At 35.7% G+C, this 72,089-nt stretch overlaps 4 protein-coding genes and 1 pseudogene across 7 annotated transcripts in view; 2 read left to right on the top strand and 3 right to left on the bottom strand.

Annotated features, from left to right (window-relative positions):
- LOC140664391 (uncharacterized) overlaps nucleotides 1-6,481 on the top strand; it is a 6,578-nt gene extending 97 nt beyond the window's left edge. The window contains exons 1-10 of one of the 4 annotated variants that reach the window (XM_072889453.1): nucleotides 1-289; nucleotides 418-576; nucleotides 3,154-3,279; nucleotides 3,579-3,733; nucleotides 3,828-3,938; nucleotides 4,007-4,067; nucleotides 4,160-4,446; nucleotides 4,524-4,655; nucleotides 4,727-4,948; nucleotides 5,059-6,481. The exon at nucleotides 1-289 is cut by the window's left edge and continues 97 nt beyond it. In XM_072889453.1, coding sequence (XP_072745554.1) covers nucleotides 452-576; nucleotides 3,154-3,279; nucleotides 3,579-3,733; nucleotides 3,828-3,938; nucleotides 4,007-4,067; nucleotides 4,160-4,446; nucleotides 4,524-4,655; nucleotides 4,727-4,948; nucleotides 5,059-6,146 — 2,307 coding nt within the window. In that variant the 5' untranslated portion in view covers nucleotides 1-289; nucleotides 418-451 and the 3' untranslated portion in view covers nucleotides 6,147-6,481. Of the gene's footprint in view, nucleotides 290-316; nucleotides 577-3,153; nucleotides 3,280-3,578; nucleotides 3,734-3,827; nucleotides 3,939-4,006; nucleotides 4,068-4,159; nucleotides 4,447-4,523; nucleotides 4,656-4,726; nucleotides 4,949-5,058 lie in introns of those variants that run through there. The other 3 variants (XM_072889454.1, XM_072889452.1, XM_072889451.1) reach the window with 3 other exon arrangements.
- Nucleotides 6,482-19,651: 13,170 nt separating this feature from the next.
- Nucleotides 19,652-22,530, top strand: LOC140664559 (uncharacterized). Its single transcript, XM_072889739.1, has 2 exons — nucleotides 19,652-21,145; nucleotides 21,636-22,530. Exons 1-2 carry the CDS (start codon nucleotides 20,495-20,497, stop codon nucleotides 21,939-21,941), a joined length of 957 nt encoding a protein of 318 aa, XP_072745840.1. The 5' UTR covers nucleotides 19,652-20,494; the 3' UTR covers nucleotides 21,942-22,530.
- An 8,802-nt stretch (nucleotides 22,531-31,332) lies between these two features.
- LOC140664560 (uncharacterized) lies at nucleotides 31,333-33,245 on the bottom strand (annotated as a pseudogene).
- An 8,576-nt stretch (nucleotides 33,246-41,821) lies between these two features.
- LOC140664562 (uncharacterized protein F54H12.2-like) lies at nucleotides 41,822-42,814 on the bottom strand. Its single transcript, XM_072889743.1, has 2 exons — nucleotides 42,247-42,814; nucleotides 41,822-42,084 (listed from the first exon to the last, which is right to left on the bottom strand). The coding sequence occupies exons 1-2, from the start codon at nucleotides 42,812-42,814 to the stop codon at nucleotides 41,822-41,824; spliced, it is 831 nt and encodes a 276-aa protein (XP_072745844.1).
- Nucleotides 42,815-43,922: 1,108 nt separating this feature from the next.
- LOC140665053 (uncharacterized) lies at nucleotides 43,923-44,780 on the bottom strand. Its single transcript, XM_072890738.1, has one exon. It carries the CDS (start codon nucleotides 44,778-44,780, stop codon nucleotides 43,923-43,925), a length of 858 nt encoding a protein of 285 aa, XP_072746839.1.
- Between the last annotated feature and the right edge of the window lie 27,309 nt (nucleotides 44,781-72,089).

Consider the following 72,089-nt stretch of genomic DNA (forward strand, 5'->3'; position numbering starts at 1 on the left):
TACAATACGTTAGAAAAAGTAGTAAAACGAACAATAAAAATATTATTCAAATTGGCCGTTGTAATTTATCGAGAACGATTGAGCGAAATGTGCAATAAAATATGAATGTCAAACTGCATTCCAAATAGCTCATAATAGGCTTAATTAATTTATGGATATATTCCTTTTAGTTTCGCCATATTATGCTTCCCTGTAAGCTTTAAAGAAAAAATCTTTAACAAAGGCCATAAAGTGCAACTGAAAGATACAATCTTTATATCGGTCATGCGAGCGACAAACGTTATTGTAGGTAAATTAAATCAAACCAATACAATAAGTGGTGTGGATACTAAGAACATTTCTGGGTGTGTTCCACGTCGCGTTGAGGTTATCTCACATGGAAGGAATTGATAGCATTCTCGATTTCGGTAATTTCAGGATACGAGAACATAATCAACAGAAAACCTATAACATGATATACTCTTTTTTCGAGGAGAAAGATGTTTGGTGTTATTGGATTGTATCGGTCGGCGCCCTGTTGTCATTTCTTGGTCTGATCGCCGCCTGCATCTGCAGCTGTCGACGGAATGAAAACAAGTAAATATGCTAGAGATTTATCATTAACTTGACTCAATGTCTACAACCTTACAGACTTACGCTTAATACAATAAGAAGTAAGAGTAAACGTTGCAGTAGGAGTAAAGAAATCAAAATATTTTATTTGTTCATATCCTTACTCCAATTCTTTTACACTGGAAACAGCCCTCTTGTGCCAACTTTTCTTAATTCAGGCTTATTCCATATATTCCATATATTCTCATATGGAACATGACATTCTTTGGATGTTTACGTAACTTCTATAACTCCATGCAACATCTTTACAGTGGTTGTCAGATAGATTTCTAAATAATAATATGGAAATCCATAGTATCATTTATGAATGATATCCACAGTAGATATTATTCATAAATGATACTATAGATTTTCATATTATTATTTAGAAATCTATCTGAAAACCACTGTAAAGATATTGCATAGAGTTATAGAAGTTACGTAAATATCCAATGAATGTCATGTCATTCATAATCCATTTCATTCATAAGTCGATGGAGATCTATTACATATCTGTTATAGAGATGAGATATACATATAGATTTGTACAAGTACTTCTCTAACAAAACAAAATATAATTTCTATATTCATTATAGTATTTAAATTTATTAAAAATTAATATTTAAAATTCAGCTAATGTTTTAAGAATATATTTAAAAATATTTAAGAGAGATTATATATTCCATTTTTATTATATACAATTTAAATTTTTATTAACAGTTGAAACATTAAAATACTTAATAAAATTTTAATAATAAAATTAACTATTTCCTTTTGATGTTAAAATTTTTTACATAATCTATAATATATTAATTTATTAATTAAATGAATTAAATTCTTATTTAATTTTAAATTAAAGCAAAATACAACTGAAATCATTTTACAACTCATATAATTATATAATCATATACAAGTGGGTTGTGTCCTGCAAAATAAAAAATAAGTATAATAGATATGAAAATAATATAAAAAATATTTTTAAATATTCTTAATAAATATTCTTAATGCTAATATGGATATAATTAATGAAATAAGAAAATTATTCACAGAATTAATTACTAAAGAAGATTTTTCAGTCAGTCAATGATATTTACACTTTAATAATAATAGTAAGAAAGGACATTTTGCAAATAAATCTATACAAATAAATATCTACATCAAAAATTGAGGAAAATCTTTTCCTATTTATTGTAAAATTTCCTATTTTACTATTATTATTAAAATATAAATACTACTTATTATATATTATATATTACTTATTATATATTATATATTATTTATTATATATTATATATTACTTATTATATATTATTTATTATTGGTAATATTTAATTGATACACAAATATGAAATATTTATGAATGCTCCATGTAATATACATATGACATCCATGAATACATCTAATGGATATCGATTAGACATACAAAATGTAAAATGTCTAGTAAATATCTATGGAAAGTTAATGGATGTCTAATAGAGGTTTCGAATCTCCATGATAAACATCTAATGAACATTCATTACACGTTTTTGTTCCATATGGGTTGTAGATCGGATTTTATTGTAGATCATGCATTATATATTATGATAAATTTAAATAATTTATCATAATTTGATTTATTGAGATAAATTTGAGATTTGTAATATAGTTTATATAGATATAATTGCACATTTTTATCATTAACAATTCAACACAATATAGTATGGAATTTTTTGTCAATGTTAGTATTTTTTAGTATGTAATACACTAAAATTATCTACTATTAATGATAATCCATAGATTCAAATTTTTCAGTATATAATATATCAATCATTTTTTTAATAAATATATATATATATATATATCGAGGGGTTGGTCACTAACAGTTATAATGTACAAAAATTACCCTTTGATACGGATTACCCTTAAATTATACCTTGGATTACTTAAGATTACCTAATAGTATCTTAAATTAAAAATAAATTTTGAAAAAGAAATTTTACTTTAAATTATTTTAACGCTAAAGATTATTTAGATTTACCAAAAATAACCTTGGATTAGCCAAAATTTTGCTGGGATTGCCGCTGAATTACCTAGCTCTTGTACAAAAATTACCTCAGTGACCAACCCCTTGATATATATATATATATATATATTTATATTTATTTATTTATATATTTATATATGTATCCTTATTTCATACTCTGGTGGATCATTTTTATCTGTGATCTCTAATAAAGAATTTCTTGAGAACAAATTTTATGAAACAATATATTTAAATAAATTATTTTTCAAATTTATTTTTCTAATCTTTATTTAGAAGGATCAAGAAAGGTATATAAATTTTTTCAGATTTTTAGAACACTTTTACATACTGATAAACATGTTAAAATAATATAATAAACGTATTTAAATATATAATAAATAAATGTGTTAAAAATACATTGACTCAATTGTATGGTAAAATATGTTAAAAATAACAGTATCGAATATGGTTTAAATGTATGTGTATGTGTGTGTATATATAATGTAGTTAATTCACACTTTGGCAATATTTATTATACAACTATAATTATATTATGATAGGAATGAATTTCTGGGACTCGCTGGAATGGTAACACTGAATAATTCTGAAACAGATGGTTTTAATAGAATTCCAACATTAGATGTATCCCAAATTGTTAGTCAAGATGTCAACGATAATGGGAAAAGGTTTATATCTTAAAAATTACTAGGCATTATACTGCATATGACCTTAGTAAATACATTTTTAATTAGTTTAGTTTGTAATTTTTAAAATAATTTCTATTGCAACAAAAAAATTAAAGACAATTTTTTAGAGTAACATTATCTTAAAAATTCATATTGTACTATCTTGCAAACATATAATATATGAGTTTCTAAGCTATTTTAAAAGATATTTTTGAGATTTAGTTTTTAAGATATATTTTTCATAAGTATAAGTGTGCGTATTCTCTCTTACCTTTATTAAATAAAATTTTTTCATGTAGAACTACAACAGGTGCCAACAGAAGTCTCCCTGATATTCCAAAAGATAAAAGCAAAGAACATGATGATATGGTGGGTTCTATATCACAAGGTATTTATGAAACTACTGAAACTATGGGAGACCATTCAGAATTATATGCTACAGTCCAGGATGCAGGTACTATTATCTTCAGATTAATAGAGCGAAAAAAATTTATGTTATTAAAATTGAAACAAAATTGTTATATCCTTTTTTTTTAACTATCTTTCAGTACAAGAACAGATATCTGAAAGAGAAACGCCGGAAATTATTCAGCAAAGTTCTTTAATACAAGATACATCTCATCAATATACAAGATTTGCATCTCCTATCTCTGATAATAGTAAACAGATCATTAAAATTTTTTCTGTGTTTATTAATTGATTAATAACATTCTGATATTTATTTTAGTTGAACATCCTTATGCACAACTTCAAAACTTTCAGAAGACTGAGGTTAATCAAGTAAATAGGTATTATCCATTTATCACAGATATCTGTACTTTATCTTCTACAAAGTATATGTATATATTATATAAAATACATTTTTTAAAATATTTTGCAGAAATAACGTTAATCAAGTCACAAATATTGAAAATCCATCAACATCCATGAGTCAATTAGGCGGAAATCCGATTGCGCCACCGCGAACTCGTCGGTCATCCTCACATAATTCGCTTCTTAACTCTGAATTGCACTCTGACATTCAAGCCGCTAACGCTATCTCTGGTAGTATACAAGCTAATCAAGATTTACCTTATATGACGCCGCCTCTTTTGTTACTGCCACACTCATCGCAGTCTCAACATAATAGCCTGCAACAGCACTTTAGTGGAGACTCCCAAGATTCAAGTAAATTGCTTGTCTTTCTTTTTTTTTCACAATCTTTTATTTTTTAATAATAAATTTCTGATTATTTTTTTTTATAGAAGGGTACACAAGTATAAGTGTAAGGGAACCATTAGCTAATATAATTGCACAGACTAAAGCAACTTACAGACAAAATCAATCCACTCGACCAATCATCGATTCTCATTATACTACTGTTTCTGACGATTCAGGTAAATAAACTTTAGAAATGTATCATAATGTAATGTGAATAAAAAGTTTTCACAATCTCACTATTTCATAGATGAAATGTATGCCGCGATAGATGAGCAAGATAAAGTATATACTAGTGGCAGTGAAACATATGCACAAATTCAACCAATGATGTCAGAAGTTGAAAGACATACACAACACGAGCAAATGATATTTTGTCAGCCTTTTTTGCGTACAGAAGAGACATATCCTGCACCACAACCGCCAAGTGTCGATAGTTTACGTTATGTTGCACATGCTCATTCCAGGCAAGGTAATAAATTTTGCTCGTAACAATTGTTAGCTTCGAGTACTAATTATAAATATAATTACTTCTCTGTTATCAAGTAATAAATAAAGTATAATTACTTTTCTCTTTTGCAGCATCATCGTCGAGTGCCAATAGTTCCATTATTAATCCTGGATCTCCCAAACCTGAGAAACGTCAAGCAAACTCTCCTTTACCACCACCGCCTGAAGCAACCTCGGAGGGGTATGCAATCGTTGACAAAAAAAGTAAAAGTGATGATAAATTGAGATCTTCGTTATCAGTTGGTAAGTCGCTCGAAGACATGTACGCAAAAGTGATGAAGAAAAGAAAGGAGGTAGAGGAGCAACAAAATGATACTCATTCAAACTTTAATAACGTCCTACATTCCGAAGCAAATACTTACAGAAAATTGAGTCTTGAGGTTAGCCGGGCATCATGGTGCAGTCATGAGTCCGTGGAAATACAGAAGAAGGAATCCGATCTTGCATATTATCCTGTCACAAGCAGTAACACGAACAACTTTAATATTGAAAATGACAATAACATTTTGAGATTATCTAAAGTCGACATGGATGCAGCTCATTTAAAAATTGATCATGAATACGAGACCGTTAATTCTGACAATAGCATGAGAAACTCTATTGTGAGAGTTGATGCGCATTCATCCGATTTAAACTACAATATGTTGCGTCCACAATGCTCGCGAGAGATCGATTTTCAGAGCACTTCGATATTGACAAGAAACAGTGCGGATATATATTCGAAGTCGTTTAAGCACAGACAAGTAAGCAACGCAAGCAGCGAAGATCCTGGCTATGAGAGGGTGCGTTTGCGACGGCGGAATGAATTAGATCAGGACACTGACTCGGAACCAAATTACGAAAGCATGCCACATCATACAGTTGAACCGAATTATGCGTCTGTCTGCCAGCCTGGTGATAGTGATATAGATCCTAATTATGAGTCTGTGAGCCACAACGATCCAAATTACGAAAGCGTGAAATATATGAGTGTCACACAAAATGAGGAATCGCCTTATGAACAAGTGAATAACTTTTTGTCGGATGCAAATACGGACGGTTACGAAAAAATTAAAGATAAGAACATAATGAGTATCCACAAAGAGATAGATCTGAATCTTCCCTTGGAACAAATTAATAATGGAGGAGATACTGATGATGAACAGTACATTCAGGTTTAGCATTTTGATTTTGTTCGACAAAATGTGTATTGTCGTTGAGTTATTTAATGTCTTTTTTAAACATCTCAAACTCCTTTGAAAATGACAAAAATGAAATTAACCTCGTATCTTGCAACTCAATAAGCAACCTCTAATGTGTAAAAAAGCAACATGCATCAAGTTACATCGATAGCAATAAGATAATGAGGATAAGACTGATAGACAGACAGTGAGAATAAAAATGAATAAAAAAGACCTAAATTGTCTTAATCTGATACATTCCTAAAATCAGTAACTGGAGTCACAATTTAAAAAGTTACCAATAAACAAGAGAAAATAAACTTTTCTTATGTAAAGTTGTATATTATTACATTTGAAAAACTATTCATGCAAACTAAAACTTTAAAAAATTTATCATCTATCTTTAATAGAGAAAAGACAAAAATTTTTGGTTTTTAAGAGGAAGAAAAAAAAATTTTAAAGAAATACATTAACAATAATAAAAAAAATTATATTAGACCCCATAAAAGCTAGAGAAAGTTATTAAGATAGCAATATTTACACTTAAATTTTGAAAAAAAGCTGTTGAAAAATTATAACAATTATTTTGAGGAAGAAAAATAATTTCAAAAATATTTTACAAATAATTTTACCGAATAAATTAAACTATTATATTAAAATTTTGAGAAAATAAAAAAATATGCCAAAATTTACAATTTTAATAAAACTAATATATATATATATATATATATATATATATATATATATATATATATATATATATATATATACAGGGTGTCTCAGAATGACCGTATCACCTTTCGAGTGCAGGTAGAGCGGATTAAATGGAATAGAAAAGTCCTGTACCATTTTGCGATTTTCGGAATAATTATTGAGAAATTAATTTACAAAGATTGGCAAATCCGGCGCGAGTATCAGGCCGCTGCAAAAAAGATGGTGAGAAGGACGGCCCTAAGGACGGTCGCTAAGCGCGCGCGGCGTAAATAGGCGCCATTGCCTCGCGGTTACCAGGGGTATAGACGAGAAGCATTGATAAGAATAATAGATTAGCGATTATTATTTAGCGACCGGCCTAGTGGTGGGCCGTCTTTCTCGCCATCTTTTTTGTGGTAGGCCGTCCTTCTCGCCATCTTTCTTGCAGCGGCTGATACTCGCGCAAGATTTGCCGATCTTTGTAAATTAATTTCTCAATAATTATTCTGAAAATCGCAAAATGGTACAGGACTTTTCTATTCCATTTAACCCGCTCTACCTGCACCCGAGAGGTGATACGGTCATTTTGAGACATCCTGTATATATATATATATATACATATATATATGTATATGTATATACAGGGTCTCCCATTTTAATTCCTCCAGTGAAATATCTTGAAAAGTAAGCGTTGCCGGAAAAAAAGTTTTAAACAAAAGTTTTAGGATTTCGAGGGACCATAAGATGGTACCATTGGTCTGACTTTGAAGGTCACATGAACGCCATGTTTAATTTTTTAAATGGGAAATCCTATGTTTAATGAAAATGTTTTCTCATCAAACACTTTTCGAGTTATTAGGCTTCAAAGTTGCAATATTTTGACATAAAATACAAGATATCTCGTAAATTATTCATTTCTCGATTACCTTACTCTAATACTTTTATACACAGAATAATGAGACGAATCAATTGGTGTAAAAAAAATACACAGTTATCTTTAAGAAAAAATCTGAATTTGCAACTAGAGCAGTTACACATTTTTACTTTAACGTAATTATGTGTTTTAATTGCGCCAATTGATTCGTCTAATTATTCTATGCATAAAAGTATTAGGGTAAGATAATCGGAAAAATGAATATTTTACAAGATATCTTGTATTTTATGTCAAAATATTGCAACTTTGAAGCCTTATAACTCGAAAAGTACTTCACGAAAAAACATTTGATTATAGTGTTTTGGGAAGCTCTCGAGATAAGCTACAAGAATATGCAATAATATATAGGGTGTCCCATTTAAAAAATTAAACATGACGTTCATGTGACCTTCAAATGACTTTTCAAAATCAGACCAATGGTACCATCTTATGGCCCCCTCGAAATCCTAAAACTTTTGTTTGAAACTTTTTTTCCGGCAACGCTTACTTTTCGAGATATTTCACTGGAGGAATTAAAATAGGACACCTTCTGTGTGTGTGTGTGTGTGTATATATATATATATATATATATATATATATATATATATATATATCTTGAATTTTGTGCAATTTTGTATTATAAAAAACACTTCTTTAACCGATATACATATATATATATATATATATATATATATAATTTGCAATCAAATTGGAGGCAAAATTATTTGCAAAGTTTATTTTATTATGTAATGTAGAAAATATTTTAACGTGTAAAACACATATAAATCAAAATATATATCATTATATTGAGTTAAATATGTACACAGTATGTCAAAAGTTCCCGGACTAAATTTTTAAATTCAATACTAGTGGCGATTGCCTGTACCACAGTATATATACTTATACTGTGCCTGTACTTTTGGGAGTATATTGAGGGGACTTGTCGCGCACTACGTGTAAAGTTTCAGTAAACTACGTTTCAATTCGAGCAGTGTTCAAACATTTTGCATGAACGGTATTTGTGACTGTGCATTATTGAAATGGATATTAATATGGAGCAACATGTTGCAATTAAATTTTATTTTAAAGTTTGAATGCGACGGAAACGTCCGCCAGACTATTTTCTTTTTTTGAAGATAAAGTTGCAGTTGAAAGGAAACCGATTTAACACACGATTGAGGACATCAAAAAACAGTAATCGAGAAGTTCTGCAAGCTTGGAAAATTGAAAAACACTTTATTTAGCATAAAAAATAGCATATTGGCTATTCAAAATAGTTTTTTGCTATGCATTAGTTGACTCGCATTTTCAAGTTTTGCATAGCACAGATAAAGTCTTCTGCGGAATCTGGTTACTGCTTTTTAGATGATTCTCTAAATCGTGTTAAATCGATTTCCTTTCAACTACAACTTTATTTTCGGAAAAAGAAAATAGTTTGGCGTTTCCGTCTTATTCAAACCGGCTTTAAAATAAAATTTAATTGTAATAACTTAGTACTAGAGGCGTGAAAGAGCCAGATATAACAAAGTAAATTTGAAAAAACTAAATAATTTAATAATTTATTGTTACATCAATGAGCAATATATAGATTCGGTATAACAAATAAACAGGCGCAACGGAAATCTTTAAAATGAAATATTAGAAATACAGTATTAATGAACAATAATAGGTTAAATTAAAACGAACGTTTCGGCCTGATTTTTCAGGCCCTCTTTAACACAAAGAATAAGCGGAAAGTAGACGCAATAATAAATAAAATACATAGTCAAAATTTTTAACGCAGAGTAGAAAGATATAAAAAGTTTATAAATAATGATGAAAACTGAGTATCAAAATTCTTCGTCTTATTCCGACGGTATGCGCGGTGTATAAAATTGTGACAACGTGCAGAAAGCATCTTGTACTGGTTGGTAAAGAATAGACGCACCAATTAAATTAATAGAAATACAAGTTTGAAAAAGTTGGAATTTCGTAAAACTAAGCGCTAATTTAAATATGTGATATAAAATTTAAGTAGGACAGCAACAGTCATTTACAAGTTAAAACTCGAAATTAAAAAGTTAGAACATTAAATATTAAAAATTAATAAATAAATAAAATTGAGTATAATTGAAAATAAATAAACTTAAAGCATTAAAATATGATAAAGTAATAATTAATAAAGTTGAATTAAAAGAAAATAATTAAAAATTAACTCAACTTACATGCTGAATAACTTATATAAAATATAGGTGACCGTAGTCTTGGTAGTAAAACAATGCTGAGAACTGGCAAACAAATGTCGCTGTTCAACTGTAAGCATGCTATTTATACCTGTTAGTAACGGCGTGGCGGGGCAGAGAGTTTCTTTATAATGTTATTATAGATGTCGGGTAGATATTCGGTATCTGTCTGCAAATTGAGGCTGTTGTACTGTTTTTTAATATGCAGCATTTCAGAAACCATTCGTTTATTATAATAGGGTTCTATGTCTAAGATTTCAGTCTCGTTCCAGTTAAAATCATGGTTTAAATTGATCCTATGGTCAATTATGACGGATTTTGTGTTAGTGTTCCGAATAATATGTTGTCTATGTTCTTTAATTCTAGTATTAAGTTTCCTACAGGTCTGTCCCACATAAGAAGCGTCACAATCATTACACTTAATTTTCTACACCACGTGGGTATTAGAATACTTTGGTATCTTATCCTTGTGTACTTTAATATGTTTGTTGAGTTTGTTGAGACTTAAATAAGAGACTATGGTGCCGATGTCTCTAACGATATTATTAAATTTATCCGTTAAATGGGGTAAAAATGGAATCGTGAAAAAAGAATTATTTTCCTCTTTACAAAATTTAATTGTATCACGTTGCTCCATATTAATATCCATTTTACAAGAGTAACGCACGTTATAAACACTGTTCATGCGAAACGTTTGAATACTGCTTGAAATTTGAGTGTAATTTGCTGAAACTTTACACAGAGTACGTGAAAATTTCCCTCAACTTACTTCCAAAAATACAAGCAAATCGCGTCACAAGTATTGAATTTAAAAATTCAGTCTGGGAACTTTTGGGACATACACCATGTATATACATTAAAACATGTAATAAAATTATAAATAGAATTCTAACTTGAATTTTATTATGAATTATAGTTTGTCTAAAGAGCTCTTAAATAAATTTTTGAATCTTTTTATATGTCTGACATATTATTTTATTAAATTTTATAGGTTATATAAGTTTCGACATTTTTTACAATAAAGATGAATACGAGAAAAAGTGGCAGAAATAGACTAAATAAATATATAAATTTGTATTAAATATTTAATTGTTTCTAATATTTAATTGTTCTTTTTTATATTTATATTTTTATAATTACTTTATATAAATATTCTTAAACAATATTTTAATATGAAAATATAAATGTCAAAAAAATAAAAGTAATTAAAAAATTTTTTAAATATAAAGGCGTAAAATAAAAAATAAGAAAGTAACAACATTTATCTTTTTGCAATGCACTTCGAAGAAAAACATGCAATGCGGCTTAAGGCTCCTGAGTACTCGCCGCGAAACTTCGATGTCGACGGTGGTGACATATAGTTCTGTCTTTTTCTCTCTTTTGGGAAATATGTCAGAAGCGAGAAATGACAGCCCAATTTATATTGCGTCCTGCTTCGTGATTATTTGCTTTACGATAGTGCTGTGATGTTTAATGTATTAATGAAATCTGTAAAAATCTATGGACATAAACTGCGCAAGGTGAAAAAGCATTTTACACTCCTTTCGACAATTGTAAAAACGTGTTTTCTCGCATTTTTTCGGGTTAGTTTCGACCTCAATTTACGATTATTTCTTAATTATCAAGGGAAAGGATTAGTGTCCGTATATTTTTTCAAGTGTGCTAAAACGATCTGTTGCATGGTTTTATTCGAATATCTTTTTATTTAAAAATGGCACGCAAGACAAATCAGGCTGTATTTTCTCGCCTCGCGTCGCGAATTCAATATGGCTGCCGTGAGTACTCAGGAGCCTTAATAATCTTTTTAAAAAAAAGGTATAGAAAAAGCAATGTATAAAAATAGAATTTAAAATTCTTTTATAATTGTATCTTGAGTCGAAGAATTGTCATGTAAAAGTAGAAAGAAACATTTTTGAAGAACAAGAATGAAACTCGATATAGTTTAGATTAAATCGGGAAATTTTTTTTTATTATTAAGAATTGAAGAAAACTGCTATTTCTATACTAAAAAGCTATTGTAAGCATGAGGATATCATCTTAAATATATTTTGAATTTTCTAGCACATCAAATTAATAATTAATATCAATAAAAAATATAAAAAATAAATTTAAGTTTTATTAGTGTTTAATGATACAAAATGTATTTAATGTTTAATAATTTAGCAAAAATTAATATATTTATGTTTTTTACATTTTTGCTTTTTTGCCATATATAAATTTCAAAATAAGGCCGGTTCTACAATAGCTGTCGTAAGTCGAATGTCGTAAGAGTTGCCCAATCATATTCAATTATTCTTCTCTAAAGTCAACTGTGATTGGTCAACTTTTCCAACATGCGACTTACGACAGCTATTGTAGAACCAATCTAAGTATTACACGAAAAAAACAATGATTCAGATGAGAAAAGTACATCAATCAATTATAAAGATATAAGAGGCTAATCAGACATGTATAGAATATTATCGTGTTATGGATAATGTTCATGTTTAAGTGAAAGTCAAAATTTAAAATATATTTCTTTTACTCTTTATTTTTCATGTTACTCATTAACTATAAAAGTGTTATTAAAAGTCTAAGTATATAATAAGATTATAAACTGTTTGTGTCTAATATAATCTAGAGAAATTATCCTTATCAAGTGATCATGTTAATGTATAGTTAGTCAAAATTGATGTCTTTGAATTTTCATTAAAATTATTTGCAAAATTTAAATAAGACAAATTATAAACTAAGCAATTACAAAATACTAATTATATAATAAAGAATGATAAATCGATGAAGAGATGGAAAAAATGGTTGGAATATATATCATTGTGATAAATAATAATAATACTATTCACTTATCTCTACGATGAGTATATGAGAGATTGCGACAAAATAAATTAATAACTCATAAAGGACATATCATAATTGTCGGAATCGATTTAATTCTCCTTTTCTTTGGGATCAAATATCGTCGAAATTATAAGAGATAGAAAAAAATTGTTAAATAAAAATTCAATCAAGAGTATTTTAATTTGATGAAACAAAATTATAAAATTTTGGGTGGTGGAGGTTTTTGAAAAAAATTTTTTCTCATGACTTTAAAATACTCTTCAAACCGTTAAACTTTTGTTTAATAATTTTTTTTTATCTCTTATACACTATGCACAAAAATATAGGGAACACTTTTTATATGTCAAAAAATGGGCTATTTTCAAACTGTCGCAGCTCAGTCAAAAATCATCGTAGAAATGTTTGTAAAAAAGTATTTTAAAGCTTGAAGTTTCAACTTTAACGCGTTATCGATAGTTTTTAAAACCTTGTGTATTTTTTTTTATTTTATGCTTTAAAAAAGAACACATTGTTTTATTCCTTAAAATTATGTATTTTTGTAACTCTGCAGCTTGATAAAAAAAATTCTCTCGATGAATTCAAGTCAAGTTTCATAAAGTATAATGTTTTATCTACAAAATGTTTTTTTTTTAACTACTATTTTTTGACCGAATTACATGACTTTGAAACTAAACCTGCATTTTTCAGAAATATTGTCTATACTTAGTGAAAAATCATCATAGGAAAATTAAAAAAAAGCATTTTGAAACTTAAAGTTTCAGTTTTCACGTGCTATCAATAATTTTTAAAAAAATTTTAATCTTCTATGCTCTAAAAAAGAAACACTGTTTTTCTTTAAAATTACATATTTTTGACATTCTGCAGTTCTTTAAAATAATTTTTCTTGAAAGAGTCACAAAAAAATGTTTTAAATTAGACATTATTTGATCACGTGACGTCATTGAACCAGAAATGACCAGTTTTCGACGTCAAAATAATATGTGCTTGCTACCTGGGTGCTCACAGAATCAAACAACAGATCGGCAGGAACCGAGCAAAATCTGCAATTTTTGATCATTTATATAAAATGGTGCATTTAAAAAAATGCATCGATGTTATTTTTATGCTTTTTTAATTTGAAAAATAAAAACTTTCAAGTAGCAATATAAGGTCATATGACACTAAATTAATAATGACGATAATATTTGGTCATAAAATGATGAATTAAATGTGCTAAGTTAAGTCTTATGAGATTCGAAAATGACGTCAATATATTACATTTACGAGACGTCATTTTCTGATGTTTTTCTTTTTTTTGACAAATATTAATACATGATAACACATTATTATTAATATAATATAGTTAAAACTAATTATTTTATAGCTAATATTATACTTATTTTATATTTTACAAAAGATAATAAATGGACGATTGTTTTCATTTATTTAAACACATTTACCTGTTCGATTTTCCAAAAATCAGTTTAATATATCTGAATTCCTGTGGAAATTGTATCAAAAATTAATTAACTGAAATTGAACTGATAGAAGTAGTTGTTACAATTTTATTGACTACGTTTTGCAGACTTTATATACGCTCACAACAAAAACTTGAATACGAATATAGTCAATAGCATGTCGCACTCCAGTATACAAATGAATTAAAACTCAGGTTCTCTTCGGTTTCTACTACCAATCTGTCTCCAAGTTATGTTAGCACAATTTATTCGATTTTTGCCAATCTATTGACTAATTGTGTTAGCTTTGTTATACTTCTATTGGCGTTTTGTTGTTTATATGATATCTTAGGGGATCGATTGTGTATTTCTGAAAAAATGAAAATGCGAAAAGTGAGCAGCTTGCGTGATCACTGATTGGTGTATACTTTTACATTTAACAACAAACACCAATCAGTGCTGCTCACTTTTTGCATTTTTACTTCGACCTCCGAACCGACATCAAATCTATAATCTTTCTATTGATAAAATTTGTAGCAGATTAACGAGATTTGCTAATAAAATTAGCTTTAATAGGCTTGACTATCAATAAATAAAAACAGTTATTTTTAAAAATTATTAAAATTAACAGTTGTTTTTTATTTAAAATTAACAATTATTTTTAAAAATAGATGAAGTAATATTGATTTCACATATGTAGTTTCTTGTGATGAACTTAAAGGAAACAGTTCGAGATAATGTGGGATAACAGAGGAAACATGTTGACGAATTTATTATAAACACTCATAATGTGAATATTACGCACGTCAAAACAATTTATTTTAATGTAAAAAAATTAAGTTGTTATATTAAAAACATTTTTAACAAAGGAAAATTGTTATAAATAATACAGGACATTTAATTAATTAATTTGATATCTTCAATCACGTTAGGATCATTTTTGTTGTTGTTTTATGAATCATTTTAAATATTATTTTTTTATAATTCGGCTTGTGGTCTATATTATTTAATACTATGTAGAACAATACAGGCGCGCGCACCGCGCGTGATACTTATTTCTTACGCAATTAACATTCTACATTTATACAGAGTGATCCATTTTAATTACCCTTCAAAATATTTTTTTGTTAAGTACTTTTCGAGTTATAAGGCTTGAAAGTTACAATATTTTGACATAAAATACAAAATATTTCGTAAAACATTCAGTTTGCGGTAATCTTATCTTAATACTTATGCACAGAATAATGAGATGAATCAATTGGTGTAAAGAAAACACATAGTTGTCTTAAGAAAAAAATGTGAATTTGCAACGAGTAGCTACATATTTTTTTCTTAAGACAACTATGTGTTTTCTTTACACTAATTGATTCATCTCATTATTCTGTGCATAAGTATTAAGATAAGATTACCAAAAAGTTTGAATGTTTTACAAGATATTTTGTATTTTATATCAAAATATTGTAACTTTTAAGTCAGTGTGCAATTCTGGCGCAGTGAGTTGAGCGTCTGCTCACTGTGCCTAAGATCTCGGGTTCAAATCCGACTAGATATTTCGAATTTTTATTCGATTTAATTTGATCGCCACCTCTCGGATGGTAATGGCAAACCAACCACCGAAGAGTATCTTGCCACAAAAAATTCCCTCTATCTAGGCCGTTCGGAATTGGCATTAAAAAGTAGGTCCCTATGACTGCAGATAAGACGTTCTCTGCGGTCATATGTTAGAGGGAACAGAATGGGCTGCGGAAGGAGGTGTGGAAGAAAGGTTGGAAAGGGTTGGTGTACCTTAAAAACATCCCGGCGAATCCCGAGGGAAGTCCGGTATAGGTCCTTTTAATCCTTTTTTTTGTAACTTTTAAGTCTCATAACTCGAAAAGTATTTAATGAAAAAATACATTATTATAGTGTTTTGAAAAACTCTCGAGGCTTTCTAAGCTACAAAATGTGCAATGAAAAAGGGTGGGTTTCATTTAAGAAATTAAACATGATCTTTATGTGACTTTGAAACAATAATTTAAGGTCAAATCAGTAGTCTCTTATGTTCCCCTCGAAACCATACAACTTTTATTTGAAACATTTTTTTATAACTCTTATAGTTTTTGAGATATTTAGGCGTCTCAATATAAATGCCTTACTCTGTATACAGGGTGACCCATTTTAACTTAGCCACTGTAATATTTCAGCAGGAAAGCATTTTCTGAGAAAATGTTTCGAACAAAAGTTTTAGGATTTCGAGGGGGCCACGTGATGGTTCCATTGGTCTGACCTTGAAAAGTCATTTGAAGGTTACGTGAAGGTCACGTCAATTTTTTAAAATGGAACACCCTTTATGCATATTCTTGTAGCTCATCTCGAGAGCTTTCCGAAAAACTATAATAAAATGTTTTTGCATTAAATACTTTTTAAGTTGTAAAGCTTCAAAGTTGCAGTATTTTGACATAAAATACAAGATATCTCGTAAAATATTTATTTCTCGATTATCTTACCCTAATACTTTTATGCATAGAATAATGAGATGAATTAATTGCTGTAATTAAAACACATAATTATGTTTAAGTAAAAATGTGTAACAGCTAGTTGCAAATTCAGATTTTTTCTCCATCATGTGGCCCCCACGAAATTTTAAACCTTTTGTTCGAAACATTTTCTCAGAAAATACTTTCCTGTTGAAATATTACAGTGGCTAAGTTAAAATGGGTCACCCTGTATATAGCAGGGTTGAGAAGTAACGCGTTACTTGTAAGGTCGTTACCGTTACAGTTACTTTTTTCGGTAACTGTAACGGTAACGGCATTACAAATTTTTTTTGTAACGGAAAAAGTAACTTCGTTACATTTCGATAACAAGTAACAAAACTAAGAGTTACTTTTATCGTTACTTTCCAGACAGCACATATCTTTAAAAAATGCTTAAAAGACAACTTAAAGACGTCTTATTATCTTTTAAATATCTTTAAAATGTCTTTTGACCTTTCTATGCAGTCTAGGATTTTTTTCAACATACTTGAATATACTATACTTTTTTCGAATATAATTTTCAAATAAAAAAATATAGATATTTTTTGTTTCATGCATATGAGCGCATTTTATATGGTACATGTAACATATACTATAGATATATGTACATACTATAGATACGTGTACATACACATATGCGTGAAATGGAACTTAAGATTGATAAGAGTATTGAAACAGTATCACATATTTAGAAACTGCTGGCATCTCTTTCTAATATCTATCTACTTTGTAAAAAAAATTTAAGTAGACAGATATTCAATGATTAGTCAAGAATTCGATGTTATGAAAATTATCGTATTGTTAGAATTTTAAAATAAAAAAAATTGAAAAGACGTGAAGAAAGCGATTTTAACCATATATTTAGTAATCTATTGAAAGTAAACTAACAATAAGAAATTTATTTTATTTACATTTACAGAATCTAAAAGTGTTTAAGAAAGCTTGTTTACACTTTTTCAAAAGTTTCTCTTATTTAAAATAATTTATTATTATCAAAATTATTACACACTTTATATCAATAGCAATATCCCTATCAAAAAATTATATCATTTTGATTACTTTACTGTAAAATAGTGTTCAAAAATTTTTAGTGTTTAGTGTAAAAATTTGATCTTGTATTGAAAAAATTTTTGGTAAATATTTAGAATAACGGAGCCAGCTCCGATCGCGTTGACCTTGACATATGTTGTCAAGGTCATGATCCTGAGTAACATCCAAAAGGTTTTAGCCGTCGCTCGTTGTTTATTTAAAAGTTATTAACAAAAAAAGTTTAGAAAATATAGCAGTTATTTTGAATCATTTAAATCATTTGAATCATTTAAAGCAGTCTATCGTTAATATACAGGATGTCTCATAACTAACGAGTCAACGCTCGTGAGCGGGTAGAGCGAGTTAAATGGAATAGAAAAGTCCTGTACTATTTTGCGATTTTCAGAACAATTATTGAGAAATTAATTTACAAAGATCAGCAAATCCGGCGCGAATATTAGCCTGCCGCAAAAAAAATGGCGAGAAGGACGGCCCTAAGGACGGTCGCTAAGCGCGCGCGGTGTAAATAGGCGCCATTGCCTCGCGGTTAACAGGGGCATAGACGAGAAGCGTTGATAAGAACAATAGATTAGCGATTATTATTCAGCGACCGGCCTAGCAGTGGGCCGTCCTTCTTGCCATCTTTTTTGCGGCAGGCTGATACTCGCGTTGGATTTGCCGATCTTTGTAAATTATTTCTCAGTAATTATTCTAAAAATCACAAAATGATACAGAACTTTTCTATTCCATTTAACCCGTTCTACCCGCTCACGAGTTTTGGCTCGTTAGTTATGAGACACCCTGTATATAATCGTTTTTTATTAAAAATTCAAAATATTTTCTACTTTAACCACAAACAGTTAAATACAATTTATTCTCTGCTTTAACCAAACCATTTTACATATTATGGGTGTATTTCTGAAAAGATGAAACAATATTTTCATAATATACGCACGCACACACACGGGGGGGGGGGTTGCAAGGGGGCTATCGGCCCCCCCTCTTTACATGTATGTACATTGCATTGGAAAGTTGCAAACCTATGTAAACTTTGCTTTGTTTTGCAATGTACATGTGAAGCGAGGTGGACGGGGTGAGTGCGGGAAGAGGGGTCGAAGGCCCCCCTTGCACTCCCCCGTGTGTGCGCGCGTGTGTGCATGTGATGGCAGAAGAAATCAGAACAGAAAGTGCACCACATATTGCCCTGTGCTTCGGATGCGTTTACATGCGAACACATATATACACTGGCGATCAAAATTATCGCATATGTAAATTTATGCAAAATTTTGCATGATTTCAAATAAGCATAACTCCGTAAAAAATGGTCGTATTTGAAAATTTTTTTTTATTTTAAAGCTTAAAGTCTCTACTTTAAAAAGCATTTATTAGATTTTAAATTTCTACTTTCCCCTTTCCACCGCCTTTTCAAAAATAAGGACGTGTTTGGTTGTCAAAAAATTGCATAGTTTGACGCACTCACAGGGTAGAATAAATTTTTTTCGCCAATATCATGAAAAAATTTCATCGTAAAATTTAGATTTTCCTTTGCAAACTAAAAAAAATTGAGGTTGATACGATTTTTTTTCGCGGAGTTATGGCGTTTTAAAGTTACTCATGCATTTTTGGTCAATTACCGCTAGCATTAGCATTACCCGATGCACACCACGAGGAGGTTGCTAGTCGGACTTGGCGCATCGTGCGTACGTGCGTGCGTGCGTGTGGGGGGGGGGGGGGGTTTGAGCAAGAAGTAATTCGAAACCGAGAGAAGAATACGCATTTTTAAGCGCGAACATTTCCACACCTTTCTCGCTCAACCTCGCCCCCCCCCCCCCACACACATACACGATGCGCAAAGTCCGACCAGCAACCTCCTCGTGGTGTGCATCGGCTAATACTGGTGGTAATTGACCAAAAATAGGGTTGGGCATTTTGGCGCTACGAGTAGTTTCTTATGTTTCCTACCTATAAAACGTATAATACGTATAAAATATATAAAACGTATTATACATATATATATCATAAATTCAGTGTCCGCAATGTTAGAACTCAGTCAGTTCTCGGATGGAGAAATATGTAGCCAATCAAATTACAGTTTTTACAGAAAAGCAATTTTATTGGCTACACATTTCTTAAATCGAGCTTTAGCTCTAGCATCTAGCATCATGATTTAGGCCGGGTCTACAATAACTGTAGTAAGCCTTAAGTCGTAAGAAATAAACCAATCATATTCATTATTCTTCTCTAAAATCAATTGTAATTGGTTAATTTCTTACAGCTTAAGGCTTACTAAATCTATTGTAGACCCGGCCTAACCCTTATATTAAGGCCGGATCAAACGGGAGCGTTCCGTCCCGTTTGACCACGTCACGATTGACCACAGCCACTTATATCGACCGATACCTAAGGTCACCAGCAATGATTAACCAATCAGAGATCCTCATTTTTAAACTGGCCAATCGGCGACGTGGTCAATAGACTCCCATCCGAATTTCACTGCCAGTAAACTGCCAATACTAAAAATCTATAGTTTACGTTACATACACTATACATTTCTTAGTACTGGCAGTTACTGGCAGTGAAATTCGAATGCAGAGAAAAAATAACGTAAGTAAAGAAAATAAGTTAAACGTTATACACCTATCCTATCCAAATAAATTATTAAATATTCTTTCTATTTCTCTAAATTTGAAAATAAGACAATAAAATGAATCAAGCTAAACAGGGAATGAAACGTTCTAATCCTAATTCAGATGAATTAATTGATTTGGCTTTGGCAAAATTTTTCTTTGACTATAATATATCTTTTAATGTTGTTGAGTCTAATTTATTTAGAGAGTTTATAAAACTCCCAAATCCGGATTATAAAGTTCCGTCAAGAAAAGGACTTTTAAATCAATTGTTAGACAAGGTTCACAATGAAATAACATCTAAAGTCGTGAAAAAGCATGAAACGGTGGGTGTACTATTAATTGATGGCTGGAAAAATTCTGCAGCTAATACCAAATTAGTTGTCTGTACAATACATACAGTAATGGACAATAGTATGTATCTTAATTCATGGGACTTAACTGGCATAAGAGAAACAGAAGATGCATTAACAAAAATTGTAGATGAAGCAACAGAGATTGCTAAGAGCAAATTTAATATCCGTATTTATGCTGTTGTATCAGACAATGCTTCTGCAATGATACTGATGGGTAATTCAGTTAATTTATGGCATGTGACTTGTGCAAGCCATAGTGGAAATTTATTAGCAAAGTCCTTGATGAACGCAAAATTCGTTGAATCTGTGAATCAATTATTGAAAGAATTCAAGCAACCAGATCCAGAAAAAGAAATCATAAAAGGTGGAGGATAAAAAATTATTCTTGCATGTGAAACTCGATGGTGCAGTTACAGGGATGCATTTCGTTGTTGTCTACACAATTTATCCATAATGCATCAAAAAATAGTAGATCAAAAAGTTGCTATTAAGTCTACAAATTCGGAATTATTTAGCAAAGACTTTGAAATAACACTTCAAGACTACATATTGATTTTCGATCCTGTGTGTGAACTTATTAACAAATGCCAGTGATCTGATAGCAATATCATAGAATGGTTTGCTTGCGAAGAATGGTTCAAGTTAACTATATCAACAATTAATGATAATTACGAGAAAATATTAGAAGAGAGACTAAAAAAAGTTATAAGACCATCAATTTTAACTGCCAACTTTTTACATCCCACTTAGAAAGGTAGACAATTTATGCATATAGAGATCGTAGATGTATCGATGTGAAGTCTATAACTTCTTCAGAAAAGAACTGAACGTAGAAAATCTATGTGATCATCTTGGCATATAGGCTTTTCTTCACGAAACAGATATATTTAAGATTTTAAATACTAAGAATCTTACATCCCCTCAAACATACTTTATGGTTGGCAAAAAATATCTTGATCTTGCTGAATTAGCGGATAAATTAATGAAAATTCCAACTTCTTCAGCTCAAATTGAGCGTTTATTTTCTCATTGGTCATTTGTTCATTCCGATATACGAAATCGATTAACCGCTGAGCGATCTCGGAAGTTAGTGGAAATATATTACTCATTAAAAATGATAGATAAATGCAACGAAGACATTGACGATGACTTTGCGGAGGTACTTTAATACTAATTAATATAGTAACAAATAATTGAAATTATTTTATATACATTCTTATATATACATATACACATATATATATATATACAGGGTGTCCCAGAATTTGCGGACACGGAATGCACAGTGTGATTGTTCGTGCCAAAAGAGGCAATTTTTTCCTCAGTAAAAATGTCGAGAAAAGTTATCATTTTTTGCTAGTTTCTAAATTTTGCTATTATACATATATCTTTGTAACTAAGTTTTAAATAAAAATTTTAGTAAAGTAAACTCTACCTAAAATTAACTGCAGAATATAATTGCATTGATCTTTTAATTCTACAAAGTTTGATTTGCGACAAAACCCATCTTTTTCAATTGCTTATAACTGAAAAATGATTGATGCCTCGACATTTTTGCTGAAGAAAAAGTTGCTTCTTTTGACACGGACAATCAGACTGTGTATTCCGTGTTCGCGAATTCTGGGACACCCTGTATATATATATGTGTGTGTGTGTGTGTGTGCGTGCGTGCGTGCGTGCGTGCGTGCGTGCGTGCGTGCGTGCGTGCGTGCGTGCGTGCGTGCGTGCGTGCGTGCGTGCGTGCGTGCGTGCGTGCGTGCGTGCGTGCGTGCGTGCGTGTGTGTGTATATATATGTATATATATATATATATGTATATATAAATATATATAAAATATATATATATATATATACAGAATTTTTATTAAACATTTATATTTTATAACATTTTATTTGAGTAAAATAAATAAACAAAAACTTTTTAAGTAAATTTTATTGTAAAGTTGATAATAAATTCGATATTTATATAAAAAGTATAAACTTTTAATTTTTTATAAAAAAAATTGTTTTAATAACTCAAAAGTTTTCTTACAAAAAACAAAACATTACGAGAACAGAAAGAATAAAAACATCTAACTAGTTTAGACTAGTTTTGCAATTACTAATAATTTTCTTAAATATTACTTAAACATTTAGATATTACAACATATATAAACATTAAATATTTTGTCAATACAAAACAGTAAACAAAACTTAGTACATTTAAAACTTTTTTTTAAATATTTATCTGTTATATTTTCGTCTTGAAGCTTCAATCTATAATAAAGCTCAACGATTTTATTGCTGTCATTAGGAGAGATATTGTCATGACGAACGAAATTTTATCTGGATAACTGAAGCAGGTATTTGTATTAATTTTTTAGCAAAATATGCCAGACTTGGATGCTTTGTACTTACAAAATCCCAATATTTTTCAGGATCTTCAATTTTATGTATTTTCTCAAAAATTCCCCTTTTTTTTTGAATACTCATAAAAATCATCTAATCCTTGGTCATCTAGAACTGACAATAAATATTCAAGGATTTCTACATTACATTCTGGATTATGTTCAAATGTATGTCCTCTGTAAACTGGATGCAAACAATTTGCTACTATTGAAATCGGTGACAGAATGGCACTTATCTCTTTATGGATCTCAGTCATACTATTGTCTTCAGCAACAATTGATTCAATTTGTAACCATTGTTCAATGATTTCACACATAGTTGAAGATGGACTTTGACATTTAGAAATAAGCGAACAAAAATGTTCACACAAAGAAATAAATTTTTTTAATTCTTTTTAAAAAAAATGGTAGAGGACGATGCATCAATATCAAATAAAATCGTAGCAACATTGTTTGGTATGTGAAATACACGTTCAGTAAGAATTTATTTGAATATAAATATATTCTTTAAACAATTAATGAACATATCTCTAATTGTGAAAATGGACGCTTCATTATCTGCTATTTCAAATTCAACTCCGTCACGACTTATAATTTCTTTTTTTAATCGAGGAGTTTGAAAACCATTCAGGATGCTTTGAATTTTCGAGATAAATGGAATATTTTTGAATAAATTTACTATTTTTATAGTAACTGTCATCTGGCATTTAAAAAACCAAAAGTCATATTCATGATTTATAGACATGTATAGATCATTGCTTGCGATAACTGCATAAATATCTACTTTATATCTTTCTTTGGATATTCGTACTGCATCATGAACAATTTCCGTTATATCATTTGTATTAATCGGAATTGTCCAAATTTTAAGAAACAAATTTCCTCTAGATTTTCTGTATACAATTCCAACAATGTATTTTGAATCAACACTTTGGCTTATCATATTAGATGAAATCATAAACATTTCTTCTGATTGTTCATATGATGAGAGATTTATTGTTAACTGATCATACACAGAATTTAAGAGACTCTTAATTGTAATTTTAGATGGATGTTCATAAGCTGGTCTTAGTAATTTTATCAACTCCTTGAAATGAGTGGAATCCAAAATCTCAAATTACATCCACATAAAAATTTTATAAGCTGACTATCAATAGCTGCACACGACACTTTGTCAACAAATACATCAATTTGTTTTCCTTTTTTATTGGACAAAACTTTCTGATTTTGATCGTTATTATCAATGGGTATCAGGATTGAATGTTTAGGTAGTTGAACAACAATTTGATGCAATTGTTGATGAAGCAATTAAAGCATTTGTATTTTCTTCGTTTGTTATATTCAATATAATTTAAAAAATGATATAAATGTTATTGAAAATTTTTTAAAATATTGTTTAATTTTTAAATATTGATTTTTAATGTACATACAGAGTCAGGCTCGAGATATAAAGACGTGTTTGCATCAGATCTGTCAATTTCTTCAAGTCTTTCTTCTTCAGTTAGCAGTTCTTGACAAGATTTTCTATAATAGAAAATTCAAAACAAAATTATCAGTACAATTAACCAAAGAAATAGTTAAGTGAGTTCCAATATTCATTGCATTTTACTTACCTATGATCTCTTAATCTGCTTTCAGCAGTATGACGAATTGTTTTTTTGCAAATCATACAATAAGCAAAAAGTTTTTTGCCTTCATATTGTTTTTTGTATTTTCCTTCTTCCCAATATTTATGTAGCGGCCTACCTCCTCGATTCATGATTACTTTATATTTGTATACCTTACAATTAAACTAAGTTAACTTAATTGTTAAGTGTATATGTGCACTGTGCACTATCAGGCCTTAGGCTGAAATCACATGGTGTGGAATAGAAGTACCGAATAGGGAGTGCGTCATAGAAACAGCCAATCAGAACTTTGCCGCAATGTCTACTTAAGCTCTGATTGGCTGTTTCTATGACGCATTTTCTATTCCGTACTTCTACTCCGCACCATGTGATTTCAGCCTCAGGCCTATCAGCTGTCAGCACCGGCACTGTATGGTGGCGCCACTTTACGTATGAAACGGATGAAACCTACTACGTATTATACATAGTTTCATCCATGTATAAAACCCTGACCAAAAATGCATGGGTAACTTTAAAACGCCATAACTCCGCGAAAAAAAATCGTATCAACCTCAATTTTTTTTTAATTTGCAAAGGAAAGTCTAAATTTTACGATGGTTGTCATGATATTGGCGAAAAAAAATTATTCCACCCCGTGGAGTGCGTCAAACTATGCAATTTTTTGGAAACGAAACACGTCCTCACTTTTGAAAGGGCGGCGGAAAGGGGAAAGGAGAAATTTAAAATCTAACAAATGCTTTTCAAAGTAGAGACTTTAAGCTTTAAAATAAAAAAAAATTTTTTCAAATACGACCATTTTTGACAGAGTTATGCTTATATGAAATCATACAAAATTTTGCATAAAAAGTAACCCCAAAAACACGTTTTTTCGCCCATTTTTTGGCCCTCGAATTTCAAATCAAAATATATGCCAAACAGTTCTATATGATGGGACATTAATCTCAGAAAAAATTTAAGTTGAGCATAGGGGTAATTTTGGAGATACGGGGGGTCAAAGTGACCAATTCTCAATATTTCCAATATTGTCCAAGCACTGTAGATACAAAAAGAAAGTCAATACTTTTTTGATAACAGTGGGGATTTGACTAGAATTAGTCAAAATAGTTTTCTGACTCCTCCATCTCTGTTGCTTAATATTGTAAGAGTTGCTTAATATTTAAAAATATCCTCAAAACAGTTTTTACTGAATTTTTGGAAAACGAATGCAGATACGAAAAAATGTTTTAAATAAAAGATGTTTATCTTAAAATTTTGCACAAGAAAGGTCTGTTTCATTTGAAGGAAATTCTCGCATAGGATATTTGTTTATTCTTCTTAGGAAATCCTCTAATAATCAAGAGATCCGTTCTCTAATAATCGAGAGATTATTGATTCACGAATCGATCAATGTTCCGTATTTATATGATCTTTGTGGAAGGCGGGAGGTCCTGAAGTAACAAATACCGATAACATTTCATTGAGGGATTTATTCATTTCCATTCAACCTAGTCTTTAAATCTCGGAAAGAATACACGATAGGTATAGCTTGTGTTTGTGTGAGTTATACATCTATGTTTGCTGGTAGTGCATCAAGTTCGATCCTATTAACGGTGTTCTCGTTTGATTGTGTCTCCTGGTCTATGGGTGGTTGGTTTTGCCCTCTATTAGGGATTGTTTTTATTATCTCGTATGTAGGGTACATTATTAATGGAAATCTTACTATCGTAATTATTCCTATACTATCGTAGTATGCGCTTATTTTTATAAATTTCTCGATCTCTCCCCAATTTTCTGGTGCAATGTTGAACGGAAAGTGCGTTCCTTGCGGTATTTGTGCCGCGATTTCCTTAAGATTATTTATTATGGTTTTGATCGATAGTAATCTTATGTTTATTATTCCGCTTTTCGCGCTATTTAAATGTGTTACGATATCGGTAATAACCGTAATTAACCTTCTGATGATCGCGTTCAAAACGATAAAATGTTCGTCCATCTCTTCTCTATGTCCGAATCCTGTCGTCATCTGCAACTAGCTTTGTCGCATTTTCTCTGTCACATTCAAAAATTCGTCTTCATTTTTTTGTATTATTTTTTCTGATTCTTCTGCGTGTACAATGGATGCGTTTAACACCTTAATTTGATTCTTCAAAGCATGCTGTAGCGTTTGTTGATTTCCTTCTAGCATTTTCAATTGTTCATTGATTATTCTTTCGTTGTTGGCGTCCATCGTGCCGAATAGCGTTTTGGCTATGGTTCCTAGTCCATCTACTAGTCCTCTCCTTGTTTTCTTTGCTAACTGATAGGTCGTTCTTAAACGTGTTAATAAAGTTACTGATTTTTCGTACTCTTGTTTTGTCAGTTGCAGTAAGAGGCTGCAAGTTCCTTTCATTTTTTCTTCTAGAGATTTGTCATAGCATAACGCTCGTTTGCGCTATGTATCCCGCTAACTGCTCTTGTCGGTGATCTATTGCGGAGATGTCCGTTTTGATTACCATTTTCCATGTGGACTCTACTTGATTGATTTTTCCTATCTTCTCGAAATATATGCCTGGTTCTTGTGAGAATCTTTCTTTCTTCCAGGCTTCGTTGGCGTTAGTTTTTTCTGTCCTGCCTGTGCTCCAGGTAATTAGACTCCTGTAATATAAATGGTATCATATTATATCACTGCGCTTTCTTAGAATGTTTCGTGCATTCTTTATTCGCGTTGCGCTTTTGCATATGTAGCGGCTATCGTTGTTCTTTCTTTGCTCTTAGTTAGTGTTCAGTCGCGATCCTGTGCGGTTCTTTTCGCTTTGTATTGAGTTTTTTTATTGTCGAGAAAGTTCCATGACTCCCAACGCAGGTGACATTCATTTTTCATGTGACCAGCAGATTGTGCGTGACACCGGTGAGTTGGTTTCTCGCGAAGAGCCCGCGGAAAACCATTTTTCTCGTACTTTCGTGCTTCGAGTGGTGTCTCGAGTGTCTGAGGTGATTTTTGAACCTATTCCGGACGCGCCGTTTATCTCGGTGCCACCTCACCAATTTTGGTGGACAGGACGCGGTCGCCACTTTTGGGACTGGGGTGTCTTTCGGTTTTACAGAAGTCTCTATCGTCCCGTTCGCGGCCGTGGCCACGGTCGTGGCGCTCCCTTTTAAGGTAAGGTTTATTTTATTTACATTTACTTTTCTTTGCTTCTTTATCGCTTTCCTCTACGCGCGTCGCCGTTTACTATTCTAATTTTCGATGAATGTTTTTAATCGGTTTACGTGTACGCGTATCGTCCTTCTTCCCATTTTTATCGTATAGTTTACGTCCGAATTCTTCTCGGTAATTAGATAGAGTCCGACTCACAGGGAATCCAACTTCTTCGATCGTTCTCTACGAACTGTTTCGTTGTGTAGCAGAACTTTTTCTCCTCCTTCGAATGTAGTTTCGCGTGTCTTCTTATCATAATTTTCCTTCGCTTTTATTTTTTCGTTGCGTAGGTGCTCCTTTACGACTTGTTGCGTTGCGCGTAATTTTTCTCGCAGTTCGCTTGCGTAGCCTTCGTACGTGTATCTAGATTTTGGCGGTTGCGATAGAGTTGTCGGTAGGGTTGCTCTGTGTCCGTAAATTAGTTCGAACGGTGTGAATCCTGTCGCTGTGTGCGGAGTAGTATTATACGTGAACATTGCGTATGGGATCCATTCGTCCCAGTCGGTTTGATCTGCGTTGATATAGTGTCGTAAATACTCGGCTAGTGTACGATGTGATCTTTCTAGCGCTCCGTTGCTCTCCGGATGATACGCTGTTGTTTGTATCTTTTCGATTTTTAACAATTTGCAAGTATTTTTAAACATCTCGCTTAGGAAATTTGTTCCTTGGTCGGTTAGTATTTTTTCTGGAATACCGTGCTCGAATATTATTTTCGTTGTAAATTCTTTTGCGATTGTTGCGGCTTCTTGGTTCGCTATTGGTACCGCTTTACTAAATAATTTCGTTAAATTATCTTGGAAGATTAAGATATATTTGTTTCCAGTAATTGTAGTTGTTAATGGTCCGACTATATCTAGTGCACATTTTCCGATTGGCTTATCGGCAGTGTCCGTGATTATTAACGGTGCCTTATTTTTTCTTGACAGTTTATTTCGTTGGCATAGTTCGCATTTCGCTATATAATTTTTGACGTCTTTTGTTATTCCTTTCCAATTATGCATTAGTCGAATTCGATTTATCGTTCGTTCGATTCCTTGATGTTCTCTTAGGGGGCGTCGTGGTATTCGTATAATATCTTTTGTTTCTCATCTTCCGTATATTCTTGCATTGTTCTCGCGTCGCGTGCCTCTTCCTCTTTAATCGCATTGATATCCGCTACGTGTCGACTCAGCGCGTCAGCGTTTCTGTTCGCTGTTCTGGCTTTATGTATTATTACATAATCGTATTCTTCTAATTTGAGCCTCCATCGGGTCAATCGGGATCCGGGGTCAGTGACATTAAATAACCACACTAACGATTTGTGATCCGTCACGACCGTGAATTTGGTTCCATATAAGTATGGTCGACAATGTTTAACGGCCCATACTATAGCGAGTAACTCTTTCTCTGTCGTACTATAATTCTGTTCTGCTTTTGTTAGTACTCGACTCGCGTACGCTACGAGTCGGTCTTGTCCTATCTGTCCTTGCGATAATATGACTCCGATTGCATAGTCGGATGCATCTGTCGTCACTATAAATTCTTTTGTAAAATCTGGGTACTTCAGTACCGGTGCTGTCGTTAGTTTTTTTTTTAGTATTTCAAAGGCGTTCTGCTGCGCTTGCGTCCACTCGAACTTGTTTTCTTTCTTGGTTAATTTTGTGAGTGGTTTCGCTATCTTGGAAAAATTTTCAATAAATTTCTGATAATATCCGGCCAATCCTATAAATGCTTGTACATCCTTGACCTTTTTTGGCGTCGGAAAATTTTTTACAGCTTTTAATTTGGTTGGGTCGGGTGATATTCCGTTTTCCGTAATTATGTGTCCGAGATATGTCACTTTCTTTCTTAGAAATTCACATTTGTCGGGCTGTAATTTTAATCGATTTTCTCGTAATCTTTTTAATACTTCGATTAATCTTTTATTGTGTTCCTTTAGACTAGCTCCAAAAATTACAATATCGTCTAAATAAACTAGACATTTTATTCCTTGCAATCCGCTTAACACGGCGTTCATTAATCGCTGGAATGTGGCGGGTGCGTTTTTTAATCCAAACGGCATTCTGTTAAATTAGTAGTGTCCGTACGGCGTGGAAAACACTGTTTTACTTTTGTCATTTTCTTCCATCTTGATCTGGTGATATCCTGATGCCAAGTCGAGGGTAGTAAAATATTTTGCGTTCCTTAATTGATCTAATATGTCCGTAATATTCGGTAGAGGGAATGAGTCGCCTATTGTTAGGTCGTTCAATTTTCGAAAATCTACCACCACTCTAAATTTTTGTTTTCCAGATGCATCTAACTTCTTCGGAACGACCAATAAGGATGCGTTCCATTGACTCACGCTTGCTCTAATTATTCCATTATTCAGCATCTTGCATTTGTCGATTGACTTCCGTCTTATGTTTTTCAGGCAGTCGATATGCTATCTGCTCGTGTTGCAATTTGATATGTCACTGCGTTTATACATGTGAGTGGCTCTCCGTCGGTGTGGAACACGTCGCTGTATTCCTCGTAGATATCTCTTATCGGTTCTTCCTCCTCCTCATTTAGGTGTCCGGTGCGGAGCTTTTTTAATATTTTCTTGGTGTGTCGTAGGCTTTTCTCCTCCGTTGTCAAATGTGCGAGATTATCTCTGTTGCGTCTTCGGCTTCAATTTTCTCAATTGTTATCTGTGGCATTGTAATTTCGACTTCGTTTTCGTTTGTATTCATTACGCTCGCAGGGCATAAAAATTTTTCGGGTTTGATTAGGCAGTTCCCTATAAATACGCCTGGTATTATTTCCTCTGCTCGAATTACTCCCATCATGTTGATTGTCGTTGTACTGTCGTCTCGCTCCGAGGTTGTAACGTGATCTTTTGATAAGGGTATAGTCTCAGTATATTTCGTCCGATTCTTAGCTGTTTTGTTGAGTAGTTGCATATCGCTTCTTGTTTTTTAAGAAAATCTATTCCTATTATTCCCTCGTACTCAATCGTCTTTCCCTCGAAAATCGTCTTTTACGACATAAAATCTATGTTTTATTTTTTCATCTCGTAACTTTATCGTCGCATTTATCCGTCCGATGGTATATGCCTGGTGTCTCGTCACGCCCGTGAGGGTTATTTTGTCTTCGGTTATCATCGTTTCTCCTTTTAGATTTTTCACTTTGATAAGAGAAATGGCTACTCCCGTATCGCATAATAAATTTATTTTTTCTCCTTTTGTCTCTTGCATGGGTAATGCAACTAAGTCTAGGCCTGTGTGTGAGTGAGGCGTTCGTCTTACGTGTGATACGTGATACTCGGCGGCAGGTCGACGTTGCTTCTTATCTTCTTTCTCCTCCTCGTCGCTACTTCGAGCGGAATCAGATCTCTTTTTCTTCTTTTATCGTTATACCGATTTTTAATTTCCCGTGGCGGTTGATTTCATTTCGTATGATTAGTCTGGTCCTTATACGGTCGTCCGTGTAATATCCAGCATTCTTCTTGCCTATGTCCGGTCCTTTTGCAGTGGTTGTAATATTTATCAACGGTATTTACGCGCGAGGGTCGCTCTGGTTTTGGTAATGAAAATCGCGTCGCGTATCGACTCGTCCGGCATTCTCGTCCGTAATGCCCCATTTTTCTGCATTTCTGGCATTGTGCAGTTCTTTTATTATCATAATTAAACGCGGGCGTTGCAGCGTTCTTTGGTCGTGCGCCGGCACATGCCGATTTTTTGACTTTCTCTTCCGCGCTCGCGGCTGATATTGCTTCTTGCAGTGTCATGTATTCTCGAGAACGTACCACGGTTTTAATGTCGTCGTATAATCTGATTTGAAAATTCTCTAAGGCTTGCTGCTGTATTATTTTAAAGATTATTCGCTTGTGCTCCGTCACATAATTTTGTCCGTCTAGCATCGACTCGTATAGTTCTATTGCTAGTTTGTCTGTTCGAAGTCCTTATGCTCTCGCGCTTTCGCCGGTTTTCTGTTTTAGCGTATTGAACTCTATTTGCAAATGTGTCGTGCTTTTTCTACTAGCATAGCACGCTTCCAGTTCTTGTTTTAATTGTACAAAATTTCGGATCTTTCGCGTCTGAAAATCTAGCATCGCTCTGCCTTTTAATTTGGTACATAGTACGGCACCTAACAGAGTGACTTCGTCTAATGGGTCAATATTTTCGACCGCGTAGGTTGCTTAAAAATTCTTGTAATTTATTTGGCGATCCATCGAATTCTGGTATTAGGCTTCGTGTCTCTTTCAAGGGTAAACTTCCGCGTCCTCGACGGTATCGTACATCGTCGGGCGAGTAGTCTTCTTCAACTTCGCGTCTGTGATTTGCTGGCGTTAGGCTTCTGTTATTTCGCGTTTCCTGTCTTTTGCGAATATAATTTATTTCAAGATGCAAATCCCGAATTTCCTGCATCAGCATTTGTATCATCTCTCTACTATTATCGTGTATACCGCTTGTTCCGGGTCTCGGCTCAACGTGTCTCTGTGCACGTGGTTCCGCCGATTCCTCGCCTATCTCGTTGTGTAAGCGTTCGATTTCTCTATCTACTTCGTCGGCAGTGACGTTCGGTTGAGCTACCGGAGGTGTTCGGATCATGTTTCTTCTCTCGCGGTATTCTAATTCCGGATTAAAAATGCTCGAGTCGTAGGACGTTAATGAAAATTCGCGTCGGTGTGTCACACGGCTTGGTGTGCTTATCGCTGACTCGGCGTCGGATAACTGACCGTCTTGATTCGCGATTATGCTACGATCTATTTCGTTGACCGGGAGTTCGCGTTCTGTTATTATGTTCGCTCCGGGTTCGCTTTCGGGAGAACTTTCGCTCGAGTAATATGCCTCTAAATGTCTGCGCACTCTATTACTAATGTTTCTAAACGCGGTTTCCGCGATAATTTACGAGCTTATTAAACTATTGGCTATGGCTCTTTCCGCCGATCCGCTGTGTAGCCACGATGCGTTCGCTCTATTATTTGGTCGTTCATTTCGTCCTTCCGACATTCATGCGTTACAATAATAAATTTTTCGTTCGACTTACATTAGTATGATGAACCGCATTTTATTTGATCGCTCGCTCTTGCTGTTGTCCGTAGTTGAGGTAGGTCGGTGCCTTCTCAGATTGCAGTCCGGCTGTCGTCTCAGCTTACCGGGTGTTCGGAAAGTTTCCTGGTTGTCTTCTCCGTTGTAGTGGGTGTGTTTGGTCACGACGTCTTTTATTTCTTTTGCGTTACTTGTGCTGGCGAATCCCACCGCTGCCACCAATTAATGTTGTGCCCGTGCCGTGAGGATAGGGTCTTCCGGGATATTCGCCCAAAGAGTTGGAACTCAGGCAGCAAATCCAACGCATTCCGTATTTGTATAGTAAAAGAATATATTTCTGTCGTACTGTTACACTTATCTTACACTACTATTAACTCGCGTATTCGGTCGTCGTGTAGACAAACCGTGTCGATAGGTAGATAACTTATTTACGCGTGGCTCTTTTGCTAGCGACTTTCTTACGAGCGATCGCGATCGGTTTATATATCGCTTTAATTTCGAGGGCGGAAGGATGAGGTTTTCCGGGTCGGCGCGCGGGACGTGCTTTGTGCTCGGGTGTCGTAATGCTTATTCAGCTTGACCGTGACTTGCTTTCTTGTTGGTCACGTCTTATTTTTCTTTCTTAATCTTTCTATTTAATTCTTATTTAATTTTCTTATTTAATTCTTCTTAATGCTTTGCTTTGCTTGCTTAATTTTAGTTTTTTATTTTTTTATTTTTATATTTTATATATATACTTTTCTCTTTCCAAGTAAGTGTATCGGGTTACGACAGTGTGCTGGGGGGAAAGAGACAACAAGTGAGTATGATGCTGAAATGTAGAGTGTTTATTGTTAATGTCAGATTGCATACAGTGCGTGTGGATATGTGTGTGTGTACTATTTACAATTTGACGCGGGTGAGTGTATGTGTGTGTGTGTGTGTGTGTGTGTGTGCGTGTGTGCGTGCGTGCGTGCGTGCGTGTGTGTGTGTGTGGGAGGGGGGGTATAAATTCGGTGGTCCGATTATCGCTTGCTTCGCCGCGTTACTCTCGGCGTACGCGTTCGCCCGTCAGAGTGGGCTATTTATAGCTGCACGGCGCGTGGCGGTTTTTTTGTCTTCGCTTGGTTTCTTATCGTTCGGTTTTTGTTGTCGGGCGCCGCTGGGTTTTTATATCGCGTGTGTCGATGCGTTGGTAATACTCGGCGGCAATTGATTTCGTCGTGATTTGGAGGCTGGTATCGGGACGGAGGAGACTGGCGAGGGTGGTTTGGTCATCGGAGGACGAGAACTCTCGTCAGGGGCAGTCTCTACCTCTAAACAGTGGCTCCGATGTTTGGGACGGTAGGATGTTGTTCGGCGGGTTATCGAGAACTCTCGGTGGGAGCGGAGTACTCTCCTCTCCGGATGCCCCGTGAGTCAGGGCGATCAGGATAATCCTGGCCGATCGAGAACCCTCGATGGTGGCGGAGTACGCTCCACCGCGGTCGTTCAGGATTGTCTAGGATTCAAGAATCTCTGTTAGCGGTTCGTGATCGCTGCGAGAGTCGGATCGGGAATGCCCCTTTTCGGTCGGATTGTTGACTTTTTATCCGGGTGGAGTTGCCCCTTCTTTCACGATTTGTTTATCGCATCGGCTGTTTTTGAGGTTTATTGGCTTCGGGCGTGTTCGGGCCCGGTCGACGGCGTCCGTTGTCTCGAGCTTCGAAGTTGTGTCCCGCGCTCGGGTGAGTTCGGAGCCGGTTGGCTCGGTCCCCGAGCGGGACTTAGTCTCTCGCTCGTCGAGACCTGCCGGTCGGAATGTCGTGAGAGAATTAAAGAAGGGCGCAGGGCGCCTCCGCTTTTGCTCGGCCAGTGTTTGCCGGGTAGCAGAATTCCGACGGTTATCGGGTCGGGCATTGGTAACGGGGGGCGCATCGTTACATGTTTATGGAGTGTATGATTTGTGTATAATCGTACCACCGTGTATATAAATATAATCATCTGTGAAAATTTACTAGATATTTATATATATATATATATATATATGTGTACTGTAAATGTTATTCATGCTCACAAGGGGATGACCAGGATTGGCCCCCTTCGATTTGAATAAGCTTGTGATATGTTGTTGTCCTACTCTCCCACTAATTACGGGTAAAACACTTTTTGATAACGTTCAAGCATTCGCGAGAAAAATAGGTTTAAAGTTTCCCGTGCTCGTTATATACCTATTTGTAAAGACAACTTTCAGCGATTGGTTGTAGTCGAGAGCGTAAGGCGACTGACTACTGATTATCGCGGCGTACGTTGATTTTGATTATATTAACAATTGCAACACTGTACACGGTAGATGTTAGCTGTTCTTCGACTCGAAAAAATCTAATGGCTAACGTTCAAACTGTCGAAGGACGAGCACAAAGAAAACAAATTCGCAGATAGTAGGGCAGTACATACAATAACTGATTCCTCTACCCTAAAAAACATTTTAAAATACATCCGTTGGAATCTTCTAATTCCGAGAGCGAATAAAGCAAAAATGAAATAAAATGAAATAACGTGTAATATACCAAATTATTTTTATTATATCTTCCCTTTTCTTTTCATTTATTTAATGTGTTAAATACATTTATGTTAAACAAATCTATTGGAAATTAATTCATATATTAAAAATATGTTGCACTAACTATAACAATGTTAATTAAAAAAAAAAAACTCGCAGGCCTCGAACTTGCAACGTACGCCGCGATAATCAGTAGTCAGTCGCCTTACGCTCTCGACTACGATCGCTGAAAGCTTTCTTTACAAATATGTATATAACGAGCACGGGAAACTTTAAACCCATTTTTCTCGCGAATGCTTGAGCGTTATCAAAAAATGTTTTACTCGTAATTAATAGGAGGGTAGGACAACAATATACCACAAGCTCATTCAAATCAAAGGGGGCCAATCCTGGTCATCCCCTTGTCAGTGAAATAATTAAAGGGTTTAAAAATATTATTGTAGTCAAATCATTTCAGACACTATAATGTAAAAGTATGTAAATGTATAATGTAAAAGTTAAGTAATTGTATATATTCATGTATAACTGTCTCTTATTATCTCGCAATTTCATTAGTCTCCAGAGCTTTATTCATTTGTAAATTCGATATGAGATCTTTTCATTATCAAGATTTATTTTATTATTATCGTAAGCATATTATGAGTGATCTTTTAATTATCATCTTTTAAGTAATTATAGAAATGCTGTCGGAACTTCGAGGATTTCTCATTAAATCATTACAATTTGCATTTAAAGAGTCTATGATTGAATGCATTATGATTTCTGCTGCAAGTTGCATATATGTATATACGGGGTTTGTCAAAAGTGTGGAAACCCCTAAATAATTTTTGTAAAAATGAAAATATCAAAAAACGGTAAAACACGTATTTTGATTTTTCAAAAAAACTACCTTATGACATGGATACCGATCATCCCCCACCCCCTGGTACGCGAGGGTAAGAGGGGGGTTGGAAATTTTAAATTAGACTAAGAGTCGAATGGGAGCTCATTTGAAAGGTCTTTTCATAACAAACACATCCTTAAAATTTTAAGTCGTTACGACCCTCCCCCCCATTCAAAATGATAGCCATCCAAATTTCGAAATTTCATGCACTTATGTTAGTGTTATCCAGGATCAACTGCGTAAAAGTGGCATGAATATGATCCCTTGTGCGTGCGTGCAAGCGTGCAAGCGTGCGTGCGTGCGTGCGTGCGCGCGTGCGCTTGCGTCTAAACAAATGTGAATGTGTATAGTGGTGATACGTTGCAGAACAGACGATTGAAAACCGTCATCTCTCTTTAATGATTCAAAACCTTTTACTCCGTGTTTTAAAATAAATTTTATTCAGTGTGTTAAAGTAAATGCTCAAAGTGGCTGCCATTTATTTCCTGACAATATATCAATCTTTGATAGAATGCAGAAATGGCTCTACGATTTGTCTCAATAAAAGTTATTTTAGAAAACGCAAATAAGTTTACGTTATTTTAAAATATCAAAAATAATAAATAAACAGAATGTTAAGGAAAGATTAATTGAGTTACAATCAAATATAAATAGCGAGTACAAAATTATAAGATAAATTAGAATAAAACAAAACAAAACGAATTTCTAAGAAATTAGAATAAATAAAGGAAATTCAATTAATCTGCACTTGAAATCAAGCAACGACTACAACAGTCAAGGAAAAAGGTAAGCCTGACCAATATCAAAATTATATTCAGAAAATCAATTCGAATAAATGAAAAATGATTGAGTTACGGAAAAGAATAAATAACAATTGAGATTAAATAAATATAATTTAATTAAAAGAATATTTAATTTATAATTTTATTAAAATAATAAATTTTAATGATTCATTGATATTGGACAGGGCTAGCTTATTCCATAGTTATAATACAATAATTGCTTTTCAATGAGCAGTACGGTTACGAAAGTGAAACATGACAGAGAGAATAGATATCCACCGAATGGAAATGTTCCGAAACAATGAAACTCATTGAAGTGCATTTATTATAATAAAAGATAAATGATTAGAATAAAAATCAAAGGACGGATAAGTACACATTTTATTTCATATAAAATAGGTAAGAAATAAGAATAACCTTTTAGTTTATTATTGTAAATAATTAAAATAACACAAGATTACGATTAGAATACGAGACGCTTTGTAAATATCATAAAAAAATGATTATATGCGAAATAGTAATAAGTTAGGTTTAAAAAGCGAAAATTCAGCCCAACTCCAAAGCGCGGACTATGGAGAGTGCCGCTCTTGGACCGAGCGCCACGATTGGCCCGCACTTGGCCACAACACCTAATTGGCCAACGCTACCACAGTGGGGATTGAACAACGGCTGAAGAAGTATATAAGGAGCGTCTTCACAAGAGATCGAGAGCAGTCGAAAAGGCAAACTCGAGCGGAAGCTATCGCTGAGTAAAAAATCGAAATCTCATTCCACTGCGAATTATCGGGACTTGTAACGATTAGCCATAGACATTCGCGACAAACGCAAGTGCTCAATTCACGATAACTTAAACGCAATTAAAACACGAATCGACCAAAAAGCGTTAAACCGTTGTAACGAAAACACGTATAAACACGTAAAAACACACGCGTACCGTTATACATGTGAGCCTTTAGCCGTATAGGTCGTAGGTGACGATGTTTAGTTATTGCGCAAAAATGTGTAAGCCGCGTTTAGATTCTTAGGGTTTATTTAAAACGCGAATCGATCAAAGTGTAAAGCGAAAGTTAATATTGTGAACCAATTGTGAACACCAACCTACGCAAATGAACGACCGATATACCCAAATGGATAAAATAAATATCCGGTACGTTGTGCCTCCGCGAAGGGGCACGGGATTTGTCGGGATCGTTTTGGAAATGCCGGAAATGCGTCGGGCGGTTCCTTCTTTTTGTGTTACTCTTTTTTTTTTGAAAATAGTCTCTTTATTATAATAAATTCATAACTTGTATAATCCTTTCATAACTCGCGAAAATATATGACAGTTTAGTTAAAATCAATGGTGTAATATTTTGTCATTGCTCCCAGCGTACGTATTTACACTCGTGTGTATTATCGGTTAAAGGGAGAGAGCGGTATCTCTCGTATACTCTGTCGTACAGGTAGTCTGATACGCGTCGGCTTATCTCAAGCGCGCGAATATCTCTTAGTCATTCGTGTATGACTCTGTTGAATCTGGTCAACAGCTGCTCATGGCGATTATTACTCGTTCGGTTCTGATTAACGATTGCCCGTGACGATTATTCCTCTTTAGGATCTGATCAACGACTGCCCGTCACTTCATCGCGGCGGGTGCTGTTCTTCCCTCCGAACTGCATGGTTTTTCGGAGGGGATCCCTTAGCAACATGACCAAATATGGTTATGTTGCTGAATTCGTGTTTTAATGCAGGCGAGGAAGTTCAAAGTCGAATTTCCTCGCTTGTACTTTTAGCAATTCGGCGACACCTTTCATTAAGCCCAAATGGGCTATCTAAAATTTTATTTTGACGAATTTGGGCTCCTTCAATTTGCAAGATTTTTTTTCTACTTTTTATAAATATTAATCACGAAATATGTCGTCTATTACCAAGTTACTACAAATGTTTTCGAGATTCAGTTAAAAATCGTAAAATTTTTAAAAAAATTGTATGCCGAACGCACTCTTAGGCTGGTTCTACAATAGCTGTCGTAAGTCGGATGTCGTAAGAGTTGCCCAATCATATTCGATTATTCTTCTTTAAAATCAACTGTGATTGGTCAATTCTTCCGACAGCTATTGTGGAAATCACTCTTAGCCCGAGTCTACAATAGCTGTATACTAAGCTTTAAGACTGGTTCCACAATAGCTGTCGTAAGTCGGAAGAGTTGACCAATCACAGTTGACTTTAGAGAAGAATAATCGAATATGATTGGGCAACTCTTCTGACATCAGTAGTAATGGGGCGGGTATGGCCCGTCAAAACAAACCCCCACCACCGCGCCCTCGGGCACCGCGGGGGGTGTCTGGTGTTTTCCCCCACCACCACTGGGACTGACAGAAAAAAAAAGTGATGGTTGGAGGGGGAAGGGTTCGCGCTCAGGTAAGAAAAATTTATTTTTGGAAAAATTTTCTGGTTTTTTCGGGGCTTGAACCTGGGTCCTTCGTATTGCTGATTCTGGTCCTGGTGTGCTGAGCTAAATAAGAACTTACTAGAGTAAAGGTTAGATAAGGCATTTATGTTACGTAGTGGGGCAGGTATGGCTCTTGAGCCGATATCGGTTACGATGCTGATGAAGGGAGGAAAAAGCGCTTTGACGTTCTGCAAGTGGGGCAGGTATGGCTCTTGGGACGATATCGGTTGCGGAGACGGTGGTGGGACGGAAAAGCGCGTTCTGCACGTGGGACAGGTATGGCCCGTCAAAACAAATGACGTCACATGGTAGTTGACCATGTATAACGTCATGCCTGTGAAAATGAAAAAAAAGATAATAACACAGGAACGTGCAGGTTCTGTCAAATGCGATTGTATGACGCAACGAAAGAAATAGTATTATCGGTGTCTTATATTACGATGAGCGCCTATTGTTGAAAGAGGTTGCGGAACATCCTCTTTCAACAATAAAAGTAACGGAACTACTTATATGTAAAATGGGAAAGAGGAGCGGGTGAAAGAAATAGATGATTAAAAATAAAATTGCTCACATTTATTGATGCAGATTTTTACTACAAAAATCAAGATTCTTATTACATATAATTAAGGTAATAATTAATTTTTATTAAGTAATAGTACAATGTATTTTTTTATATTTTATTACGCAAAGGTTTACATGTTTAAGTATTACATGTCGGTATGCTTAATACGTTTTTCGTGAAAGAAAATTTTATTAAATAATCGTACAATCAAGCGATCGTTACATTCGCAATCTTCGGTAAAAAGAGTAAGAAACTGATTAAAATCGTAACCACTACACATATAATATAAAAATACGCAGCAGTATTGCCCGCAAGTTTGAGAAAAAATTCCTTAATTGCTGGGTGTTTCAATGGTAGATGGTGGAATTTCGCCGCAGTCGGAGTAAAAATCCGGAATACAAAGGGGGTAATCCGTAGCTATCAAAGTAAGTGCCTGTACCGTATTTATCGAGGAAGAAAGCGACCCAATGTTCTCCAGGTCGAGTATGGTTGTCGGTGTTAGCAACGATGGCCGTCGACCTCGTCCACACCCTTGGAACTCTGTCGGCAGAATATACTCCCACATGTCTGGCATCGAGATGATGGAGTGCTTGCAAAATTTCGCGAGAGTTCATTTTTTTCCAACAAAGACGAACGAACGTGCGGTATTATTTGAATAACGTCGGTTTTTACCTCTTTTAATAATGCGATTTTATCAATATTGGCTTTCGGGTTTTCAATGTCGGTTTGCGTAGTAATGTTAGTAATTTTGAACTTGTTTTCATCCAGCAACGTCTTTGATTTCGTCAATTTCACGAATCCCTCTTCTTCTTCTTTTTCAATTAGATGTTCGATTTTTTGCAGGTTTTGTTTCTCTATTTCATTACTTGATTTAATATTTTCATTCATGTCACAAAAAACATAATCTTTGCTTTCGATTTCCTCGGCGATTTCGTTGTCCATGTTCTCGGGGTATATTTCACAATCTTTCTCAGTACTACAACTAACTTGAGTACTAAACGTAACGTCGATATCACGATTATTTTGTGTGACTATCCAGTATTTTAGTTTATAAGCATTGTGTAATGCGCAACGGAAGATTCCAAAATTCCAAAATCCGTGGTGAGAGCAATATCGTCCGTCTTCTTCTTTTGACGATAGGTTTTTAAATGGCGGAGAGATATCTTCCAAATTATTTATATCTCTGGAAAGTATATTCCGCAAGTAGCTTGCCTCTAACGTAAATGTAACGCACACGTTTTGTAATTTCGCGCAAATGTGAAATAAAATATTTCTGATTAGTTTCTCCGTCGAACCACTCGATACCGTGATAATTTTGCGAGAGTCAATTGTTTTCTCGTCTTGCTTTTGCGGATAATTCTCCAAATGGATATGGAGGCATCATAATCCAATCATAATCCAATGGCCGACGATTGGGGCGTCATTCGAGACAATAGCGACTTCCTTTGGGATAAATTTATCGTTGACATCACGGAAGCCTTGTATGTCGATGACTATGTCCATATTGTGAAAATTTATGTTTGTAATGACAAAGTATAACCTCTTCACGAAACGCTCGCGTTCACGTCTCGAATGAAACTAAATCTTCTTTTGTTACAATACACGTTTTTGGAAAACACGACGATATCGATATTTTATTTGAAATTGGAGGGGGAATTTTTAACCGAGTATTACACTACGAGGTATAAATCGTGCATAGATAAACTAGCCGGAAAAATCGACGATGACTTGACGCGACGCGTCGATTTCTATCACATTATCGAACTCTGCGTAAACAATACAGTTAATGGTCTCGGCGAGAGCTCTCTCGAATCGCACTTCTAATCGCAAACTTCCATATTTCACAAGATTCCAATGGCCGGCACAATTAGCGGACAAATCGGGTGTAAGGTCAAAAGCAAATAACGTATATCCCTTGAAATAATCCTCTCTGCTTATAGAATTTTCTTCATTCAAAAAATGGATACCTGTCCCCGAAAAAAGCGTTTGATAAGCTTCAACATAAAGCGGTTCTTCAACCGAGAAAACCGGCTGTAACGGCCTATTGGGAATTTGCATACCATCGACATACATCGAGAAGAAATTTATACCCCAATTTTTAAAATTAAACGGATTTAATTTTCTATCACCATTAAATGCTTTATTATTGACGAAATCGACTATTATTCGTTTCGGTAATTGACCTAATATTGCATTATCTATTGATTCCGCCATTACCCCGCTATGAATCGTAAAAGTTTTAACCTCGACTCTCGTAAGTGGATACTTGGCAGTAATTTTACTCAACATTCTAGCGTGTGCGAGTAACACCCCGGCGCTTATTTTCGCTCTTCTCACAAGTAAGCTGGCATCCAATATATGAATTTTCGATAAACTGTTACTTTCCATGAGACAAAATGAATCTTTCGAACGTACGAGTCGTAAGCGTACTTCTACGCCGTTAATTAAAAATTTGTCTTGATTGAAAACGTCGCAATGAAGATGTCCTATAAGATCTAGCGCTCGTTCTCCGTGAATGTATCGAGCTCGTCTCACGAGCGCGGCGTTGCCTTTTGATTCCAATAGATCGTCCATGTATCCAGGTGTATCCGCGTCCCACAGACTCGAGGTTAGATGGGTAGTTTTTGCGGGTGAAGAGTAATTTAACAACGCTTCGATGTACGCGCGGTACGCGTAAGCGTTGTTCGGAGGCGACATGAGCTTTTGATTGAAATACACGTCGATCTGATTGAAGATGGAGTAAATGATTGACGGGCCCTACTTTGATCTTTGTGGCGGCGGCGGTACCTCCCGTTCGCGGCGCGAGGTCATCGTTGGTTTCCATGCGCACTCGAAGACTCAGCATGGTATGTGTCAGATCTAAATATTTTTCTCCATGGCCTGGGATGACGAATTCTATCGGTGAGTCGTCCGAGAGCGAGCTGACGGGTTTGTAATAGATCCATTGTGAACTTTCGATGCTAGTCTGCGTGGGTGGTAAAGAAAAAAGATCGAGTTTACTTTTTAAACACTCGCTCGAATGCGTATAAAGAAAAGATATGATTATTTACCGTAAATTTTTATCAATATCTTTTACCGATATTTTCGTTATCTACTGTGTTTAGCGTAGTATCGTTTAAGAAAATATGTCGGATACGGTGCGCTTTCTAGAAGTTTTACGACGTTTCGTGGAGGAGTTATGTCTTTTCTTTGACTTGCGATTTTTCTATCTCCCCTTGCTTTTTAATGGTTTATTTCGCGCTTTGGTTTTTTTCGGTAATCTTTTCTTATTTGATCGCCGACGTTTACGTGACGACGTTACCGCGGATTTAACGATATGCGCGTTAAGCCCGGCGAAAGGAAATTGAGCTGCGTGCATTTTCGCATCTGTCTTATATCCCGAGCCTTTTATCAGACTACTTATTTTTTCTTTAGCTTTTCTCTTGAGATTTTCGCGCGATTCTTTAAAACGATTTTCGGCCGACACCTTTAGCGGTATATTATTTTCAATATCACCGATTATATTAACACCTGCTTGTAAAGCTTCTTTCCCTACTACACGCGCTCCTCTACTTAGATAAGATAGTATACGTCTAAATAATCCTCCTAGAAAACTTCCGATTCCATGACCGCGTTGATAAGGTGCGCCGACGAAAACTCGGAATTCCACCACCTCTGCCGCTTTGTAAATTGTAATATTCGTAGTAGTCTGTCATGTTGCATTTGAGAACTTAATTTTTATCTTTTTCCCTATGACACCGACGTTCGCAATACTAACGGGTTCGCCTAAAGTGTAACGTCACAGTCGATATTCCGGATTCGAATGCTATTTTTTTCCGAACTGATCTCTTATATCGATTTCAATCCTACTGAAATTTGTTCGTCGTAACGGGATATAATGCAGAGAAGAGAAATGTTTAACTTGATTCGTTCCGTACTCGTAATCGCGACCATGCTCCTTGACCGACACTATTCGGAGAAGAGGAGACTGCACATTGCCTGTTATGTAAGGTTCGCAAATATCACAATAAACGAATAGTTTATCAGAAATACTGCGAGCCAAACTACAGGGTTCGTAACTAAAGAATCCAAAGTGTCCCTTTTCAAAACCGAGTTTAACAAAAATTGATGTAGATTTTTTTTTTGAATCAGGATTATACGTCGTAAGCATAGTATAGTATCGTCCTTCCCGCTTAGGAGCATTATAAAGTGCATCCCCTAAACCGAGTATTCGTAGAAGTTTATCGGAAAAGTTTACATAATGATTTAGTTTACATTTATTTTCATCACACTCAAGGTAAAACTCTATACTACCGGCGGATAACCCCTGTCGATCCAGATGAAAATGCGAACCGACTCCTTTACACGTCGTATTAATCGCGTCGAGAAGTTCGTCCATATTTTTATAAATGCCAGCCCGTATTTCGTCTTCCCTCAAAATTATCACAGAATCTTTTTCCTTGTTACCTTGACTGTCAACATCGGCGAATGTGAGTATATTCTCACCGCGTTGTATATGAAAAAAAGTATTGGGAAATTGAATTTCGCTGAGCGCGACTTCCCATTTGCCGTATAACTGTATCGATTGAGGCAATTCCGTAATAAATGACGAGGTAGTATTGTCCGGGAAATAACGCATACTGCTATTGCTCGGAAGAACCAGTAGAAATTGGTCCTCCCTCATCTCAAAGATTTGTTAAACTTGAAACAGGAATCCAACTATCGAACTTGCTAGGATAACCACACCAGCTAACTAACAGCTGTTTATTATCACCACGTCCTCTGCTCTTTATCACGCGATCGACGATAAATTCTTCCTCCTGTAAATTTTTCTCAACTAGGGCTAATTCTTGCTCGTAAAAAATACCATCTATGACCTCGCCGGCTAAGTCACTTAGTTTGTACACTCGCGGTTTTCGCCAATCAAGAACCCGATGAATTCGAAATATCTCCTCGCTCCACTTTGCCTCGTATCCTTTCTCGAAGGTGACTTTTGCTCTACTGATCCGCACGAGTTCGCCAACGCGATATTTAGCCTTTTGTTTTTCGCATTTCTCGTTTTTCCAACGAAGAGTTATATTTTCGCACGCGATGCGGGCATTTTCCCGCGTAACGACCGCAGGTTGCATTTTGATACTGGAATGATGCGTGTGATTATAAGCGTGAACGATATCCTGCAAAACATTTATGTAACGTCGTGTATTTTTATGCGTAAAATAACGCCACATACGTTCCTTGAGTGTTCTATTAAAACGCTCCACTATAGCTGCTTTAATATCAGGATTGCGAGTTACGCGAAAGCGAATGTCTTTTTCTTTTAAGAATTTTTGTACAGGACGCGCTATAAATTCTTTACCTTTGTCGGTCTGTAGGCAAACCGGTAGACGACCATTGCTTCTCGAGAATATACGCTCAAAAGCTCGTATTACACAGATACCTGTTTTGTCACGTAAAGGTTCAACCCATACAAATTTACTAAGCACATCGATTACTACGAGTAAATAGGAATAACCGTCATTATAGCTCTTGAGATTACGGAGATCAATCAAATCAGCTTCCCACAAATCGTTGATATTTGTCACGTTATAATGTAAACGCGGAAATTTTCGTCGTACCGGTTGATGCAGCGTGTACGCGTCTTGCGATTTAAGCCAGTCGAGAACATTGTTGCGACTAAAATTCGGTTTAACGGCTCGCGTTAAATTGTCCACCGCGGAATACCCTGCGTAGTGCGAGGGGTCGTAATACAGTTTTTCGAATTCCGACATTAGAGTCTCATCCAATCGAGTAAACGTTTTTTCCCTTTCGACGGAGAATCTTCGTTATCGTGTGTTAATGTTTCATCGACGCTGTCTTCGCCGGCGGATACAAATATCGTGTCTGCGTCGGACTCGTTTAATTTACGAGTGTATGATTTTGAGCGCAGAGTTTTCTTCGGAGTGGAGCACCCGCGAGGTAACGGATTTTTAATACGATGAACTCGTAACAAATCGCGATTACCTATGAGATTGGAAGGCGTGTTTATATCATGCAGTAATCGAGCAAACTGAATTCTTCCGGTTGCTTTTACGGTTTATCTTTCCTGTATCGCGTCGTTTATGAGATCCAAGATATTCGATCTCGTTACGACTATACCGTCTATAGTCATAACTCCGCGTCTATCCCAGCTAATCTTAGACTCCGGGGTGTCTACCAAATATTTCAATAGAGCGCGTGCTTTGTTGCGATAAGATTTCAGCACGGAGACGACTATTTGTTTTATTATTTCCACCGATTGAGCGCGTTTTTTTCCGAAACTGCTACTAGCATTACTACCGCTAATGTTATCGTCACTGCTAATTAAAGTTTGCGTTTCCACAAGTTCATCGTTATCGTCATCATACAAATCTTTCATGTTTTCGTTCTGCTCTTCATCTACCTCGCCATTATCTTTGCGTAAACGTTTTTTCGCAGCTCAAACAAAGTGAAGATAACGTTGAAGTACTTCCTTATACATTTTCCATCTTTCCCCCTCGTTGCGGGGAGTCGCGAGATTAAGAATACGGCACATCTCAGTATCGAGTCGCGATAAAGTAGTTCCAGGCGTCTGCACCGTATTATTATTTTCATTAACATTTTCTAGATTTTTTTTTATCGAATTATCCGACGATGATGCGCTAGGTGCTATTTCCGGATGATGTTGATGTTGCATGCGCTACATTCTCTCGAGATTTTCCGTAGAAATTAAAACCATTTTTTTAGCTCTTTTCATTATTCAAATATCGTAATCGTTAATGCTTTACTTTTATTCTGAAAAAAAGCTGATATAAAAAGTTGTATCATTTTTCATTTCCCGATAATCCGTGATAATATAACCTCGAGTAAAGGAGCAATAAGATAGGGTAAGAATCCTCCCCGTTGTACCAGTAGCTTTCTTCTGCCTCTCCAATTACCTCGTTTTGTCGCGACGCGTCGTAGGATGGTTTTATGCTTGGCTAATCGTCTTTTTTCGTTCCAAGCGGTACGTTTTCTTTGAGCGTATTATAAGCGCACTCTTGTATGCACTTTATTATTTTATTATCTGCAGTGCGTAAGAAAGACACTCTTTGATTTTTTTTCAGATAGCACAAAGTTTTCAAAAGACATGCGTTTCGCTCGCCGATTGATCGTCTAGCAGTTTTTATTGCTCCGTCCGACGAATTCCGCGACGCCGGTGACGAAGGATATTTATTCTCTTTTACCATTACGATGTAATAGCGCGACTGGCAAGATGCGTATGTAATCACCTTCCTTTTATATACCCCTTCCTCTATTGCTCGATCTGCGAGGTACGTAGACGTAATGCAGCGAATCGTCGGGAAAGATACACGCCCGAAATCGATATTCGTCTGGAGTGGATTGTTTCAAATCAAGCAATAAATACCCATGCGGTCTCGAGGTTGCGTCGTAGTATGCTTCTTCCATAAACTTTGGGTCGTCGGGATATACTTGACGTGCTAAATGACGAATTTGGGCACGATCACGCGGATTTTTGAAAACAACTATATAATTCGCGTTGAGAGATATGTCACGCTGTCCACGCCCCTGATGGAACAGATTTTGCGAGATAAGAATAACACTGAGATTCTTATGATGGCTTCCTTTCGTAAACAGATCCACGATAGCATCGCACGATGATGATTCTCTCATAAGATCGTCGATTATTATCAATTTCGGAGAAAGCGGATCGTTGGAATATTTTTCCGGTCGTGGCAATCCCTCTCGAAATTCGATTATATTTTTTTTCGCGTTTCTCAAAGTATTATTACCGCTAAAGTATCCGAATAAAATTCTCTCGAATCGTACATCGGACATGATTGATAAACTTCGAAGGAAAGTTTCCACGAAAATCGTTTTTCCGCATCCCGTAGGATGCCGCAGACGATCGACGTCCATGGATGTTTTCAGCGTACATCCATTTTGCAAAATGAGCGATTGCGCATTTATACACAAATTTATAAATGAAATAAGTTCATCGTCACCCTTACAAATAATAATAAGCTTGTTAAAAATGCGCATGCGCGATAAATTTGTAATGTTAAACGTTGGAATGCAGAGGAATAAGCTTATCCACGCTTCGGGGCCCTCCACCCGCGGCGGTCGCGTGCTCGCGCTAGCGAATATCTCGGTGAGCGTAATGGCGCGGTGATAAGCTGTAACTTTAGTAAAAATGCTCTCACCAGCATATATATGCGATAACAAGGGATTGAGCGTACGCGCTATTTTTAAAAAAATTGTTTTACTAAATAAAAAATATACCACTTAAAAACTAAATTAATAAAACTAAAAAATATAAAAAGTTGGGAGGAAATAAGAGCAGTATTTTTATTAAAAATAAATTTTTTATTTTTATATATGCATTTACATAGCATTTCTTATTAGCTATATTTACATTTTCCAACTAAACTAAGATTTACATTTTATTATAAAAAAAATTACAGCTATATTTAAAACTAAAATTTTATTTTACAAAACTTTACATTTTGACAATATTTATATTTTACGCAGGGTGGACGGAAAACGTGCGCAATTCTATATTTTTACACCCAAAGTTAGAGGAGTGAACAGGAAAGTATGCTAATATCTATCAAGTTTCTGATAAATACCCGTACGGTAGAGAATATCGTTTTGTTTTTATAAATCTTCGTTTTAATAGCACAGGCGCACATCTTTTTGTTTCATCACGCGTAATTATATCATGAAACACTGTGCGCCGAATGGCTTTAAACCGAAGATTTATCCTCGATTCAGAGGTTGTTTCTTCTACTTGTTCCTCTGCCTGTTCCTCTCTTTTTCTTTGTAATAATAATTCTCTAATGCTAATAAAATTAACTAAGCGCGAGTTTTCAAAATTCAGAATTATACCCTTTACTTTACAAACTTCGCGAGTGAGTCCATCAGGTGTACGAACCATATACGCGTAAAATTTCGGTCCACCGGATACGAACGACTCTATGTAGCTACCCTCGCCGTAGTTGGCGAGTTCATCCGTCATATCGCCTAAAAAATTACCCGTACGCGGTTCGTATTCCTGAGGATCGCCGGTACTCACGTATATACATTAATCGGTATCATAATATAAAACGCGGCTTTCTAATTTTTCTAAATATCCGTATAATTTTAATCTTGCTTGTGCCGTTGTGTAAGCTGCTATTACTACATTAGTAAGGGGCGAAAGTACGATTGCTTCTTGTCGCATTCGTGACGAAACATATATTACCTCGTCGTTTACGAGCAATATATCGGTTATTTCGTGTTGCGGGCTAGTGAGTAGGCTCATTAATTTCTGCTGCGTTTTAACGATGTCAGTATGTGGCAAGTTTTCGCGTTGACCAAATTTTCCCCAAAAAGAATTTAACGCTAGTTTCGCGACCGAACGTAAACCGGGGTTGTGTACGATGTTATTTTTCTCAAGAGCAATACCTTCTGTTTCCTTGTACTCACGAAGATATCGCTCTTTAGCATCGTCATCTGTGCATTCGCTCGGCCAACCATTAGCCTCCTGCTTTAATTGTAAAAATGTGTTTATATAGGCGAATAGACTTCCCTGGCGCGTGGTGTGATTATAACGAATGACATTATACTGCCAAATCTCACTAACCTCTGTCACAAAATAACCTTTCTCAATAGCTTTCTTTAATTCACACGATATCCATGTACCTTTGAATTCGCGTTCGGAAAATTCATAAGCGCACACGGATTGAGAAAATGTTTTACAACAAGCACGACACAATGCGAATAATAATTTACCCTGCACGCGATAGGGTAATACAGGGTGAAAAAGATTGCAGGGAGGGAGTACTCTGCAACGAACGATTCCTTCGACCGAGTCGAAATTATATCCCGGCGATATTCCGATTAATTCCGCGCATTCCTCGCTTACGTATACCGTTGGATGCCCGATCGGAAAAGCACCGGTTTTCAACATATACGGGTACAGTGAACATACATCAACGTAACGTATCTTCTCTGTTCCCGTAATCTCGTAGCGCGTCACAATATTTTCCGTGCGCCCTCCGTAGAAGGAGTATCGAGGATCGAGCGGTTCGTTGTCTAACATTTGATGACGTTGTAAATATTCACGCATCTCAACATTTTCATTTATATAGTGATCAAAGTCGCACTCCCATTTCTCTATCACCCTGTATCCCCGTGTTCGAAGACGCGATGTCGTTGCGACGGTATGCTCATAACGTAAATCGTTTGTATCTGTATGATCTGACGAAAGCGGTTTATCGCGATTGACTCGAAAACATCTCGGACAACCATGCCAGAAACATCCCTGAAATTGTAACACGTAATATTGCGTTACCCCGTTTTCCACAGACTCGTAGTACCCATCGACAAGCGTGCCATCGAGTAAACGATATTCCCTGCTTCGCCCTGCGTGGATAATGCGATGACCGAGCTCACGCTCTTTCCACACTAACCACTGTAGAGCTTTGCGCGACTGAATATTTACACGTCTGTAACCACCCGCAGGAATAACACCTATCTCTCTTTCGCGCAAAAAGTTTTTTCTGAATACTCTCATGCACGTAGAAGCAATAGTTGTACATTCCTCGAATGGACACACATCCCCGCGCTGTAAAAAGATCTTTCTAAAAGCCATGCACGCTTGTCTAAGAATATCTACGTCATTACGGCAGTAATCCAATATTTAGCGTTGAAAATCAAACACGTAGTTCGCACGCGTCATCTCCGAGTGCCATGCCAAAAATTTTTCGCGTTCTTTCACCTGCATAGAATCAGGTGAATAATATTGTACATCGGGCAGTGGACCGACATAAGATTGATTATCGATAGTATTAAATAAGTGAGGAAAAATACTTTTATTCGAAATATCCGTCAGACCGAAAGCCTTGGATAATTCGGATAAACGCATCGGCATATAATTAACACTATCGATCAATTTTGTACGTCCCACCGTTAATACAACTATTTTCGTTCCATTTAAAATTACTTGCGGCTCTAACGAGATACGGTTTTCCACGATATAATGTAAAATAAATTGAGCATCAAACGATTTAGCGTTATGTGCGACATAAATTATTTGTTTAAAATATTTTGTCGGACGCGTTACAAAATCTACAAATTCCTGTACGGGATTACGATGAAATATATATTCCCGAATCCCGCACCAACGACATCGCACCGAGGTTTCATTTATTTCTGCGCATGACTCACAAATTTGATGAGCGACGCAGAGCGTAAGCACGTGAATTTTTATATTCGTGGTACCTTAAAGCGTTTCGTCTTACCTCGTCTCAAAGTCGTAAAACACGAATGCTACGCGGTTTTTTTACATGCGGGTATACAATTATTTTCGCCGCTGTTCCTCCGTTGTTGTTGCTCCCCATTCTCTTCGATAAATTCCGCACAATAAGGATTGGAATTATCGCCGCGCCGAATAGGTAACATATAACAAAGGTGGTTCAGCGATTGTAAAGAATGACACACGGTACAATAAGCCATGTCGCATTCGTGTTGTTTATTTGAATTAACTGGCCGCAATCGTTACAAAATCGTACAATTTCGCAAACGCTTTTTTGCGATTTTCCATCGTATGATTTCCGCGCGCGGTGACGCTCCAAGCACTCACGATTAAAAAATCCCCGTCCACAATTATCGCACCTAATATGTGGCGTATCTGTTTGCTCGCACGGCGGCATCGCGTTACATCGCGGACATTTGTTAGAGCATCGATGCTCCCCCTTATCGGAGTGATAACTTAAATTACACGGAACGCAGTATCCTCGCCCACCCGCGGCGGCCCTTAAATTGAAAATTACGTCGAAATGCTTTATGTCCGGATGAAATAATATATTTAAGCATGTTCTTGTCTCTTGCTGTAGAGAGGCTAAGAATTCAATCCCGTTGTACAACGGTTTACCGTCCCGACCAAAAGTAACGATATTATATATCACTATAGCAATATTATCCCCGGCGAGATATTGTTGAAAGCGTTCGATTTCGGGAATTCCGCTTCCTTCCTCAAGAATCGTGACACCTGCATTCCTCGTAAGTTGCAACGCTAAGTCGCGTTGTAACACAGAGTTTTGTCGTCTCACTGCGTTCCATTTTTCATGTAACTCTCCCGTGCACAAATTTCCACGTTCGTTAAAAATTTGAGCGGATACAAGCGCACGAGGGAAACATAAATTGTCCGAATTCGAAATCGTTAAAATCGAACGCTTAACAATAATATCTCGTGTAAGTGCGTTATGTCCACTTCCCTGAAGAGGAGTAACTTTAGAAACGCGGATATTAAACGCTAGAGCTATATCATGACCGTCGCAACTTTGCGCTAACGAACTTACAAGATTCCAAATATTCTCGTAAGTCAAGTCGCGAAATGGTCGGAACGATATACCTGCGGGTTCACGCGTAAAATTTCCGGAATCAAAAGTCATCCCGACGTAATCACCCGGTACGCACAAACGCGTTACGTACGTATGAAGTTTCTGAAACGCGTTCTCTAGCCAGTTATATACATTAGCCCCCTCGGGTACGGGTCGGATACGAAAACTAATTTCGCGTCCCTCTATACCGAAATTTCTAAATTGGCGCGCGTTTTCCGATAATAATACAATACTTCTAAAATTATTTTCTACCTGATCGCCAGTATATACACCCTCCTCTTCTCTTCTATCGGGCTCGTTTTCCACAGCGTCAAGTGTTTCCTCATCTGCATGCGAGTGATTTTCTTCTTCTCCTACGCGTACTTGTTGATGTTGATCTTGTTGACGTTGTATTTCGCTGCTTCTTCCACCCCCGATCTGTACTGTGAAAAATAAGAATAATTAAATTATTTTGATGAAATATTTCGTAAAATATTTTTCTTTTACGTTTAAATTTTGTTAATAATGTAAAATTGTTACGTTATTATTTATGTTAAGCTAACTTACTCGTTTTAATCTTCTCCCTTCAACCTTCTGTTACGCCGGTATATCTTTAGGGATCGTACACCGGCGTGTATGAAATATCGGAGATGATAGTTGTTGAGTAAAAGTTTCCTAGTAAAATTTTTTCAATTAAAATAAAATTTTAACGTAAGAGAAGAACTAAAGAATGTGTTAAGTTATTACCTTTTTCTATCATCGACACGTCATTTATATCATTTTCTTCTTCTTCTTCCTCCTCCTCGTTTTCCGCTTCTTCTTCCACTTCTCTCATTCCTTCTTCCTCTTCTCTCATTTCTTCTTCTTCTTCTTTCTCAGTTATTTCGCCCGATTCTATTTCTGCCTCTTCATTTCCCTCCATCAGGTCTTCATTCCGTACTTCTTCGTTTGCTGCGATGTAATCTAAAAAATATTATATTATTTCTCTTGTTTAAAAAATCTTTCGCGCTATTTTTTTTATTTGATGTAATATTTTTTACTTACTTGCAATCTGGGAGAATATGACCACTTCGTCAATCGAACTAACTTCTCCGGAAAGCGGTTCTTCTGTGTCATTCTCTGTGTCCTCCTCCGTTAAATCAATAACAGGAGGTTCTGGAGTTAACACTATGCGTGCCCGTCCTGAAATGTACGATATTTTAAAATTTGAAAAATAATATTTTGTTTTTCATCAACGCTATAAAATATGTGTTAAAACTTACGTGAAGGTCCCGCCTCTGGCGACGTGTCTGCTTGTCGTCTCCTGCGTAAACTTAATCTTCCGGTTCGATCTTCGTTTATTCGAGGGAGACGATTTCCTTCGACTCTCGCGATCGCGATCGGACGCGTTGAGTCTAAAAATTGTTTGATTTAAATAACATATTTTATAATTTTAAACCCGATAAAAGTAAAAATAAAAACTTACCATTCGAATTCTGGAGAAATCGATGAAAATGCAGCCGAAGAAATTCTATGTGCCCACCAGCATCGCTCTCTTCCTCACCAAAACAGATTCGCGATTCGATAACTTCTCCGGCGATATTCAAAAGTTCGCGAAAATTGCAAAAATGCCCTAGGCGGAATAATACCGCGAGCACCACGCTAAGACACTCGCCAGCGAACTTTCCGAAGACGCTATAATTTTTTTCGTCGTCGCTTGTTAATCCTGATAACAATTTGTCAAATTTCTGGCCACATAAACTCTGTGCCAGTGAAAGGCAAATTTCTACAACGTTTTTAAGATTCGACATGATAATTAATTATTTGCACTGTAACTCGCGTGATGGATAAAATTCAAATTCGGAACTTGAAATGTACTTTTTCCAATACGGAGAACCATATTTATGCATTTTAAAGAAAACGCCTCTTTAGGAAGAGGGGAAAATTCTTTGATTTTGTATTGGTCGGATTGTTAAACAAAATGCGATAAGACAATACAATGCAAAACTTTCGAAAGAATATTTTATTATTATATTTTCTTCTTTTATGATGGATTAACGGTAAGTTCAAAGAAAGTTTTGGAAATAATCTATTTCCCACGTTTACATTTCTTTTTTTGTTACATACGATAATAAACGAATATTCCTTTTTTGTTACGTGAAGTAATCTTTATTATTTTCTTTATTTCCGTGGCGGCTCGTTATAAGAAATATGTCGTGAAAAAATTTTGGTAATCTTTATTATTTTCTTTATTTTCTCGCCGATTATTTATAAGAAATATATTGTGAAAAAAATTTCAGAAAAACCAACAAGCAATAAACGCTTATTCCTTTTTTTGTTACGCAAAGTAATCTTTATTATTTTCTTTATTTTCTCGGCGGCATGTTATAAGAAATATGTCGTGAAAAAATTTTGAAAAAACCAACAAGCAATAAATAAATATCTTTTTTTTTTTATAACTTTTATATGTGACACAAGGTTTTGTTTTTTTTTCTTGGCACTCTTTAGAAATTCTTTCTCTAAATTTATATATTGAATACAATTTTATTTATTTATATACATATATGAAAAATTTTCTTTTATTATATTTTTCATGATTTTTGTAAAACTACGTTATAAAAATATTATTCTCTGAACTTTAGACGCGACACAGGCAAGCTATGGAGAGTAACGTACATTTTTATAATCTATTTTTTAAATTGATTTAAAATTCCATACACATATAATTTTTTATTCTGCGCGCGCATTTTCCCCGCCACATTTCTATTTCATCTTTCTAATTTAAGTATTCGGAAAAATTAAGTTCAGTCGTTTCCTGCCATCCGAACTAACAAGTTCAACTGTAAAAGTTCGTTGTTTTCGTTTGTATTCTGTGCGTGAGTATTCGAACTTCGATTTTCTACGCAGAAGCAGCTATCATGGACAATCGTAAGGAAATTTCAAATTTCAAGAAATCCTTGTATTCAGTCAGCGTTTCTAAGTCAGAATGCAATTTCGTGGGAAAAATCGAACTGCAACGTATGTTGTTATCTACAACATATGGTCTGAATTCATCCTATACGAAGAAAATTCATGTGGGCTTTATGGCGTCGGATGGAGAGGAACTGGATTTTCTACCGATTGTTAAATTATCATCTCATAGCGCTGAAGGAATTTGCTTCGATATGGAATCGTGGCAGAAATTTCAAGAAAACATGGAATAGATGTCTTTGTATTTAAACGGTGATAAAATTAAACAGAGTACGATTATCATCGACAAAATAATTATAAATTTTACTACCGCATATGGTGCTAGAGTTGTGCTAGTAGCGTATCGCAAAAACGTGCAAGAAGATCTTCCTTCCGAAAACATCGAGGATACGAACGCAACGGACCTACACCGAAGAAACGGAAAACTCACAGCGTTGCGATAGTAATGCAGAGAGCAACCTTTCTGGGACTGGAAAATATAGTTGGATGTGTAAACGCTCGTTTGAATCAACTAAATTTAATTTCCAACAGTGTCAACGAATGTGCGCGATATCTAATGAACGAAATAGAGATAAATCTTCCTATCAATAGTAACATTAATAGCAGTATATTATAAAACTTCTGATCAATAGTAATAGCAAGGAAATAGAACGTAACGTTCGCATTCAGCTAAAAGATTTATCATTTCTCAATATATACTTTGAAATAACATTTTTAGAAATAATCTCACTTTACCTCAATCAAATTTTACATATGATAGTAACAAAACGAAAATTATAATCATTATCCCAGGAATATTTTCTTCAATTATTCATTTTGTAAAAACTTCTTGAATAATTTTGATTTTGTAAAAAATTTTAAATATAAACGTTACATATTTGTACATTTAAATCTATTGTCGATTTCTTTCATCCACTCCTCTTTCCCATTTTACATATAAGTAGTTCCGTTACTTTTATTGTTGAAAGAGGATGTTCCGCAACCTCTTTCAACAATAGGCTCATCGTAATATAAGACACCGATAATACTATTTCTTTCGTTGCGTCATACCATCGCGTTTGACAGAACCTGCACGTTCCTGTGTTATTATCTTTTTTTTCATTTTCACAGGCATGACGTTATACATGGTCAACTACCATGTGACGTCATTTGTTTTGACGGGCCATACTTGCCCCACGTGCAGAACGCGCTTTTCCGTCCCACGACCGTCTCCGTAACCGATATCGCCCCAAGAGCCATACCTGGCCCGCTTGCAGAACGTCAAAGCGCTTTTTCCTCCCTTCATCAGCACCGTAACCAATATCGGCCTAAGAGCCATACCTGCCCCACTACGTAACATAAATGCCTTATCTAACCTTTACTCTAGTAAGTTCTTATTTAGCTCAGCACACCAGGACCAAGATCAGCAATACGAAGGACACAGGTTCAAGCCCCGAGAAAACCAGAAAATTTTTCCAAAAATAAATTTTTTTTACCTGAGCGCGAACCCTTCCCCCTCCAACCATCACTTTTTTTTCTGTCAGTCCCGGTGGTGGTGGGGAAAAACACCAGACACCCCCGCGGTGCCCGAGGGCGCGGTTGTGGGGGTTTATTTTGACGGGCCATACCTGCCCCATTACTACTGACATCCGACTTACGACAGCTATTGTGGAATCACTCTAAGGATGATTCCACAATGAGTCGTTAGTCGTAAGTCGTAAGTGAATTGACCTATCAGATTCGATTGTTTTTCTCTAAATTCAACTATGATTAGTGTATTTGCTTACGACTTACGACTAACGACTCATTATAGAACCGGCCTTATAAAGTTATTATAAAGTTATTATAGTTATTATAAAGTTCAGTGGCTACGATTTATTGTTGAAATCTCAACATATAAAATGGGAAAATTTGCTAAATATGAAAAGAAATACAGAGAATCGTGGCAAACCTTACCGGAGTTTAGTGATAACGAAAATAAATATAAATAATACTTTAACCTACAAATTTATGTCATACGTAACTGTATTAATAATTAAATTTTTCAATTATTAATACGGCTATTCGCTTATATATATTTCAATTCGCTATTTACAAAATCCTGATGGTTAATAATGATAACTGAAAAATCGTGTAAAAATATTAATCAAAAATATTTGACAGTTATTTATATCAACAGCGCCAATTTACGCGTTTAGAGATTATAACAATTTAACTTAAAAAAATATGACTAAAGGACTACGATGGTCAATTTAAAGTTATTATTTGCTTAATTTCATCACACATACTTCCCATAACCACACTATATATAAGATTTCCAACCAATCGTGTGTTACTCGAGTTCTTTCCATCAAGCAACACGATTAGTCGAAAATGAAAAGTGTGTGTGATGCATATGACAAACTTTATAAACTTTTTTTCATGTGACACGCTAATGCTAATTTGATGCATTCCCATTATATATTATTGGTTGTATAAAATAATTTTATTATATTAACGTGTTGAGTAACTTAAATTATTAATTCCTTAAACGTGAGATCAAGATTGACATTCATCGTATCTCGTATATGCTTTCCATATCATTCACGTGTTCTATTATTATATTGTTTTACTACATAAACAAGGTATATACATATAATGAAAAACTGAGATAGTCTGAGTATGCGGCAATATAACTGCGACTGTAATGATAAAGTATATAATGACGGTTAATGTTTCACGCTGTTTCCAATTAAAAATTATTTATATGTACATGTATGAATAACGAGTTTTTAAGTTATCGTAATTATTTTTTAGGATGGTTACAACGTAACAATAATCCTAATAATTCAAATAAGGAAGCCTATTGCAATATTTGCAAGACAGAACTACGTGCTCAAAAGAATGATTTCGAAAAGCACAGTAAGACGAAGATGCATCGAGATAACGCGACAATCTTCGTTAAACAGAAAAAATTGAATATTTGCGATATTGACATTGCAAATGAAAAAGAAATGGATCTCAAACTAGCAGTATATGTGGCTACACACAGTGCAATACGCAGTATAGATCATTTAAATGATTTGCTGATACAGCTCGGGAAAAAGAATACTTTAGAATCATTACATATGCACTAAATGTTCTAAGATAATATCTAATGTTATTTCACCGGCCTTATTAAGTGAACTAATCGAAGACGTAGAAAACAAGCCATATTCATTAATTATTGACGAGTCGACTGACATATCAGTAAAAAAATATATGGATGTGTGCATAAAATACTTTAGTTCAATGCAAAGTGATATTGTAACAGAGTTTCTCGGTTTAATAACAGTAACTGAAACAACTGCGGTCGTTTTATACGATAGTCTCGTCAATTATTTAAAAAAAATCAACTTGAATGTGAAAAATTTAATAGGCATAGGCACAGATGGTGCCAGTAATTTGTGTGGAAAAACATCATTCTTTATTTACACTTCTAAAAGAAAGAGTTCCACTGCTACAGTTCCAGATCGTACGATATATTTGCCATTCGCTGCACATATGTAGTTCAAAAGCTTCAGAGGTATTATTACCTTCTTCTCTTGAGTTTTTTGTGCGAAAAACGAGAATGATGACTTCAATGCAGTAGTCGAATGAGTATTTTCAATTATGAATGCTATTAAAACGAAACCTCGAAACCAAATGAATTTCACAATGCTCGAAGCCATCTTGAGAATACGAACGTATTTTTACGCAAGAAAGATTTGTTGCTATTGTTACGTTAAGCGGGGTCGCGGCTTCTAAGAGTGCTTGGACCTTTCGCCCGACCAGTCGCGTATTTCAGAAGCTAAGCTTCTGGGGATTCCCCGCGACTAGGCCTATCCGGACGATGAATGTTTTCCCTTACCAAAGGTGATGTAATAGGGATATGACGGTGGTGCTACCGTGTATATAATAATGCGGCAGTGTCGAACACAAAAAAAAAGGGAAATGGCGATTATCGACTAAGGGAAGTCGCGTGATGTGAACCCTTCGGGACTGGTTCCGCTAACGAAGACTTTAATAGGGTCCGCTAACGAATAGTAAGAGATGTTTCTATTTCTTAAATCTCTGAGGAAGTCGGCGTAAGCGTTAACGCACCGGTCGCAGTCGAACGGGAAAAACTCTGTTAGATTACGAAGGCAAGCCGTGCAATACACCCCGGAATAGCGCGTGCTGTCGATAGCGAGATGTACGTTGAAGTACGCGTAAGAGTCTCTATCGATATTATCGGAATTTACAAAACAAGATGCGTAATACGGGGTGAGTCCTAATTTGTGAGCGAATCCCGAGATGTAGTGCAACAGACGTTTTCTAATCGGTGACGCGCTTCGACGGCGGAAGGGGAGGGATGGCCCTCCTGTGCGGGGCGCAGTTGTCCGTAACACATGTAGGTGTGTTGTCAGTGAGTTATGGTTAAATATTGTTATTGTTATTGCCCGTATAAAGCGTTGTTATTAGTCGCGGTCGGAACAGGGAAGGAATACAAATAATTAAATAACAAGAGATAGGTTTCTTGTGTTTATTCAGTTAGATATTGATAGTTTACAATTTAATGAATAAAATAAAACGCGGGTTGTACAATATTTGAAACGAGTATTAATTTGGAAGCAAGTATTATTTTCGGGAAAATCTCGACAAGAGAGAGAGTGGTCAACGCAAAACATAGGAAAATAAAAAAAAAGGGTCGGTCGTAAACCGATCTCGGCAGCGCGGAGCGAAAATACTATTTCGGAAGAATTTAGCAGAAGGCGAGCTGGCCCAAGCGACGCGCAGGAAGCAAAAAAAAAGGGTCGGTCGTAAAAAGTGTCGGTACGAGAAAACTCTGGATTTTCTAAGTTTCGTATCTTAAGTAACGTTGCTACAAGATATTGTTATATTTCGTTCCGCGTAATGCTAATCTATTGTTATCGGTTGTTCCGCGGAACCCCAGTGCTCGGGGGTGGAACACCTGTAATTTAGGTATAATATTTCGTCGCGTATCTAGAGGTAGCGGGTCTTCCTCGGATCTCCCGATACGTAATTCGTGGGCGGCAGAGGGGGAAACAGTAGCTGCGTGTCTGGTATTAATTTGCGCGGCCACGGGAAATATCCCATAGACTTTATGCGGATGTCCGTCCTCAGAGGTTTGACCTGCTTCGCTCGTAGCGCCGGGTTAAAGTACGCCTCGTATTCTAAGTCAAAATATAGGCGATCCGTCCCGAGGAATTCACTATCCGCTTCGCTGACAGGGGCGTATTTATATTCGTAATATAAACGTCGCGCGTGGAATTTGTGTCCGCCTCTTCTTATTTTTGGCATCTACAAAAAGATCAAATTAGTTCGCGTGTTCGCTGGGTTCGACCATTGGTTTTGAGGTAGGGAAGTGACATATGCAGAATATTAGCACGATGCTATCAGGAGAAGGTATAAGTTTGGTCTTAGGATAGGAGTGTTGTATGTGCAGAGTATTAGCACGATATTGGCTGGGTAGAGGTAGTAACGAGGGTGCAATTATCTGCACCGCTACGTCGTTGGTTTGGTTAATGGTCGAAACCAGGTCTGTTGAGGGTCGGATTGAAACTTAATATGACGCCGAACGTAGAAAATGTGGACTGGGTTCAGGTACGTTTCGGTATTAATGCACAATGAGATATCGTTAATATATGTATATTTTGACTAAACTTACATTGGATGGTTACAGTGGTGACACGTGAATGTAGATCAGAGAGCTATCGGCACGGAGAACTGACGCAGGGTGTACGGACGTAGTAACGATATAATATGCGCTCGCGTGAGGTAGAATGACGTTGAAGAGGAACTGTATGGGATAGGATCGCGTACCGAAATGGAAACGACTGTGGATATGGAAAGCGTGCTGATTTGGAACAGTGTTTGGAAATGGAATCGCTTATAGAAATAGAATCGCAAGGATGAGGGTCAGGGTTGAAGAGTGGGGTGGACGCGTAGGAAGGTTTATCTAAGGGTTTGTAATAGCGGGGGAGTCTTATGGTGGTGGGAAAGCGGCTATTTTATGATTAACGTTTCGGGCTGTCGGCTAGAGTCGGTAACGATTATAATGGGTAACTTGTCTTAGTGAATAACTTATCGGTTAAAATGTAGTCGGTAACTTGTTGTTTGGATTTATATTATAAGTTTAGTGTTTCTTAATAGTAAATGAAAAAATTTTTGTGCTGGGACATAACACTATAAATTCGTGCCATCTAAAATTATGTATTCAAAATTTACATAAAAAATGTATTCTAAACTATCGGTAACTGAAAATATTTCAGAAATTTTAACTACTAACAAGCCAGAAGAGTATCTAAATGAGGTGATAACATTATTTGCACAGGATGACGATGACATCATATAGTACGTATATAATTTTGGACTATTATATTTTACGAATTTCGAAGAGTTTATTTTATGTACTAGTTGTCAGAAAATTCAAAATTGTCTTCTCCTTTGTTACTTTGTTACAATTTTACATACCAAAGAGTATAGAATAAAATATATAAAATTTAAGTTATTATAATGATTATAAAGAATAAAGTTTAAGTTCCTATAATATAATTATAATAATTATATGATTTTTCTATCTACATTTTGTTTTATTAAATAATTTTTCTAATAAAGTTTATATATTTATATAAATTTCGGCCTACGTAAATATGTGATATATATTCTATCTGAGCATCGTGATAGCTAAGCGGGCGCCCGCTATCGAGAGAGAGAGAGAGAGAGAGAGAGAGACTACAGCTGAGGCCTCTTCTGTCTCCTTTGCTAGCATCTCATTGGTTATTTTTGGTTGTTACTGGGAGACAAAATAATCAATAAGATGCTAGCAAAAAAGACAGACATAGGCCTAAACTGTAGTCTCTCTCTCTCGATAGCAGGCGCCCGCTTGGCGCTTGGCTATCGCGATGCTCAGTCCTCAGTTCATTCTAAATGTCGATGGTTAGTATATAAGATGGCGATTTTGGGCTACTTCGCATGATGATTTCGGCTTACTATCCATCGAAAACATCTGCCAATCCTGGGTACTAGTTCGCCTCAAGGGAAACATTTGTATTGGTTCATCGCGTAGTACGGGGTTTCGTGAAAGTGCATCGGCGTTTACGTTCGTCTTTCCCGCTTTATATATCACCTCGTATTCGTACTCCGCCAGTTTAAAGCGCCATCTAACTAGTCGCGAAGTAGGGTCCTTTACCGAATGCAGCCACACGAGAGGGTTGTGGTCTGTTACTAGTTGGAATTTTTTCCTATATACATAGGATCGAAAGTAATTGACGCAATAGACTATCGCTAGTAATCCTGTTTCTATTGTTAAGTAGTTCCGCTCGGCCGCGTTCAGGAGTCTCGACGCATAAAAGATCGGGAGAGCTTTTCCTATAAGACCTTGACTGAGAATTCTCCCTATCGCGTGTCCGGATGCGTCTGTTGTAATTACGAATGTTTTAGTGAAATCGGGATATTGCAAAATAGGTTCAGTGCATAGAATTTCGCGTAATTGTTTGAATACGTCATCCTGTTCTGTTCCTCAGGCGAATGGTACGTCCTTCTTCAGCAAATCCGTCAACGGTCGGGCCGTTTTTGAGAAGTTCGGTATGAATTTTCGATAGTACCCAGCCAGACCTAAAAATTGCTTGATGTTTTTGGCATGTCATGGTGTGGAAAATTCTTTAACTGCTTTAATTTTAAAAGAGTCTGGTTTGGCTCCTGCGTCGCTTATAATGTATCCTAAGTACGTCACTTCCTTCCTAAGGAACTTGCATTTATCCGGTTGGAGCTTTAAATTCGCTGCTCTGAGTTTTTCCACTAACTTATCGAATTTTAGCCGATGCTCGCGCAGAGAGTTGGCGTATAACACGATATCATCTAGATATACAAATAACTCCGTACCCTGAAGCCCCGACAGAACCTGGTCCACGAGTCTCTGGAAAGTGGCCGGAGCGTTCTTAAGACCGAATGGCATGCGTTTGAATTCGTAATGCCCGTGCGGAGTGAAGAAGGTCATTTTCTTCACGTGAGACTCATGCATCGGTATCTGATGAAAGCCCGAGGCGAGGTCGAATACGCTGAAATATTTGGCGCTGCCTAACTGATCTAAGATTTCTGTGATGCTGGGTAGGGGTTAAGCGTCCCCTATAGTTTTCTCGTTTGGCATACGATAATCGATTACCATTCGCCATTTCTTATTCGCCCTTTGAGTCTGATTTCTTGGGAACGATCCATAAGGGGGAGTTATACGGAAGATTCGGAAGATTTAATTATGCCGTTATCAAGTAACTCCCTGACTTGTTTATTGATTTCTTCCTTGTGGATTGGGAGGAACCGATATTGCTTGGTGTGTACCGGCTCATCATTAATCGTCGCTATCTTATGCTGTATCGCGGAGGTATGCTCCAGTTTCTCAGAGGGCAGCCGGAATAAGCCACTATGATCCGAAAGGATCGTATCCGTTAAGAACCTACTCCGTCTCTTACACTTAAACAGAGAAGAATCGGAACACGTGCACCAGCTAGTCAACTAGTGCGCCTCGCAAAGTACGCCTCGTATTCTAAGTCAAAATATAGGCGTTCCGTCCCGAGGAACTCACTATCCGCGTCGCTGACGGAGGCGTATTTGAATTCGTAGTATAAACGTCGCGCGTGGAATTTGTGTCTGCCTCTTCTTATTTTTGGCATCTACAAAAAGATCAAATTAGTTTCACGTGTTCGCTGGGTTCAACCATTGGTTTTGAAGTAGGGAGGTGGCATGTGCAGAATGTTAGCACGATGCTATCAGAAGGTGTAAGCTTTAGTCTTAGGGTAGGAGTGCCGTATGTGCAGAATATTAGCATGATATCGGCTGGGTAAGGATAGTAACGAGCGTGCAATTGTCCGCACCGCTACGTTGTCGGTTCGGTTAATGGTCGAAACCAGGTCTGTTGAGTGTCGGATTGGAACTTAGTATGACGCCATAGAAAATGCGGACTGGGTTCAGGTACGTTTCGATTATTAATGCACAATGAAATTTCACAAATATATGTATATTTTAACTACACTTACATTAGATGGTTACAATGGTGACGCGTGAATATAATTAGAGAGCTATCGGCACGGAAAACTGACGCAGGGACGTAGTATAATGAAGTAACGATATAATATGCGCTCGCGTGAGATAGAATGACATTGAAGTGGAACTGTATGGAATTGGATCGCGTACTGAAATGGAAACGAATGTGGATATGGAAAGGCGTGTTGGAACAGTGTTTGAAAATGGAATCGCGTATCGAAGTAGAATTACAAGAATGAGGAGCACTTCTAGAGAGAGAAGTGCATCGCTCAGAGTCTCGAATTAATGTGTCGATTTTTGGGACTGTTTCGAGGTCCTTCGGTTTGTGCGGGTCAGGGTTGAAGAGTGGGGTGGACGCGTAGGAAGGGTTATCTAAGGGTTCGGAATAGCGAGGGAGTCTTATGGTGGTGGGAAGGCGGCTATTTTATGATTAACGTTTCGGACTGTCGGCTAGAGTCGGTAACGATTATAATGGGTAACTTGTCTAGTGAATAACTTATCGGCTAAAATGTAGTCGATAACTTATTGTTTGGCTTTATATTATAAGTTTGGTGTTTCTTAAAAGTTAATGGAAAAATTTTTGGTGCTGGGACGTAACAACCCGAATGGACCCGAGCGTTTCGTTTCTTCCGTCTGTTATTCCACTAAGGAGCAATTTTTCGGATGTCTCGAGATGCAGGTTACGGCGTTTAATTAGGTTCGGTGAGGTGCCCATATCTATCATAAAAGTAGTTTCCTGTATAAGGCCATCGGGGTTTATCGCGACGGTGGGCACCTGTGGAAAGTGTTGCAAGTTTAGTGTTGCGATTCGATATTCTCTGTGGGTGTTACCACTACCGGATTTACTGGACGCGATGGGAGGGAGGCGGCCCTTGACGAGGGGCGTCCGTTTTCCCTGCGGGGCCTTTCGCGTTTTCCTGCTCAGTTTTCCGGGCGTTGTTATACTTGTGTTTACGACACTCCTCTATTTCGTGTCTCTGGTTTTTGCAATACCATTTACTTGGTTGATCATCCCTGAGTGCTTCTCTAGGAGCTGTGTTCGTTTCTGCCCTTCTGCTAAAATCTTTGTACGCGGGTTGTATGTCTCTGTGATTCATCTCTCTATTTCGGGGAGGCGAATGTCTCTGGGGAACGCTCCGGGATATTCATTTTGCGTTCACCGCGGTATTGGTCGATAGTTTTTGGAGATCCGAACGCCGCCGTCAAGAGGTCTATTAGTTGCATAACGCTTTCATAAGGAGCGTCCTCCACGGCGTAGTACGCGCGTCCCCTTAGTTTGTTTATTAAAATTTTTGCGAGATTCTTTTCGGATGATGAGGGTACGATTTCTTTTGTTCGTCGGCATGCTCTAGTAAATTGTGTAAGTGGAAAATTATATCCATTGAAATTGGGCACAGATTCGGTTGCTTCGCGAAAGGAGATCTTAGGCTGCAACGGCATGAGAGAGGCGTCATTGAATGACATCTCCTCCAGATGTCTGGATAGGCCACGGTGCTAAAAAAGATCGCGTGCCGATTTAAGAATCTAAAAGGCACGGTTAAGAAAAAGATTAGGGAAGCTGCTTGCCTATTGCAAGCAGCTACGCACACCCTGGTAAGAGCACCAATCGCAGGGACATCTGAAGCCCGTTCAGATGAACAAGGCAGGCTGGACTCTCTGGAGAAACAAGTCCGAGAGTTGAGAGAGGAGAATGCTCACCTCAACTCAGAGATGAAAGCCATGATCGAAAGATCTAAAAAGAAGGGGAAGCAACAGGATTCCCGCCTTACCATCAAGGATCCAGTTGCTAAAACAGATGTAAAGAACAGTACATCTACCGCTCGAGAGGTCGAACCATCAACCAACTTAATGGAGGTCGACAAAGACACTGCTGTTGACCTACCCACCCAGCCTCCTCGCCTCTTACTCCCGATAAAGGGGAGGAAGAAGGAGCTGGATGAGAAGTACTCGCCCGGAGTCGAGACGATAAAGTACGATATCCTTTCGGCGAGCGTCGACCGACTCTTGGAGAAGAGGACAGAACTGTGTGGGGAAAAAAGATCTCCCCCAAACAACCCCTCTCCCCGGGCAAGATCCCCCCTCCGGGGCACAGTGACCGCGAACGGCACTTTCCCGGATAAATCAGTCTAGAGACTACAATTCTTTACCGAATTGAATAATTTTTTTAAAAATTACTCATAACAAAATTTTACATCGATCCCTCGAGGCCGATTTTCGAAATTTATTTCAATATTCAAAATGGGGGATTCATAACTGGGGTCATCGAGAAAGTGATATTGATAATAATTATTAAATATGCGCAATAATGTGTAAATTTTTACTAAAGGGTTTTCGGGATCGCTGTTTACGAATCTGAGGTTAGATTATCGAAATTCAAAATAGTGGATCTAACATGGCTGAACAGAATGCAAAATTTGCGTGAAATTAAATGAAATTTAGTGTTTGGGGGTTTTCGAGGTCGCTGGTTACGTTAAATTATATATATATATATATATATACATATATATATATATAAATATATATATAAATATATATATAAATATATATATATATATAAATATATATATAAATATATATATATATATAAATATATATATATATATAAATATATATATATACATATATTAAATAAATTTTTATTTTAATATTAGATAAACAAAAGACTGTACTTTTATTTTTCAAATATAGTAACTGTTTTCGATTATTTATGCGCGCGCGAGAGTGTGCACATAAATAATAATAAGAAATAGTGTAATAACACAAAAGGTATTTTTGCGAAAAATTTCAATTATTCAAAAAAAAGAGGCAAAATAAATCAAATTCAGTAAATTTTTTTTCAAGAATTGGGTATTCAAGACAAAAAATGTACTACTACAATTATGATTCAAAGAATCGCCAATAATTACATACAGATTTTAGTTCTCTAACTATATTTTTATTAGTTCTTCCTCTAATGTCCCGGAAAAAAAAGTTGGCCATATATGAATTTTGTCAATATCTGATCATATCTTGCCAAGTATAGTCATATATGATAATTAAATAAAATCATATGATATCATATATGATTTTATTTAATTATCATATTATCATATATAACTATATTTGGCAAAATATGCTCCGATATTGACAAAATCCATATATGGCAAATTTTATATGGACCTTTTTTTCCCGGGGTGCTATTGAAGAATTTCAAACTATTTAAAAATTTATGTGGACATTTTCCAAAAGTACATAACTAAAAAAAGGACAATTTTAATTGACATCTGATATAAAAATTATTATTAATGTTTTGAAATTATTAATTTATAATATTTTTTTTTAAAAGTAAAACAATAATTTTTCGCCAAAATAACTTTTCCGAACATTTTATATAAAAATAATGTATAATAGTAGATATATATATATATATATATATATATATATATATATATATATATATATATATATATATATATTGGGAGGTTTCTTCGCGCCGCACGCTTATACTGGCACGGATTGGCCGATCTTTATTAATTTATATCTTATTAATTATTGCGAATTTAGCAAAATGATATAAGATTTTTTTCTTCAGTTTAACACGCTCTAGCTACCGACGAGAGTTGATCCGCCAATCCGGGGACACCCTGTATATATATATATATATATATATATATATATATACAGGGTGTCCCCGGATTGGCGGATCAACTCTCGTCGGTAGCTAGAGCGTGTTAAACTGAAGAAAAAAATCTTATATCATTTTGCTAAATTCGCAATAATTAATAAGATATAAATTAATAAAGATCGGCCAATCCGTGCCAGTATAAGCGTGCGGCGCGAAGAAACCTCCCAATTGTTACTTGATACTAGACGCGCGGCAAGACGTAAACGCAGAACGCACTGTACGTGTCTTTTTAAGTACGCCCTTTGTACGTCCTTTTTATGTCCTTTGTAGACCGCTCCGCTTACTGTCTCGCCGCGCGCCTAGTATCAAGTAACAAGTAGGAGGCTTCTTCGTGCCGCGCGCTTATCCTGGCACGTATTGGCCGATCTTTATTTATTTATATCTCATTAATTATTGCGAATTTAGCAAAATAATATAAGATTTTTCTCTTCAGTTTAACACGATTTATCTACCCACAAGAGTTGATCCGCCAATTCGGGGACACCCTGTATATACAGGGTGGACTATTTTAATCCATCCAGTCGAATATCTCGAAAACCAAACCCGGGAGAGAAAAATGTTTCAGACAAAAGTTGTATGGTTTCGAGGGGGCCATAAGATGGTACCATTGGTTTGACCTTGAAAAGTCATTTGAAGGTCACGTGAAGGTCACTTCAAGTTTTTTAAATGGAACACCCTATATATTTTTACATATTCTTGTTGCTCATCTCGAGAGTTTTCCAAAACACTTATGACAATGTATTTTTCATTAAGTATTTTTTGAGTTATAAGGCTTCAAAGTTGCAGTATTTTGACATAAAATACAAGATATCTCATAAAATATTCATTTTTTGATTATCTTACTCTAATACTTTTATGCACAGAATAACGAGACGAATCAATTGGCATAATTAAAACACATAATTATGTTAAAGTAAAAATCTGAATTTGCAACTAACAGTTACACATTTTTACTTTAACATAATTATGTGTTTTTTTTACACCAATTGATTTGTCTCATTATTCTGTGCATAAAAGTATTAGAGTAAGATAATCAAAAAAGGAATATTTTACGAGATATCTTGTATTTTATGTCAAAATACTGCAACTTTGAAGCCTTATAATTCAAAAAATATTTAATGAAAAATACTTTGTCATAAGTGTTTTGGAAAGCTCTCGAGATGAGCGACAAGAATATGTAAAAATATATAGGGTGTTCCATTCAAAAAATATATAGGATGTTCCATTTAAAAAACTTGAAATGACCTTCACGTGACCTTCAAATGATTTTTCAACGTCAAACCAATGGTACCATCTTATGGCCCTCTCGAAACCATACAACTTTTGTCTGAAACATTTCTCTCTCCCGAGCTTGGTTTTCGAGATATTCGACTGGATGGATTAAAATGGTCCACTCTGTATATTTCACCATTACTAGCGTATTATTATAAAAATATTAGTGCGGTATTTAATTTCACAAAATAAATGATTTTTGAAAATTCTAATTAAAAAAAAATGCAAAAAATATGATCCATTTGGGAATGCTAAACGCAGGCAGTGCGAGAATGTATCCGGCTGGTGCGGGCGATGCGGACACCTTTTACGAAAAAATCACCGTCTTACTCGGATTTGAACCCGAGTCCGTACGGTGAGAAGCCTGCATCACAGCAATGCCCCTACAGATCTTAGTGATCTTTATTATACTATTTATGTTTCAGTTTGATCGAATATATAACTCTTGTATTAGCGTCGCACAACCTTGTAAATATTTTTTTTCTAATAAACGTGCAAATCTGGAAATGGAATGTCATGATGTTATCTGCCACGATTGTCCCCATAAAAATGTAAAATTTTTATTTATATATTTTATATGTTCAAAAATAATTATAATGTATTAATAAGAAATTAAAATGATAACAAACGTGACATAAATTGAATAATTTTTAATAAATAAATTATTAAAATGATTTATATAATATCTATGGTATGTTTAATTAATTATATTTGATACCATTTTAATCTTAAAAATCCAATTGAATCATTATAATTATTTTCAAATCGCTAAAATGCGAAATAAAAGTTTTTACTTTTCTTTCATAAGATTAATTTTTTGTAGATAATCTCCGCGATACCAAAGAATCGCCGAAAGATAAAGCGAGAACGCATAAAGAGCAAGTGAGATGACTAATATCGAAGAGTGCTGATGTCTTGCTTGCGAGATTTCCTTTATCCATCATTTTTCCTTTGTGTGTGTATATATATATATATATATATAACATCTTACTACAGAAAAACTTTTTCATGTTGCACTTTACCGAAATTGTAAAAATTTATTTATAAATTTAATTAAAAATTATCCAATTTATGTCACTATTGGTGTCATTCTCAAAATCTTTTTCATTAAAAATTATTTTCAGATCGATACAGTGCAAAATAAAAAAGTTTGATTTTCTGTAGTAAGATGACATGTATACGAAAATCAGTAAACAAAAAAAAGCTCTCCCGAGCAAGACTTCGGAACTCTTTGATGTTAGTCATCTCGTTTGCTCCTCATTCGATCTCGCTCTCGCTTTCAAACAGTGAACGCGACAACGGTGTACGTGCTCGTAATTGGACGGCGTAAATTATCAGTGATTTTTCGGTTGTGTAAGTGAAGTGCTAATTCGTTGCTCGCTGTTTTAGCGTGTAGAAGAGATACGCATACAAGAAAGAGCCGTATATGTGTGCGCACGGCACACGATACAGCTACTGTGATACCAGAACCTTTATTCTCGAAACCGTGAGAAAAGTATCGTATATGAAAATGACTCTACGCAATTCCTGATTGCTGCATCTAAAAGTATACACCAATCGCACAGGGCAATTTTCGTATACGATACTTTTTTCACAGTTGTGAGAATAAGGGCCCAGATCGGATATCGGATACGCGGCTCGTATGGCGCACACAAGCGCAAGCCGTGTATATGAGCTCTGCGCATGCTCGGTGCCACATATTCACGGCTCGCGCTTGTGGTGCGTCATACAGAGAGTGAGCCGCGTTCCCGTCTGACATTACTGTACACGTTCAGCTATTTCTTGTGTGTGTATCTCTTCCATTCGCGGGCAGCGTCTCTAAAGTGGCAACAAGAAGATGCGGAGAATGAGTAAATACTATTTTATATTTTATATATTCTTTTTTCTTATTATTTTTAGTTGAATATATTATTAAAATGTATGTATCATATTACGATGCATAAATTATAATAATATATTAGCTGATAATTTCTATTCCTGACATCTCTCTCTCTCTTTTCTTATGAATATAATAAATAATATATTATTTGTTAGCACGTAACGAGGGGTCAGTAAAAGGGACGCCGGTGATAACGGCGACGACGCCGGCGGCGACAACGGCGACGACAATGGCGACGACGGCGGTGGCGACAACGGCGAGGACGTCGGTGACGACGGCGAAGACGGCGACGACGACGGCGAGAACGGCGACGACGACGGCGACGATGACGACGACGCCGACGTTGGGGACGCATAAAAATGTGGGCACATCGCCCCAACCAACGCCTCAAAATATACGAAAGGTAATTTTTAAAAATATTTATACATTATTACATACCAGAGTTGGGAAAATATAAATAAAATTTTTCAAAATAATGATTGATGTGAACAAATTTAATTAAAACTTTTTGAATTGACGAAAATTGATTGAGAAAAATTAATTGTAAATCGTTCAATTAACGATTGATAAAAACGAGATTAATCGAAGATTATTTGATTATTGATATGAACGAAATTAATAAGGTCGCTCGATTGACAATTGATATAAATAAAATTAATCGAAAGGTATTCGATTAACAATTAATATTAACGAATTAAATTGAAAGTCTTTTGATTGACGATTGATATGAGCGAATTCAATTAAAAATGATTCCATGAACGATTGAACCAAACAAATTCAATCGAAGACTGTTAATTGATAATTGATTTGAACTAATTTAATTGAAAATTATTTGATTGGCGATTGAATACG

This window comes from Anoplolepis gracilipes, chromosome 4 (assembly GCF_047496725.1).
Source record: "Anoplolepis gracilipes chromosome 4, ASM4749672v1, whole genome shotgun sequence".
Classification (NCBI taxonomy): Eukaryota; Metazoa; Arthropoda; class Insecta; order Hymenoptera; family Formicidae; genus Anoplolepis; species Anoplolepis gracilipes.

Coding starts and splice junctions, on each gene's coding strand:
- LOC140664559 (XM_072889739.1), top strand. CDS start 20,495: ATGAATCAAGCTAAACAGGGAATGAAACGTTCTAATCCTAATTCAGAT. Junction 21,146..21,635: donor AAATCATAAAAGGTGGAGGA/TAAAAAATTATT, acceptor CTTGGCATATAG/GCTTTTCTTCACGAAACAGA.
- LOC140665053 (XM_072890738.1), bottom strand. CDS start 44,780: ATGAGGGAGGACCAATTTCTACTGGTTCTTCCGAGCAATAGCAGTATG.
- LOC140664562 (XM_072889743.1), bottom strand. CDS start 42,814: ATGTCGCCTCCGAACAACGCTTACGCGTACCGCGCGTACATCGAAGCG. Junction 42,085..42,246: donor CAATAATAAAGCATTTAATG/GTGATAGAAAAT, acceptor TTTCGGGGACAG/GTATCCATTTTTTGAATGAA.